Source organism: Nicotiana tabacum, chromosome 16 (assembly GCF_000715075.1).
Source record: "Nicotiana tabacum cultivar K326 chromosome 16, ASM71507v2, whole genome shotgun sequence".
Taxonomy (NCBI): domain Eukaryota; kingdom Viridiplantae; phylum Streptophyta; class Magnoliopsida; order Solanales; family Solanaceae; genus Nicotiana; species Nicotiana tabacum.
Genome location: NC_134095.1, coordinates 19,299,524 through 19,371,612, shown reverse-complemented (window position 1 = coordinate 19,371,612; position 72,089 = coordinate 19,299,524). Strand labels below are relative to the sequence as shown.

The following is a 72,089-nucleotide window of genomic DNA, read 5'->3' as shown; positions in this document are numbered from 1 at the left end:
AAGAATAACCTTCAAAGGTCATTCGGGAAGAAGCTTCCCTAAAGAAAGAACTGTGAGCAGAGTTAAGCTTAAGGAACTAAGGGGTCGCTTGGTTGGAATACGATTTATACCGGCATAAGCCGGTATAAGTTATATTGGGATAAGTTATGCTGGAATTAGTTATGCTGGAATTGTTGTTTATTCATTGTTTGGTATGTTGTATTAAGAATGACAATTGTATAATTTCTAAAAAGAAGGTATAAGTTATACCGATGCTAATTACCCCACCTTCTATAAGGTATAAGTTATCCCAGTGTTAAAATTAACACGGGGATAACTTATACCTAGTTTGCTAACCAAACAGAGTATTAAGATGGTATTAAATTTTTATACCACCCTTATACCTTCTTATACCTCATACCAAACGACCCCTAAGTGTGCTAGTTACACTAGGTGTCGCCCTCGCATGTAAGAAATTTAGTTATCCCTGGTATAGAAGGGCTACCGCGAGGCGAGTAAGAGTCACTGAAGACGTGAAAAGACGCCGAAGATGAAGATGTAAAATATTTGTAGGTGAATCTTCACAGCATTAAATGTTAATGCTCCTCTAAAGGTGGGAAGATGGGGTGATATGGTATTAAGTCGGAGTTAAGTGGTTCAGGTTACTACAGAATAGTAAAGGAAGATTGTGGTAAAAAGGCAAAAAGAGTAAGACTAAATTTATTCAGATCATACATATATAATATAACTCCAAGACATTATGCAAGCACGATGCCGGGGAGAGGTAGTAAGGGTTCCTGACCAGGATGTTATTGATAAATAAGTGGGAATGGGCAATTGATACATATGGATCCAGTACGAGAGGTAAGTTAAGGCAAAGAACATAACTCACGTGAGATTACATGGAATATAGATATGAGAATGGACCAACGAATAATTAGTAGTTGATTCAGGAAGAGTCTAGTTATGGCTAGACAAGAGGATACAAATAAATCAACAGATCGTGCAAGATAAAACGTAGTAAACATAGGGAATTCAATCTCACAGATATGATGACATCGTGACCCATGATAAATAATTCAGATAGGAGTTGGGGTAGTTAAAGGTACCGCATAAGTGTTACAAAAAAAAAAGAGTGCCACTGGGGAGACTATCAAAATTTGGGTTCATAAGTAACCCGACAAGCACAAGGGCACGGAGGTAAGTGACTAAGGATAATTATAGGCGAGTAAGAACATCAAAAATTCTGTCAGGTATACTATGTAATAAGCCCGCAGCTTTACAAGAGTCAGAGAGTCTTCCCTAAGTACTGCAACGAAAGACTAGCAGAGAAAATAAGGAAGAAGGCTTCAAGCTAAGCATAGTGACCTAAATAAATACTAACAACAATCTTACTACAACATCGTATACACTCTATAAGAAAGTTGTACCTATTGTGACTAAGGAACGGGAAGTAAATCCAAAGTAATATTCGGGATCATATGAATTGCACAAAATTCCAATATATGTGGGCACTAAGATAAGCCAAGTACTCATGCCACAAGTTGCAGAACGACCATGAAAAGTAATTGCTTACTTTTAAAGAAAGCTGAGAAGGCACGAAAGGAATTATTTAATTAATGACCCAGAGTTAGTTACATTGTGAACGCACTTAAGATTTCAGAGTGATATCTATGTAGCATATATGTTGACAATGATACAGCTATAGGAAACTCCAATATAAGGTAAAAAAAGAATTAAGTCCACGTCACATATAAAAACTTTATTTGCTAGAAGGTTACATCATGGATATTCCATAACATCCACGAGAGGATAAAGTAATAACTAATATCCTGAGCCGCAGATCGGAAGATAGCTTAAGCCTACTCAAAGGCTGAGATAGAAAAGGAAACTAAAGAGTTACAGTAGCTAAGTGAATCATGAGTCCGATTATTAGACCCCAAAGAGTATAGAAATCGGGATTCAGAACATTGCGAAATCACTCTTAATATTAGAGGTGTAAGAGAGATAGTACAGTAGCCATATTCTATAATAGCTTTACGATAAAGCCAGGTAGAAGTGTACCAGCATCATAAGAAGTCAATATGAAAGCTCCTACTGGATCGTGTATGCACTAAAGGTGCAAGTACTATAATAGAGCTTCAAGTTGTGGATGTGAATTCCACCTATATGGAAGGGAGGTTATGAAATAGACAGAATATATGATGTGAGATTTAAAGGTAAGTAAGGTAAAGGTAACGAAGGTATGAGATACTCAATTGCAGAAGCTTGGTAATAGTCCAGACTTCAAATAGAGGGCTATAAGCATCGTGATTCAGTATCCATAAATGATAGTGGTGTCGTTACTAGCATATCTGTCACCCTATGGTTTTCAGGTACTGAGAGGTCTAGTTAAGAGAGTACATAAGAGATAGAGGTGGCGTGATGTTTCGCTGAGGTTCCAAAATCACATAAGGAAATGTATGGTGCTAGAAAGTTAAAGGAAGGCTGGGAGTACTATAAATAGATATGTGTAGGTCACAAGCTAAAGTATGGTAGAGCAACAAAGTTTTAGATGGACAGGAGTAAGGATAAGAAGAGGTGATTGAGAAGGTGAATAGAATTGGTAAAGCCTCAGGATTAAGCCCATCAAAACAAGAGAGCTGATGATTTCCGTAAGTATTAGAATCCTCTGTATAACATGAATGAACTTGGAGGAGTTTAAGACTATGAGAATTTAGAAGAGATGGAATGCTGCCCTAGTAGGAGAATAAGGGTGTAATTGTGATAAATGTTAAGAGGATGACATTTAGGCTTTCGATTGAGTAATTATTCAAAGAGAAGGGATTACATGAATTGTACAGGATTAAAATACCCCCATAAGGTGAATCACATTGGGATGCTATAAAATACGATTATTAAAGTATAGTATTGTCCCGAAGTGGATCGGGCAAATAACTCCAGATGTTCCCCGATGAGATGTGATCCCTAGTGAAAATATATTACATAAGAGGTTTCAAGTGATCAGTGGTACATTATAGATCAACATTAAGGTGAATCAAAAATAGATGGATGAATGTTCCAAAGTGTGAGATGGGATTAGGCTGTCATTCTTAAGATGAATAGTAATGAGGAAGCATTAGGGGACTTAAATTTATACATAGAGGATAAGCATCGAGAGAGTAACCTGGAGTTGGGTAGCAGACCTTGGTCATAATAAATGAAAGTAAGTGTTGTGGTATAGTATAAGCTACTTAGATATAGTAAAGCCATAAGCATAGCTAACAAGGTTATGAAACAAGATATAGCAATAGCCATAAGTTCGTTAAAGTACCGAGCGAAACACTTCAGTACACCTATAGATTTTCGGAGGGACAGCTTGTCATATTTCTGTATATGTTCACAAAGTGAGGCCTAGAGATTGGCTAAAATATGAAGGAAAAAGGAGAGAAGAGTCACATAGGCGCACATATAAGGACGTAGTCGTACAAGCTATAGGACATAAGGTAGCAACAATTATGAGATTGAAAAAATTCCGACCACAAGTCGTGGTGTATGAAAGAGGCCTAAGGGGGGGAATGCCCTGGCCTTTGGATTTATTCACCTATTAGTTGACTAGATGTAAAGGATAGTAGTAAAGTATTTTTAAGAGCTATAGGTTATGAGACTGATCAGCGCATCGGTCTTTATTTGAGGACGAATGTTCCAAAGGGGGAATGATGCTACCCCCATGTTTTCGTATGTAAGAGTACGTCGTAAGTTAATTGATGTAAGCTCAGAAATAAAATCATCTTTGAAAAGTTTACAAAGTTAGTTAATCATGTTAACGTGGAGGTTACACATATTGAAGATTATGAACAACAAGTAAAAAGAGGGTTGGAAGGTTCAGAAGCTAAAGGAATTGAAGAAAATAATGTTTCGTCAAAAGTCGACAAGTTGGGAATGTTATAACATGTACTTTTGGGGTGAGACTAGGGCGATTAATATTATAAGGAGGTTATGTTATGAATTAGGTTATTTGTGTGATAGTCGTGTGTTATTTTTTGAAGTCAAGCGAGTTGTGGAACAAAAGTCGATGAAAGTCATCACAAGTTACGTTCATAAGTTTTACTGAAAATTTAGGTCAAATATAACTACAATTTAATCCCAATATACTTAGAGTTATGGGGTGTTCCACCAATTAAATTGAAGCTCTATGAGTCTACTTTCTAAAGCATTAAACTGTTTGTCAATAAGATATCGTAGTGGAGAGATATGGGTGTTTTTGCGAGACTGCACAGGCTGCTAGGTGACAAGTAGGTGTGTCATCTACTTGCTTAAATGAGAGCCCAAAATGGGCCATTTCGGGTCGTCCAAATAGGCCTTTTAAAGGCATATTTTCTTCATATATTAGACTAAAAATAGGTCATATAAACCAGACATAAGCTCTGCAAAAATCCTCCCAAAAAGTTTCTACAAACCCTAATTGATTTTCAATCCCTTTCAAGTTCTAATTGGAGGTAAAACCTAGAGTTTGAAGAACCAAGATAGGAGATGAGTTATCCAACAAATAAGGTGAGTTTACTTCTCTCTTTCATCCATTTTTTCTACTGTAAATTCATGGTAAATCGTTCTATACTTGTAAGAACACACGGCACGGTGGTCGGAAGCCATGAGTTCGAGTTATTCACTTGTAGCGGACCGTTTTGTGGGCTGTTTTGTATTGCTGTTGGGCTATGTGTTTTACTAATATTTTGTGGAGTTTTGGAGGATTAAGGGTGTGGAGAAACACCATATAACTATAGGATGGTGGGCTGGTTGTTCGTCATAACATTTCCGGGTCGTTTGACACTACTACGGTGGTCATTTTGTGTATGAAGAGATTGGGGTGTGTTGGGATGTTTTGTAGTATTTGATGGTGTATATAAGGTTGTAATATATATATATATATATATATATATATATATATATATATATATATATATATATATGTTGTTATTGTTGTGTTCTTATGTTGTTGGTGTTATCTTGAATTTGTGGGAAGTAAGGACTATAGGGGAGATGCTGTCCATTTTAATACAAAATAAGCTTGTCGTTTGTTGTGCGATAGTTGTACCTTTTGTAACATAATGATAGTATTATTATCATTGTTGTAGATTAAGGTGCGAAGAGGCGAATTCAACTTGATTATTGGAAAGATTGTGACAAGTTATGTTAAGACTAATCTTTTCTTTCATTTGGCATGATCTAGTAACTACATGTGTTTGACAACAAGACATAAAAAGAAGTTCATACTCCAGAATTTATATACACTATCCTAGTCTCATAAGTTACAGTATTCTACCTTATTGGGACTTCATATTCAGCTTAGTTTTATCTGGTGTCAGTCAAGAGAGCAGAGAGTATATATGTATATATATATATACAGTATTACAATATTTTCACCACCATCGAGCTATAATCTATGGGCAAGCCCTTATTGTGCAACCTCTAATCAGATGGTGAGTTATATACCGAGCCTACTGTGGCCAAGCACCTATGAGCAAGCCTGGTATGGCCGAGTTATAGAGCCTAGTATGGCTAAGCGCCTATGAACGAACCTACTACGGCAGAGCAGTTTCACATACCGAGACTTATAAGGATGGACAACTATTTTACTTACTATATTGAGAGAGTTGAGTCAGTATCAGCAAGTAAGAATATCTTCAGATTATCTTTGACTCCCAGTTACTTTCAGTTATTATATTATCAATTCAGTTTCAGCTTTCAGTTATCCCTTTGCCTTACATACTCGGTACATTATTTTGTACTAACGTCCCTTTTGCCGGGGACGCTACATTTCATGTATGCAGGTCCTCATTAATAGTTGGACAGACCCTCCCAGTAGACAGAGTCAAACATCAGCTTAGTTGGTAAGCTCCACTTCTGCGGAGTTATCAGGTCTAGACCTTGGAGTCCATTGTATATATATAGGTTTGATGGGTAGGTCGAGGCCATGTCCCGACTATGGTACAGTTCAGTTATCTCTAGAGGCTTGTAGACAATCTTGAATAGTTTGTATATCAGTAGAAGTTCATGGTGGGCCTTGTCAGCCTCCATAGTTATATATATATATATATATGAGCTTTTGGGTATGTTTACCCCACATATGAGAGAGACGTTATTTTCAGATGATTCAGAATATGGACTCATCGGCCTAAGTTGAGGGTTACCCCTCTCCAGAGTTTACAATTACAGAGTGCTACGCTCGAGCCGAGTATGGCACCGGGTGCCGGTCACATTGTTGTTGATTTTGTCCTTGAGTATTGTTTCTTTGACCTTGATAATTGTTGACATATTGTACTTCTTCTTCTTGCTCATTATATGAATCACCTTGGTCATACTCACTATCATCTTGCATGAATTGTTCAGGTTGGTTTTGCATTTGTTGACCTCTCTTCCATCTCTTGTTCACCATCATACTCACACCTTCCATTGCATTCACTTGTTTTGGTGCTTGAACTTGCTGAAGTTGAGTTTTGGCCAATTGGTTCATTATAGTTGTCAACTCGGCTATAGCTTGCCCATGATCATGTAGTTCCTAGTGTAGGTGAATGACATTTGGGTCACCTTGAGGAACATTGGCTCTACTTTGCCATGCCGATGAAGTATCCGCCATCTCATCCAAAATTTCACAAGCTTCGGCATAACGCGTGATCATGAAGTTCCCACCAGCGAGTTGATTAACCACACATTCATTTGTTGTGTTTACCCCCCCTATAGAAGGTTTGTTGGATCATGGCCTCGGTCATATCATTATTCAGGCATTCTTTAACCATGGTACGATATCTTTCCCAAATCTCGTGCAACGGATCATTTGGCTCTTGCTTGAATGCAAAAATCTCATCCCGTAGTGTCGCCATATGCCCCGGAGAGAAGAATTTGGAAATGAATTTCTCTGCCAACTCATCCCATGTATGGATGGAATGATTGGGCAGTCTCTCTAACTAGTCCAATGCCTTTCCCCGTAGAGAAAAGGGAAATAGCCTCAACCTCAGTGCGTCCTCGGAGACATTGGTTTGCTTGCTCCCCCAACAAGTATCGACGATCCCTTTGAGATGCTTGAAAACATTTTGCTCGAAGCCCCGGTGAAGTATCCCCGTTGCTCAAGTAGTGTAAGCATCACATTGTGATTTGGAAGTTGCTCGCCTTAATGCGGGGCGGGACTATAGCACTTGCATAATCCTCGTTCGGCAACACTCAGGCGCTGCCGCTCTTGGTGGAGGTGGGGAAGAGGGGGGGAACATTTTTCAAGAGGCTGTCGGCCTCGCCTATTTGCTTGAAGTTCGGTAAGAACCTCATCTCCTTGGTCATCGTCCACTTCCTCCCCCAATGGCACATTCCTAATGGGCTCATTGTTGAGAGCCATTCTCGCACCTATAATTAATTTAAAAACCAAGTTAGTGACTCGGAAGGAAAAGAAGATAAGTCACACAAAAAACTAGATATATGGCTAAATCCGTTTAACTCCCCGACAACGGTGCCAAAAATTGATATCACCCAAACTCACACCACAAATATAGGTAGTGAGGCAGTCGAAGCAATAATAAAAACCCAACGCAAGTCGGGATCGAATCCACAAGGAGTTAAAATTGGGATTAGGTATATATTTAGTGTAATTGTATGATATGCCTTAAATTACGCTTTCACATTCTTGATTGCAATTATAAAACTAGATGACAATATTTTTGGTTTTGGTTATTTTTCAAATGATAAAAGATCTAGGGTCATGACTTTCACCTAGGTGGTTACCTAATGGGTTGTAAACTCTAGGACAAGTTTGATTGGTCGGGGTGGTAATATAGCAAGGCAATTACCCACTCTATATCTCTCGGTAGTTTGAGTGATTTTGCCCAATTTGGATTTCTCAAGTCCAAATGGGTATTGCACAAAACAAGTGATATATGCTCAAGTCGGGTCTTACTATCTCTAGATTTGACCCTTTAATTGGGGCTATCAATTTCTTGAGTTCACCCAAATTTCTTGCTAGCCAAGTTTTCCTAGACTTAGTCCCTCTTTTTCAAGTAGAGACTAAGTCAATTAAGCATGAATCAATGTTTGCAACTATTAATTCTAGAACTCAAGCAAGAACTAGGCTAAATATCACTATCCCAATCACAAACAAGCCCTAAATCAAATACCCATTAAGTACCCATACCAGGGTTAGGCCACAACCCTAGCTAGAAATTAGCTACTCATGAAGAATGAAGAAATTAAGATAGAATACATAATGATTGATTAGGGAAAGAAAATCTAATGTTTAGAAGCTAATCTAGTACAATATTACTCAAAACAATAAAGAAAAAAGGCTCAGGTGCTCTACACTGATACAACTTAACCTAAATATGACAAAAAGTTCTATTTATACTAAGCTAAAAATATCTGACAAAAATGCTCCTGCGGAGGTTGTGCGGCCGCACAACTATGTATGTGATCCACACAATGAGACTTGGCTTGACAGGTGTAGTTCTACGGCCACACAATTTTGGATTGCGGCGGCACTCCTTCAACTTCTATGGACCGTATATTTATGAGTGCGGCCACACTCTTACTTCTGCGACCGCACAATTATAGTGCGCTCCACACTCCTTGGTCTTGGCTTTGGCTGTGTGAGACTTCTGCGAACCACATAAAAATGAGTGTGGCCGCGCTCTTGATAATGCAGCTGCACAAAAATGGTGAGGTCCGCATTTCTTCTTGAACTTGAAATTCCACCTCTCTGATCTTTGTCTTCTGCGGTCGCACCAGAATTTTGCGGTTAACACTTTGCATACCATTTCTTATCAGAGGTCTTTTTCATGATATGCAGTCGCACTCAATATTCTACGGTCTACACAGTGCCCTTTTTGCCTTGTTTCTGTCTTTATCCAAAATTACTCCTTTTTAAGTTGATTTTCACTTCTTTGGCACATGTTCTAACACTCCTGCAAGCAAGCACATTTCATTAGTTTTTGGAAATACCTTTAAACAATTTTGAGCTAAAACAAAAGTAAAAGAGTGCAAATAAGTAGTCAAAATCCCTACTTATCAGTGAGCAAAGGGGTCATGGCCAAGTGTGTCAACCTTCAAGCGCAAGTGGCAACCCTGCGAATTGAGCTTGAGCAAAGCTCGATTAGAGTTGCCGGCCTGAGTTATGAGTTGATCGAAAAAGTGGCAGAGTTGGAGGGGACCGATGAGGCCAGGGTAGCAGCTTTGGCAAAGGTGGCGGCATTAGAGGACTCCATCCGTGTCCTCAGGTCTGAACGTGCAAATGATGTGGATACGACAGCGCTAAGGGAGGCACGACATGACAAGCTAATTGGTTGGCTTGAGATAGATGTCTCGAGCCTTAGCGATCAAGTTGCTGCTCTTGAGGCCGAGAAGGCGCGACTATTGGCTCGACCGTCCTCCTCTCATACTTTTGCTTTCCCCGATGTTCCTCGACATTTATATGAGATGTGGATCCAGGCTGAGGCTCAGCTGGACATATATAGGAATTTGATGACAACAGGGAAAGTTCCTGAGGCCGATTTTGAAGATGCCCGTGTTAAGGAGCGTGACGCTAGGATTGCCTATGATTATGACCCCACTACGACGGGGACTGATAATGGTGAAGAGGACTTAGACGGGCTTGCATCTGATGCTTGGTATGATGATGAGTATCCCGATGGCGGGGGCGATGATGGAGATAGCGCTGCTGGACCAGGCGGTGAAGGTGGCGGTGGCAAAGGCGGGGATGATGTAGTGTGATGCTTTTGTACTTAGTTTTTGTTTTCTTCTCTTTTTTTGTGGGGGCGTCTTTCTGGCCCTTTGTAAGATATTTTATTTTTTGGAATGGAATGATCATAACTTTTTGTTGTATGTTATTGGGTCCTTTTAATTTTCTTCGAATGTTTTTCTTCGGAAGAGTTGTGTTGGTACATGCTCTTTCGAACATAGTCGAGTATATCTTTGGTTGAATTTGGGTGAAGTCTCATGTTGTACTTAATTCAAACGAAGTTGTAAATCGAACTTAAGTTAGGTTGAGCATGAATTGAATTCGAGTGTGATCGAATATGAACTCGAACGAGGTCGAATGTTTAATTAATGCGAGCAAGGTCGAATGTGAGTTAACTCGAACGAGGTCGAATGTGAGTCGATTCGAGCAAGGTCGAATGTGAGTCAAGTCGAGCGATGTTGAATGTTGACTTTTAGTTGATTCGAACTAGGTCGAATGTGAGTCGATTCGAGGGAGGTCGAATGTTGACTCTTAGTTGATTCGAACTAGATCGAATGTGCGTAAAGTAGAAACTTGATTCTAACATCATGTGTTTGTATGCTTTGCTATATATATATATATATATATATCAAAGTTTACATGCTTTTCGGGCTGGTATTCCAGTCTCAATCTATCTAGTCCCTTTATTGTCCGGCCTAGAGAAGTATTCGAGGGGTCGGACAATGAACTTGTCAACTTGCAATCTATTTTGCTTGAGCCTTAAACTTTGAGATGTCCCCCTTGTCTCCTCGTTAAAAACCTCCCTGAGAAAACCCAGTTAGTAGAAAACTCAGGCGAGGGAAAAAGAGTACGGCCCGGAGAACATCTTTTCTTAGAAGTTAAAGTACTTGAGGTGGGCGACGTTCCAATTGTTCGGCAATAAATTCCCATCCATTGTTTCTAGTTAGAATGACCCTTTGCTTGCTGCTGCCATAATTTTATATGGGCCATCCCAATTAGTCCCTAGTTTTCCTTCTCGTGGGTCCTTGCTCGCCTGTGTTTTGGATTGAGTACGTAGTCCCCTACTTTGAGTGGTATGACCGTGGCTTTTTTGTTGTATTATCGCTCTGCTTGTTGTTTTTGAGCGACCATCCTTATGTAAGTCATATCTCTTCACTCTCCGACCTCATCGAGGTCTTGCCTCCTACTTTCGTTGTTAACCGGTCCGCTCTCGTGTGCATATCTCAGGCTTGGTTCTCCGACCTCGACTGGTATTACTGCATCAGTCCCATAGACTATCGAATATGGTGCTTCTCCTGTGTTTGCTTTCAGTGTTGTGTAGTATGCCCCTAGCACTTCCGGTAGCAATTCCAGCCACAGTCCCTTGGCATTCTCAAGCTTTTTTTTCATGATGTTCAATATTGATTTGTTGGAGGACTCCGCCTGACTGTTGTTCACGGGGTGATATGGCGTGGAGAGTATTCTTTTGATGTGCCATTTTTCAAAGATCTCAGTGATCTTTTTCCCAGTGAACTGGGGCCCGTTGTCACAACTGATTTCTTTGGGGATGCCGAAGCGGCATATTATATTCCTCCATATGAATGTGATCACTTCTTGCTCGCGTATTTAGGCGAATGCACCTGCTTCTACCCACTTGGAAAAATAGTCAGTTAAAACTAAAAGAAATCGTATATCACCTCGTCCCGCTAGGAGGGGTCTGCCGATGTCTATTCCCCATTTGATGAAAGGCCAGGGCGAGGTGACTGAGTGGAGGTGCTCGCCCGCTTGGTGAATCATGGGAGCATATTTTTGGCATTGCTCGCATTTTCTTATGAAGTCGGAGGCCTCCTTTTTCATCGTGGGCTAATAGTAGCCCGCACGTATGAGGCATCTGACGAGAGATCGATTGCCGGTATAAGCTTCGCAGTGACCTTCGTGTACTTCTTCGAGGACACGCCGCATTTGATTTGGTCCTAAGAATTTTGCTAGGGGCCCGCCATACGTTCTTTTGTACAAGTCGTTATTGATGACGTTGTAATTGGCCACCTACATTCGAAGCTTCTAGGCTTCTCTTTTATCGGGTGGGAGCACCCCATCCTGTAAATCTGAGATAATACAATTGCACCAGTCCCAAGTCAAGTTTATAGTTCGTACCTCGATTTGATTGATCGATGAATGGAGGAGGGTGACCATGTTCCCTTCTCCGATTATGCTTTTGGTGGCCGCTGCCAATTTGGCAAAGCCGTCCGCTTCGATGTTCTCCGCTCGGGATATTTGATCAAGTTGGCATTTGTCGAACTCGGGTAATAGTTTACAAATTTCGGCCTGGTATTTCTGTAGTCATTGCTCCTTGATTTGGAAAGTCCCTGTGACTTGGTTGATGACGAGTTGCAAGTCGCATCGTAGGACTACTCACTGTGCTCCGTACTTGAGTGCCAATTTTAACCTTGCAGTCACGGCCTTATACTCAGCCTCATTGTTGTCATATCAGGACACCGTATGGACTGACAAACTATTTCTCCTGTTAGGACCTCGAGCACGAGTCCCGATCCAAATCATGACACGTTAGAAGTGCAATCGGTGTACAGAACCCATTGGTCGTGCATTTTGGTGGAAGTACTGGCGATTTCCCTTTCGACTTCGGGCATTATCTTCGCACTAAAGTTGGCGACGAAGTCGGCAAGTACTTGTGACTTTATCGTCATTCGCGGCTGATAGGTTATATCATGCTCGCTTAGCTCTATGGTCCACTTGGCCAATTTTCCCAACAACTCAGGTTTGTGCAGGATACTCCTTAGAGGAAAAGTCATGACCACCGAGATGGGTTGGCACTGGAAATAAGGTTTAAGCTTTCGTGAAGTTACGACCAAGGGCAGAGCTAGCTTCTCGAGGTGGGGGTACCTCGTTTCAGCGTCGACCAAAGTTTTGCTAATGTAGTAGATTGGAGACTGTGTACCTTTATTTTCCTGTACCAGGACTGCACTTACAGCAACATCGCACATGGCCAGGAAGAGAAGGAGACGCTCTCCGGGTTCTGCCTTAGCGAGTGGCAGGGGCGAATACAGGTAGGTCTTTAGTTCTTTTAAGGCATTGACACACTCAGAATTCCATTGGAGTCCATTATCTTTTTTTAGTATGGCGAAAAGTTTGTGGCACCTATCAGAGGACCGTGAGATAAATCTCGATAGAGCGGCTATATAGCCGGTCAGCTTCTGCACCTGTTTCTTGCTAGTTAAGTTTTCTGGGATTCCTTCTATGGACTTGATTTGGTCGGGGTTGACCTCGATGCCTCATTGCGATACCAAGAAGTCCAGGAACTTTTCAGAGGTTACGTCAAAGGCACATTTTTCGGGGTTCAATTTCATGCCATACCTTTTGAGTATGTCGAAGGCTTCCCTCAAGTGGTCAATATGGTCTCCCTTCCTTTTTGACTTGACCAACATGTCGTCTATATATACTTCCATGATCTTGCCGAGTTGATCTTTGAACATTTTGGTCACTAGCCTCTGATATGTTGCCCCTGCATTTTTCAACCCGAACGGCATAACCTTATAGTAGTATGTCCCCTGATGGGTGATGAAAGTGATTTTTTCCTGGTCTTCCTCCTCCATGAGGATTTGATTATAGCTCGAGTAGTTATCCAAAAAGCTTAGCAGTTCGTGTCCGGCTGTAGTGTCGATGAGTTGGTCAATATGGGGCAGTGGGAATAAGTCTTTTGGGTAGGCTTTGTTCAGATCTGTGAAGTCTACACACATCCGCCACTTCTCGTTCTTCTTTTTCACCATGACCATGTTGGCGACCCACTGAGGGTACTTTGATTCTCTGATAGAACCATTTTCTAACAATTTTTCAACCTCTTCGCGGACCGCGTCATTTATTACGGAGTTGAATTTTCGTCTAATTTGCCTTACTGAGGGGTAAAACGGGTCAACGTTCAACTTGTGAGTTGCTATCTCCTTCGAGATACCTGGCATGTTTGCATGGGAAAAAGCAAACAGGTCTACGTAACTTTTTATGAATTGGCAAAAATTACTTGGATCTTGGAGCTTATGGCCGAGAAAGCTTTCTTGCTGTGGTCGTTATCGTCTAGTTGGACGGGGTCGAGGTCATCTACGGTTGACCCTGTGGCTTCTATGATTTTGGGGTCTCTGACGACGTCTTCCCCCTTATTGGCACCTGACCCTGACTTCGTTAATTGCTATGCCTACTCAGGTTTTCCTTTTAGTTGTTAGGTGTATATGCAGTCTTGGGCGATGCGTTAGCATTCTCGAGCCATGCGTTGCTCTCCTCGGGTGCTGAATACTCCCCATGGGGTGGGAAATTTAAAGACATGATATAAGCTGGAGGGGACGACTTTCATGGCGTGTATCCAAGGTCGGCCTAGATGGCATTGTACGTCATATCCTGGTCTATGATGTGGAACGTGGTCTCCAAAGTAACGCCGCCGGCCAGGACGGGCAGCGTGATTTCTCCAGATGTCTGCTCAAATGCATTGTTAAAACTTGTTAGCGTGATGCAATGCAGCACGATCTTATCCTCGAGCTTCATTTGGGTAAGAACTCGAGGGTGGATGGTACACACACCTCTCCAGTCATCGACCATAATACATTTTACATCAGTAGCAAAGACGCGTAAAGTAATGATAAGAGCGTCATAGTGAGGAAGTACCAAACCATGGGTATCTGACTTATCGAAGATGATACTTTCTTCGAGTTCATCATACCGTTCGTGGGTGATAGACCGTTTGAGTTTGTGGGTGGTAGTGAACTTCACGTTGTTGATAGACACGGCGTCGCCTCCTCCGATGATCATTTGAATGGTCCTAGCTGGGAGCGGTGGTTGTTCCTGCCCTTGGACGAAGTTGGCTATTCCACAATCGCTCATCAGTTCTTTCAAGTGCCCTTGGTGAAGCATGTTCACAGCCTCCTATCTTAGGGCGATATAATCCTTCATTTTATGGCCCCGCTCCTGGTGGAATTCGTAGAGAACATTTGACTTTCTGGTGCTAGGGTCAGATCTCATCTTTTGTGGCTACTTCACTTTAGGGCCAAGCTTATCCAGTGCGTAGACTATTTCTTAAGGGGAAATATAAAAATTGTGAGCAGATAATAAATGGGGCTTACCTTTGTCATTTCAGTGGATTCTCGTTCGCGGCTTAGATGGACCTTCATCGTGGTGTGGAGGTGGCATGAGGGTGCCTCTGACGTAAGGCTGATGTCTCTCTCAATTAGGTTGGGATCCCGCTAGATCTCTCATGTTGTCGTTTCTCTGGTCTTTCCTAGGCTCCATTTGGACCGAGGTCAAACGTTGGGTAGGTCCGTTGAGATCGTCTTCGTCGGCTCTTAACTCGGCACAATAGGCGTGTATCTCGTCTCAAGTAGTTGGAGGGTATTTCATGAGTCGGCTTAGCAACTTTTTGGTCGCCCTCGACCCGCTTCTGCTTAGCCCATTCTGGAAAGCGGCTACCACCATCCCCTAAAATACATTTGGAAGGGTCATTCTTAAATGGTTGAACCTAGCAAGGAAGTCCCTGAGTCCTTAGCCAGGCGATTGCTTAATGGCGAATATGTTGTTTACCCTCGCCTCTGCTTTCTTGGCTCCGGCATGGGCGGTGACGAACTTGTTTGCCATTTCCTCGAATGTTTCTATGGAACGCGCAGATAACTGTGAGTACCAAGTCAGGGCTCCCCCAGTTAGGATTTCTCCAAACTTCTTTAGCAATATGAATGATACTTGTTCTTTGGCGAGGTCATTGCCTTTTACTGCAATGACATAGTGGGTCACATGATCCTCCAGGTCCGTCTTGCCGTCATATATTTTAAGTACGACGACATTTTGAAGGTCTTTGGTATGGCGTGTGGTGCAGCCTCGTCGCTATATGGTTGCTCAACAAATCGATCGGCGTCCCTTTTCGGCAGAAATTTTGGGGCACCCTGTATTTTGTCTACCCTTTTTTGGTGCTCTTTCATTTGGCTACAGAGCATTTTGTTCTCGTTCTCCATCTTCTCCATTTTCCTGTAAATGACTGTGAGGGTGTCATTACCTGCATCACTAGTGTTGTGAGTAATACCTGTTGCAGGAATGGGGGAGGGGGGGGGGCGCTGCTGCTCATCAGCTAGTGATGCGACACCGGCCCTTGTCTCTTCTCTACTCGACCTCCGAGCGGGCTTGTTGAGAAAGTCGGTTAGCGTGTTTGTCAACCAGGCCTCAAGTAGCTTTTTCATTGCTGGTGGTGCCTCTTCTGTTGTGGATGTAGAGGCACCCTTACAGTGCGAGGTCATGATGCTACCGAGAGGTGGAGGCGAGCTGTTTCGCCTGGGAGAGGTGTTTGGTGTTATGTCTTCGCCCTCCGTTTCGTCCACTTCGTTAATGGTATGGAGGAGGTTGGTGGTAAGGTCGGCTATCGCCTTCCTCTTTTCCTCTCCGTTGCCAGCCATGTTAGATTTGTGCCAATAAGGAAATACAGGGTTTTTGCAAAGTTTTGTGTTTTTTTAAGATCTAGAAGAAACTAAAATTTTAACTAGAAAAGCCCCACAGACGACGCCAAATTGTTTGACCAAAAAGTGTTAAGATTTTTTGTTAAACTAATTAAATAAAAAAATAATGGGTAAATCCTAGTTAAACATAATAAGTTCTAGATCTGAAATCGGTTGTGTGAACAGCGTATAATTGCACTTAAACCAATTTAATGCAAAAGGGTGTTTAATGGTATTGTTATGAATGTACGGGGGAGTAATGACAAGATATAAATATATTAAATGACAATAAATGTAAATAGAAAGAATGATTCACCCAAATATTCAATGAGGTGGATGATTCTCCTTCTGACAATGATGTAAGACAAACAAACATGGGAATATAGAAAGTTTTTTCGGATGTGATGCGAGGAAGTGTGGGATCAACAACAAATAGAATCTTTTTGTAAAGACAATGTTTGTAATTTACTTGAGAGTCAACTTTTCACGAGAGAACTTATCATTTAGAATATTACCTCCTTCTACTTCTCTCTCTATTCCCTCTTATATGGGACATATCCCTCACCTAACTGAAAGTACAAGTGCAGAAAATATTTTGTGGAATATTTCCCTAAAATATCTTACTACTAAAACTATTTATTTGGGCTGATCTGAGTACTCGACCTCGACCCTAGCTACTCTATTCGCCAATGGGTTCCTTCCATCTTGAGCATGGCCTTGACCTAATCGGCTCTTAGTAATCCTCTTTTAGGCAAGATTCTCTCGGTCAGATTTTGACCCGTACAATAATCCCTTCGAGCTCTCACATAATAATTTCTCATCTCTCTGTTACTGAAAGGTGAATATAGGACATTTCTTATCCTAATAGAAGAATTAAAATGAAAAAAAACAAAAGGAATCATTTCGGTTCATTGATTGGTTATCAAAACGAAAAACTATATCAAGTGGAATTATGAGGGACAGCTTTTACTTGGCAAATAAGAACATTTTCATTGTCCTTTTTTTTAATAGAAAATTGCTGTTAATGATGAGTTAAATGATGGTGAAACACATCTTGTATTCAGCAGAATGCATATTACAATATATTTATTGTTGGAAAACAATTGAAAGAAAAAAGAAAGAGAAAACGTTAGTATTTCAATAAAACAAGTCAATTTTTTTATTGTTTTAAGGAAAACATATTCAGGGGGCTTGGGGTATTATATACCATAAACTTTATCAGAATAATACGATATAGGTCGTGGCGAATAAGAGATGCTTCTCAAACTAGTTTTTGATTGAAGAAATTTTGATAGAAAATTTTATAAATATTGACCGTAAAGAAACTGTCAATTTATTTCTTTTTAGAACAATAAGTAAGGGTAATTTTGGCGTTTCAAAAAAAATGTGGATATATTAGATACTAATTAGAAGGAAATAATCACACGAAGGCAAAAAAAAAATATTTTATAGCTAGAACTTCACCTAACTAATACTTGGTAAATAAATATTCAACGAAATCATCAAAATATGCACAATTATCCATAGATACTGTAATTGACAATAAAAATACATTTTTCACAAAAAAAAAAAACTTAATTAGTTTCGTAACAAATACACACTCTCAAGAAACACGATACCTAGAAAAAGAAAAAGAAAAGGGAAGTAAAACACACGCCACTCAGTTCCGTAGGAAGGGAAACTCTGCACGTGCATTTTCCACGTGTATCCCTATTTCAACGCTCTCTTTCACAATATCCATGGACCCCACTGGACACTCAAACTCTCCGCTAACCAAATCAACGGCTGTAAGAACTCCACGTCATCATCCTACTACCCCCCTTCTTTTTTCCTTTCACACCATCCCCGAATATTCGCAGCCACCCACCCTGAATATCTCGTTCTGTGAAAAAAACTATAAAAAACTTTCCAATTATTATTTGTGCTTAGATCTATAAATAGCAGAGGTTTTTTCTCCTAATACTTCTTTTTTTCTTTTCCTTGTAATCTTGTGTGAAATCTCTAGATCTTCTCCGTTTCTCAAAATTTCTTCCCAAAAAATTACTTTATGGATACATTGTTCTTCGATTCAATTAAGAAGTTTGATTTCTCTGTTTGTTCAACGCCTGCTTTGGTTTTTGATTTTCATCGTCAGAATTTTAGTCAACCTTGTATTTGCTTCTAACCTTTGTTACCTGGAGCTGTCACCATGGGTAGAAGTAAGTTTCTGCTTCGTTTATTTTACTTTTTTTGTGTGAAAAATAGAGACTATAGAATTCGATTGCTGTAATTTAACTTGCTTATTGTGAAATTGAATTGGGTTTCTGTTCTTTAACCTGTTTATTGTGAAAAAAATAGAGATTGTATTGAATTGGGTATCTGCTATTTTACTTGTTTATCGTGAAAAAATCGAGACTTTATTGAATTGGATTGCTGTTAATTACTAACTTGTTTATCCTGAAATTGGATTGGGGTTTCTGTTCTTCAACTTGTTTATTGTGAAAGTACTTTATTGAATCGGCTTGCTGTTATTTAACTTGTTTATCATGAAATTGAATTAGGTTTTTGTTCTGTAACTATTTTATTGTGAAAAAGTAGAGGCTTTATTGAATTGGGTTTCTGTCTTCGAAACGAATATAAAACTTTGGGTTCTTTAACTTCTCGCTACTTAAATATTCGTAGTTGTTTTTGCTTACAATAGGATCCAAATGGGTTAGGCATAAAAGGAAAACCTATCTTTTGTGGGGTTGGGTTAAAGTATGTTGCTTTGTGGGGAATTTTGGGAATTTCGAAATAAAATTGGGAATTAAAGTGTTTACTGGTGGATTTGTTTTTTCTATTAGGAAGTTCGCAACGTAGGAATGCTGCGATGCTAGATAGCGATGACACGGATAGCGTTAGTTCATCATCAACTACTCGATCGGATATGATGTTGTCTGGTTTAGAGGAGGTTCAATTTGATAAGGAGACTGTCCTTGATCAATGCTTGGACGCCTTATATGAGAAAAGGTTTGACTATACTTGAATGAGTTACTAGACATGATTACTTATATTTGAAGTTTCCATCTTTGATCACGAGTGAGGTTATACTTTACTTGTTACCTAATTTTCTACTCGTTTTTGGCTATAGGGGCTCAACAAGAGAGAAGGCTTTGGCATCTATTATAGAAGCATTCAATAGCAACATTCAGCATGAATTTGTTGAAAAGAAGTAAGAGAATTTTTCTACTTTTATTAAGTTATTATTCTGATTCGTTGAATACATCAGAAATTTAATGTAGATTAAATGCATGCTTCTACGTCTTATTAATTGTGCTTTTTTATATTGTATTGTTCTGGACTTTTGTTTCATGGGGGGGGGGGGGGCATGCTAGCACTGGTAAATATCTTTTTTGATGAAGTAATAACATCTTTAGAAGATTTGCTGCCACTGTGATGGTATTCTATGGATTAGAGCCTTCCCCTTGGTTAGTCAGATTTTATAGCTCATTCAATAGTAGCTTAGAATGTTCCTTAAAACCTTCAGTTAGTTGCATAGGCAATATTAATATCATTGTAATGGTGATATAGTCATCATTTTGGTATTTATTTTAGTAAGGAATTTAATTTTATGCTCCGTAACTAGCAATGCATTATATTATATGCACATGTAATATGCTGCCATGTTTCATCCAAAAAAATAAATAAATAATATGCCGCCATGACTTTTATCTAATTGTGAATGAAATGTGAAACCTCTTGTCAAAAACTTCCACCAGACTTTCATTACATTCTTACTCCAGTCCAAGGAATTATTTTATTGCACTCTGTTATAGTAGGCATGTAGTCTATCATGTTTTGACTTTTAAGATGCTCTAGGTGCATGTTTCTCATCGTAATAAATTACTTTACTTTATCCGAGAAAAAAGAAGAAGCTCTAGGTGCATGTCTTGTTGTGTGCTTCTCACAATTATGTTCTATCCTCAGGTTTGCCACATTACTGCAACAATGTTTGAATTCCATTAAACGTGGTTCCTCCAAGGAGATAGCTTTGGCATCTCATGTTATTGGTTAGTCACCTGTGCATGTTCATTAACTATAGTCCTTTTAACTTGATCATTAGGCCAAATGTTTGAGTTTGAAAATTTTCAATTTTCTTTGTCGGGGTGATAGGGCTTCTTGCTTTAACTGCTGGCCCTGGGGACAAAGCACACGAGGTTCTGGAAGAATCAGTGTCTCCTATCTCAGAGGCTCTTAAATCTCGGTCTGATAATTCTAAAATATCCTCGGTACGTTCATAGATGGTGAAAAGCTCTTTTAAGATTGGTGTTATCTTGCTTGGAGCTAACTGCTGTTTGGTTTTTCTGGTTTTAGCTACTGGAATGTTTGGCCATTATCACCTTTATTGGTGGCGAAGAACCTGAGGAAACAGAAAAGTCAATGCAATTGATGTGGCAAGTCATTCACCCAAAACTGGGTCCTAATGTATGTTATTCGTGATCATCTTTTCGTTTTCTGAAATAGGTCATATAGTATCTTATTGCTTTATATGGATGTTTTCTGACAAATAAATTTTTGAATGCTTGATTCCTGTCAATCAAATCAGTTATTTCCTTAGACAATTATTAACTTGTCCGCAATTGCATCTGGTTGATGTATCAGGTTTCATCTGCTAAACCTTCACCAGCAATGATAACAGCAGTTGTATCTTCTTGGTCTTTCCTCCTTACTACCATGGATGGATGGACACTTAACCCAAAAAGTTGGCAAGGGTGAGTAACTCTCCTAAAATCCCCACTTGAACCTCTCCCTCCTCCACACAGTGCGCGCGCACACAAAAAAAAGAAGGAAAAAGGGATCATGGAAGAAGAATGAAAAGAACTTGTAATGCACACACAAAAAAAAGCTTGTGTTTGGTGACAGTGCTAGATGGTGAATCATTTGCTCATGATGCAGGTCAATCTCCTACTTCTCAACTCTTCTAGACAAGGAAGACCGATCTGTGCGCATTGCAGCAGGCGAAGCACTTGCTTTAGTTTTTGAAGTTGGGAGTCTGGAGAAGTTTTCTGGTGAAGCTAAAGGATCTAGTGACAGCTCCACAGTTGAAGCTAACAAATCTAGGGAATTATTACATATACAGGGATTAAGGGCAAAAGTCCTGAACCAGGTAAGAACCCTTTCAGCAGAGGCTGGAGGTAAAGGATCAGCCAAGAAGGATCTTAACAACCAAAGAAACACATTTCGAGATATATTGGAATTTCTCGAGGTAATTCACTAACTTCAAGTTGCTCCTTTAACGTTCTTTCTTTTCCTTTTGCCGCATTTTCTAATTTCTTACAATTAACATCAGGATGGGTATAGCCCTGAGGCCTCGACCAAGATTGGTGGAGAACCGCTTAGCACAAGTACTTGGGCTCAACTTATACAGGTCACTTTTGTTTCTTTTTGGTTTTATAATATGGCTGGTTGCATATTTGCTGAAATCATTATTTTTTAACAGTTAAACTTCCTTAAGCACTTCCTTGGAGGAGGATTCGTGAAGCATATGCAGGTCTGTTTTCTAATTTAAAAGATCAAGTTTTGGGCTAGTGAAATCGTTTAATTGGTGGTCATTGGGTGTTTCCTCTCCAAATTATGCAGGAAAATGAGTTTCTTCATGATGTATTTGGTTTCACGCCGAAGAAGAAACTGCCCGGTGTTGAGCACCGTGTATCCGGCGCTGAAAAGGTAGCGTGATTAACTTCTATGAAACTTTATTTTTTACTACGTCCTTTCCATATTATTTGTCTTTTAAAGTTTTTGCACATCATCTGCCGTTTAATATTTTTAATCACAAGAGTAATTGTTTAAATTACCATTTATCTCTCTCGTAATCCTATGCGTCTCAATTAATTAACACACCACTAATTGGAGCATTAAGGGTGGATTTGAAGAAAAAAATAGTAATAAATTCTTTTCTCCTTTTTAAAATTTCAAATATTTTGCAACAAAATTTGGTTTGCCAAAACAACAAATAATATGGAGTGGAGATAGTAATTGTTATTACCGGAAGAAGTGCTCATCTCATAAATCTGATTCATATGAATTTGCTATAAAAATATATTTCTTCCCAATCGGGATTTAGCTTGCCAAAAAAAAAATGCTTTTTCCTTGTTTATTGAAAGATAACTACTGGTTGTTCCATCTGAAAAAGAAAGAAATACTGGTTGAATATGAGAAAAGCATTTATTTTGGGATGAGCTGTTTTGCAGAGATTGTTTAAGTCACCAAATTCAGAAAAAAACAAGGCCCGCACTCAATTTCTAAACAAGCAAAGGATGTTGTCCCAGGCAAGTTATTTTCTTTTGTGATCATGCTTCCACCCCTTTTTCTCTCTGTTTCTCCCACTTTCCTGATCTTGAAGAAGAATCTATTAGGCATCTGACACCGTGTATTTCATGTTTTTTTTTTCCAGGACAAGAATGTTGGCTACTATACGGTTGGTGATGTGTGAAATTTTCAGCCAAAGCCAACCTGGAACAATTGTCCGTGTCAAAAATATTCATTCATAGTTGCAGATTTGATGAACAAAATGATAAACAAAAGGATAGTTACTTGATCATTTTGTTGCCTACTTGGTAGTAGTCCTTTATTTTTCTTTTACAGTAAGTATGAATTAGATTGGACTTGGTGCCTCCACTTCATGTAGTGCATGAAAAAGGCCAGCCACTGTGCATTCTCTTATGTTTCTATTGAAACAGATTCTCTTAATAGATGATTCAGTGAGTGCTAGTTTTATTCTCGTTGTTGAATTTCTGAAGTAAGTCTTGCTTATGATTGTTTTTCTTCATTTTTGCATCTTAAAAGGAGCAACTTGTTTATCAGGAATATGTTATTTTTATATCTACCATCTTGGCGTCATATAACACTTGATCTGGAATTTAAGCGCCTGGTTGATTGATTGATTGATCTTCATTCACTACCCAACAATTATTTGCACTAAGCTAGTGAGGTTCAGTTATAGCCTTGTGATACAAGGAGCATTGATGTCTCATCTGTCGATTTCTGCAATCATAATAAGAGACCAAAATGCTGACATTTGCAAAGGGTTTTCCTCCAGAATAATCCGGATAAGAATGCAGCGTGTGATGGTTAATTTAGCATCCGGAACAGGCTTCAGCCTTATGGCAGATATAAAAAAAAAAAAAAAAAAAAAAAAAGACTTGATAGACTTGAGAGTTTCGGCTGGTGTCTAGTGGGCATGATATTTAATTGAAGAAGGGTTAAGAGAAGTACTCGTTCTCTACCGAGTTTCAAATCATGCGACACTGTACCATTTATAAAATAAAAAAAAATAAAAAAAATCCACTTAAAGTGGAGCAAAACGGTTGCTTCTGCCCGATGTGGATTTGCAACGTCGTGACTTTGAAACACGCTCTCATTTTCTCGCACTCGTGTTAATATATCTTGGTGGGAATTCTCTTAAGTTGGAACCGTGCCTTTCCAGTTCTGTTTGAAGTAAAGGGCAACAGAACCCTCAGGATCTGCTCTGATTTGGGGTCTGCTTGCCTGGATTTACATTGGCCTTAGACCATTGTTTACATAATCATTTATAATAAATCCTTCTCCCTTAAATATCTGCGGTTGTTAACATTTGATAAGCATTTTTATTACATCGGATATTCAACAAAACTCTGAGTCGTCATATATATGTACTGAAGTATGTTCAATGAACCAAAATCCAACTGAAGTTTCGAATCACCTATACAGTCGATTGGAAACTCTAAAGGTAGCTAAAAGATAATTTTATTTTGCTGTCGGCTTATCAACATTTTGTAAAGATAAAGAAAATTTCCATATCAATGGCCTGTCAAACCAGAAAAATGTTTTTTCATGGCTTGGTCCTTTCTGTAATGGTTTGATCTACCTCCCCCTCTCCTCCCTCCTCTCCCTCTGAAGAACCCACGACCTCCCTCACTTCCACCCATCTCATTTGTTTCCAGCTCATCATCTTTCTCCTCATTTGGCTCGGTTAGCCTTTTAACTGCACCCAAAGGAAGATTACCTCCTCGTCCCAATCCATGTATCATTTCCTTCTGAGCTTGATTTACCAAAGAAGCTTCATTATAATTAGCCGCTGCAACAGAGCCCTCAACTTTGTAACTGTAGTTCTTACCATCTTTGACGTAAAACTGTGGCTTTTTTCGTGATCCCCACTTAGAAGCGTTGGAAGCTGAGCTAGCGTTATCAGCTTCAGAAGTTCTCCCACGGCCGAAATTTGATTTTTCTTGGAGGTTCTCAGTTTCCTCAAATGCTGAATCACCAATACTTAATCCTAGGTCATCAAATGAATCATCGTACTCATCTTCATACTCAAGCTGTGATGAAATTGCAATAGTTTTTGCCAAATCCTTTGCCTCTCTAGAGTCAAGGGTCAAGGAAGCAGGTTCTTCAGTGGTGGTTTTCCTGATAAACCTTCCAACTGAAGTCGTAGATGAATTGGATGAGCCTTCAGCTTGGTATGGGGTTGCTGCAGGCATAGTGTTTCTTGGGGGCATTGGCGCAGGTTCCACTAGTTTCCCTTTACCCTTATCATTTCTGGTCATGGATGGAACACCAGACTTGGGTTGTGGTATTTTCTCCAAGGAAATGTCCAAAGACAGCAAGTCCTCATGAAGTGTACCCTCAAGAATCCTCTGAATGACCTCTTCAGGATTCAGGTTATATACTTCGAGACAAGCAGCTAAGAAACCTTTTCCATAATCAGGGAAGAGGTCCTTTATTTGACTTATTTTTGATTCCATAATAGCATTGTCTTCATCAACAGGTGGTTGGTTATCCTTTTGGGAGACTGCCGGATGGGCTGCCTTTCCAAAACTATCTTCTACAGGGTGTACCATGATCCCCGAAAGAAACTTGAATTGATCGTCATCCATTGATATCCACCCTGCATGAGACAAAATCAGATTGGATTCCACCTTAAAACCGCAAACATGCATGAGTTCAAGGAAGAATAAGCAGAGACATGAGACGTCAGATAAGAGCTATATTTACCTGTTCATTGTGTATGATTTACGCTTTTTCCTAAGAGTAAGAAGCCGAGGAAGAAAGAAGAGGGGTTCAAGTTTCTCAAAAAGATTTAGAGAAGAAAGAAGAGAGACTTAAGCTTCATAACAAAAATATGTACAAGCTATAACAAAAGAGAAAACAAATGTAGACATGTAACAGATTTCTGGTAAAGCTTCAATCACAGAAAATGTTATTCACACTCCAAACCAAGTTTCATATGTTCCATTTTCTTTCTACCATGCATGCTTTAATTTGGAATACACGAAATAGCAAGATCTGTGAGCCACCTTAAATTCTGAGCAACAAGTCTAAGTCTAAGTCTAAGCTAATTACCTGTATTCCGTAGTAACTCAATTCTGCTCGTTATGTTGTGATTCTTGTCAATGATTTGGAGAAATGTGCCTTTGCTACGTCCCTCTAGAGCCTGCGAGTAATCTCCATTAATATCCCTCACTGACTGCACTAATATATCTGCTCTTATAGCAGGATCCTCCACATTGGTAGGGAACATCTTCATGGTTGCAGGAAGAGGAGAACTTTCAACAAAAGCCTCATCACTTAAATAGCACAAATTCAGCAGCTTCCAACCAAAATTAACTATCCTTGCGGATAACATTTTGAGACTGACAAAAACATTTGAGCGCATCTCATTAGATGATTCCATCAAACCTTTCTCTCTGGAGGTTAAAATAATGTGGAAACCCCGCCGCAAAGAGGGCAGCAATGAATCATGTAATCTTGCAAGGGTAGTAAGCACCTCCTCATTCCCATGACTGCATAGACAAAAGAAGCTAATGAATATGAACTTTGTTGTGCCTTCGTAAAATAGCACAAAAGCTCTTTATCCATAGGCAGGTAATGAGAATACAAATTACCAAACTGGCGATAATGAAAGTGCAACTCACAATGTTTAAGCATGCAAGGCATGAAAACTAACAAATAAATTGCAAATTATCAGAGACAGATACAAGGAGAGAAGTTGATGATGCTCTGCAACATAAGGAGGTCTGTGTTCTGGAGCAAGACATTGAGATTCTAGGTGCATCAACCTAGCCATCCTTTGGTAGTATATACACATTACACAAAACTGGTACAACAGAAGTCAACGAAAACGTCAGTACCTCATTTCAACAGGACAGCAGAAGTAGATGGATGCTTGCTTATACGCACTGACAAATGCATCCATAGATACCACAGCATCATTTAAGAAGTCCATCACCTGCAGGTGTAAGTATGAAGCTTCGTGCAATAAAAATAACAAATCCCATGCACGCTACTGGCAAGAAAGTTAAAGGAGAACACATTCAATAGAGACCTCAATTATTAACAGGCAGCCACACAGTGAAGCTTATCATTCTAAGAAACAAAAGTTTTTGGTGGATAATTTTACCCTAAAAAATCTTGGTGCGATCCTCTCAAAATTCGGTGGTCTCGGACATGAAGGAATGTTCTCATTTGTACTAATTTAGCATCCTTGTTCAAACAAAAGAAACCACACACATAGATATATACTCAAATTCGTGAACAATCTTACTGCTCAACAGAAATAAAATCAACTCACCTCTAGAAAGTCTGTTTGAAGACGACTGTGCCCATGATCTTGCAAGTGACCAGAGGAAAATAAAACCTGCAGCCAGCCATATAATAGTTAGTCCTGCATAACTTTGGATAACCCTTTGCAAGATCTTTTTTGCGGCTGCCAGCATCCTCATGGAAAACCCACATTTAACAGTATGTATATCAACTTACATCTAGATGGCTCAAGATATTCATACAACTAGAACCGTGGTAGTGAATGAAACACGTGTACTAAGCACAGACAACTGCATTTATCGTCCCTTATAGAAGTAGATCACTCAATACACATCCAAATACAACACATAAGCACTCTATTGAAATGTGACCATCTCATCTAAAATCTTATACTTCTAGAGAGAGCATACTTTTATTTACTTAATTATGTCTTAATAAAAAAAAAACTCAAACCAATAGCTTGTAGTAGACCACAGAGATATTGTCTATTCAAGAATATACTTTTTCCTACAAAGTAAAATGAAAATATTCCTTATCTTAAAAGTAAAACAAATGACATCTATTAGTCACAAAATTGGTGAACACATTATTTTGGCATTTGTATGACAAGTTGCTGAGATCTAAAACTGCCAAGCATATGAGTTCTGCAATCTTTCAACCTGTCACTGATATGTTAGCTAGAAGCGACCACAAGGAAAGCTTCTTTTGGACAAACAGTGAGATGCAAGTTTCTAGTTAACAAAAAAAGCTGGTACTCTAGGTTATATCTCCTCCTATGTTACCCTCTATACAAAAGCATCTTAGATATATGCAATTAGCAACCACTCTGGCAATGAGAGTACAGGAACATGCAAAGTAGGAAGTAAGGAAAAGCAGGGGAAAGTCAAATATTTCAAATCGCAACAAGAGAAATAAAGCACAAACCACTCTTGGATAATTCATCGATTCCTTAAATGAACAGAGAGTAACATCAAGACTTAAAGTTTAGTGGTATCAGAGGATTCTCTCACACAATAGGTGTGGGTTCGATTCCAACTATTCCATTTTCCCTTTCCCCTTCCCTGACCCCCTAAGTAATGGTTTCTTTTCTTTCTTTTTTTAAATTAAGAGTACAGGCCATTAAAGGAAGAATACCTCTAACGATGATGTACACCTCTGATACATAGTTTGCACGATGCTAAGAAAGTGCGAAATAACAGATGAAAGATCATCATGGATCCATGGCTGTGACTTTATGGCATTGACAACCTGAACAACATAGATACAGACATGAGTCAGCAACAGGGAATCTGAATATCCATTAGCATCCTTGATAAAAAAGAAGAAAACACCCAAATTAGGATGAAGGAGGAAAAGCAAACACAAAGCAGAAATGACAATAGGAAGCACTGTCTTATCAAAATGTATGTCGAAGGAAAGAAAACTGTTTCTTAATTTGGTTTCAACGAAATGCTTAAGAAAAGAAATCCAAACAGTTGTTTCTTTTTTTTATTTCCTCGAGAGAAATGGTAGGTGTATTATTAACATAGCACCATGCAAGTGCTGTAAAAAGTATTTTACAAATCATAAGCAAAAATAAGTCCCTTCTAATCTTAGAGGATCCTATCAAATCTTCACTATTCAAATCCTTTTTACACCCAAAAAGAAAAGAAGTAAACAGTTCATCAAGATCTCCTGAATGCAGTTCAATTTTGACACAGTTGTTTCTTGTAGTAAAAATTGGTGACAAGAGACCAATGAGGCCCCATTTCCTGCCATGTGCAGCACGACTACAGCGCACTTGTCAGATTTGAGGCCTAAAAGAATAGGCACCATGATGCAGTGGGTCGTGCACTTGATATTTAACGCAAGACAGAAATCTGAATTCTCTAGTAGGCTGTGCTTAAAACTCTCTACTACAACCTCTTCTTGGGTCAGGAGGCCAAGTCATGATCCCAATGTGTACAAAAATTAATATGAAAATAATCTGGACACCGTATCCACCAGGGAATATTTCAGAGATATGCAGAAGATCTACAAAGTACTGTCGATCTAATTATCAAAATTTAAACACCATCTAGGTATTTTTAATCCATACTTCAATATATCGTCATGCAAAGCATGTGCACAACTGAGATATGATTTCAAACCTAAACATCACAACACCGTTTTGATGTGGCTTATGGAGGAGTATTATGAAGAGGTGAGAAAGTTTCAGTGGACATATTTTTTTTAAGGTTGGGGATGGAAGTAAGCTTAGTTTTTGGGCACATAAGTGGTGTAGGGAGAATGAGCTGAGGGAAGCCTTCCCTGACACATATAGTATATCTTGTCAAATAGAGATGGCAATCCAACAAATTTGTAGGTCTCACGACGGTATAGTTCATTGGGACTTGAGATTCACGAGAGACCTACAGGATTGGGAATTGGGAGAGTATCACAACTTGTTTGAGATATTGTATGGGTTGGATACACCGAACAATATTATCAGATGTATGGAGATGGCATGAGAGTAGAGACGGATTATTCTCCGTCAAATCTCATTAAAAGAGGTTATTAGTGAGAGAGGAATGTATTTTCCCTCATTGTTCTATTTGGATTCCTAGAGCACCGAGAAAGGTGTGTTTCTTTGCACGGTTGGCGACGAAGGGAGTAATTTTGACAGCAGAAAATTTGAGAAAGAGGAGGGTTACCAATGTTAGTTGGTGTTTCATGTGCAAAAGCTCGGGCGAAGATGTGCATCATCTCCTATTGCATTGCCAATTGGCTAATCGTTTGTGGAGGGTGGTCCTTAATTTGTTTGGGATGCATTGGGTAATGCCAGGAACAGTCAAGGAAGTGTTGCATAGTTGGGCTCATAGGAGGGAGAAGAGAAGTCAGAGGCCACGGAGTGTTACCCTCTTAGCACTCATGTGGGTTGTTTGGAAAGAGAGAAATAGAAGGGCTTTTGAAAGGTGGAACTAGAGTTTGTAAAGTTGCAAAGTAGCCTTTTTTCTCTAGTTTCTCTTTGGTGTACTTATAAGATCCCTATTTTGTGTAGACAACTGGGTCTCTTAGGTTGAGAACCATATTTTGGTGTAGGTTCTCTTTTTTGGCATATGGCTTGTATACGAGTGTTCCCCAATTGTTAATAAAAGTATCTACCTTATCAAAAAAAATTCATACATAAAACTTGTAAAAGCATCTAAACAACAACAACAACAACAATGCCTCAACTCCAAACAAGTTTGGTCAGCTATATGAATCCTTATTGACCATACTACTCCAATTAAACTCATCTCAGGCCAATATTATATAAAATAAAATAAAACTAAAAATAATAATAATAATCGTAAGTACTAGAAATTCTTTATATTTTCTACCGACATAAATCTCTGAGAGTAAACACCTAGATAGAAGTTTTACATGTAAAAGCATCTAAGCAAAAGTTTTACATTTTTACGTGGGCAGTTTCTAGATTTGCTCTTCATATATTAGCAGTTTTTGATTTCTTGGTGAAGCTATTCTTAGCTAGACAAGAGATAAAGCTGCCACATGACATGGATGTGCAGTAATTTTGATACTCTGTGTGTTCCCCACCCCATAGAACTTAGAAGGACAAGCAAACAACTACAGTAGTTATTTCCTCAGATGTTTATATCTTACAAAGCGTGCCTGAAATGTTCAAATTGAAACTCAAGGCCAATTCGCTGATGAACTTCGGAAGTTGAAAGTTGCTCCATTTGATCAATTTGCATGTGATACTCTCAATATTTCTTACTCGTTTTAGTTCTAGTGAAGGGAGGAAGAAGGATCCAAAGAAAGGGTAAATGCACAGAAGTGAAATACTATTTCTCATATTTCTTGTCCTCTAACAGGACAATTTTCCTGCCACAAGAAGCAGAATAATAGGTCAGAAATATTAGCTCATCATCAGGATTTGTATTATGAAACAAGATAAAACTGGAACCAAAGAACAATAAGCCACATCAGCAATCGTTTAGCGACAAGCCAGTTCAGTTAACAATACCAATATTCTTGTCAGATCTTCATTTTCATGACCATATATGGCACATATGTCTAACAACTTTGGTAAATCAAGCAACTTCTTTTCCTGCAAAAGGGCTACAAATGCAATTAGTGAACATTGTGCACTCGAATATAATTTCCAAAGAAAATTAGAGAAATATACACATCTTCAGGACTTTTAAAATGCAAATGAGTTCAATGGCCTTGCATAGATAACAACCATTACTTGTGAAAATGGCAAGTTTAATGTTCCAATTAAACCACAACAAGAATGGGTCTAGTATGTTGTTTTAGAGGGAGCTAGAATCAGATACATTACACGCTCAATTTTTCACAAGCATAATATTGCAATTGAACCTTGCCGATTCAAACTTGTTAGCCACTATCACACAGAGGTAATGGAAACTAAACTATGCTTCTATCTGACACTTCAAGGGTAGTATTTCCATTTTCTGAAATTCATGATCTTCCTGCTCATGATTGTGATAATAGTCGGCATAATATAAGGAAACGCGGTGAATAAAGCATTTTACTTGCATGAAGTTCATTACAAAAAACAAACGTGATACACCTGCACTGCCACTTGTATATAACTTTTAAAAATTGACCTCCCAAACAAGATTCCAATCAATCATAAAATTTGAAGTCAACAAAGGTCATAAATAATAACTGCAATGAGTCAGGGACACACACCTGCATGATCTTTCTGACTAAGACTATCGGCAGTCTTAGCTCCAGGGTCCCGATTTGACGATCTAGCATTTAATTTACATAAAAGAGCGTTTAGATCAAAAGGCACCACATATGAAATACTACTTGATGCATCAAATGCTTTGGAAATGGTGTAACTCACATGCGATATAAGACCATAAAGATACGCCGGCAAAGCTCAAACTCACCAACAATGACCCCAGCAACTATACCCCTGGCTCCTCGATATGGAAAATCATACCACCTACTCCTGAACTTCAGAAAGCTTTCAAGAAAAGAATGAAGGGAACTGTCGCTGGCCACTGGTAGACACAGAAATTGGGAGAGGTGGGTAAAAATTGTACAGTAACACGATATACAAACCAACAACAATTCAAATCAACAAACCAACAACAATTCAAATCTATCCCCCCCCCCCCCCACCCCCCTTCCAAAAAAAATGCTTTAACATGAATGAATTTGATCGAGATTCCTTAATCTTACAAGGAGCATAGCAAATGTAATGGCAACGATTACACAATTAAAGTATACCCAAAAAGAGCATTAGGCAAATATAGTATTACAGAAGAGGAATATCCTAATTTATGCTTTACAGTGTATCAGGTAATGCTAGGGTCTATCGGAAACAAGCTCTCTACCTTCTCAAGGTAGGGGTAAGGCTGCGTACACTCTACCCTCCCCAGACACCGCTTTGTTGGGATTATACCGGGTTTGTTGTTGTAGTGTATCAGGTAATGTTCATATGGCACTGACTTGGCCAGCAACGTAGTACGCCTGACTATAACCCTGGCTCTAGTATGGAAAATTGTACCATCTCCCCTAAAAAGGCTTTTAAGAAAAGAGTGAAGAGAAATGCCGCTGACCACTAATAAAGACCGAAAGCAGGAGAGGAGAAAAGTGTAGAGCAACTCAACAATGTTATTAAACTAAGGGCGCTTAATCCACGATACTAGGTGCAGCATAAAATCATCTATACCTTAATTTACTAAAGCACGTGCTTTAATTTTCTTAAAGCTCATATAAACCTTGGACGTGTTCCTATGCATTGTGTCATTGACCAAGTCGTTACTCAATAAATAAGCAACAAACAATCCAAATTTACTACTATCTTCTTTGGGTGTTGGTTTTAAGCAGATCAAACGTATCAAACATTTCTCTAACGGAATTTTGCTGCTGATACAAGGATTATGCATAATGGTTGAAGAATTTTTTTCTTTTATTGTTTCTATAAGCACCGATTAAGATTCTGTTTCAGCCTGCCATGGCATTTTGGTGCCTAAGCATTAAATGTGGGATAGAGCTTTGAAGTCTTCTACAGGGAATGTGGATTAACGAAAAAAGGTGTTTTTACAGGAGCCCAACCATTTTCCTACACAGCATAAGCAGTCTGTTCAAATTATAAAGCTTTAAACATCATTAATCATTTCTTTTTTTTTTCTTCAATACAGAAAAAGAACAAGGCTGACATTAGCAATCTTCGTTCCTATAAACCTGATGCAAATTTATTCAAACCTGACCACTACAAATTAATCAAATGATACAAATAATACCTACGAATTCAAATATTAATCAAATCCTACAAATCATAACCAGATTTCACGAAGCAAGAGAACAATATCACCTTCTCGCCAGAAATCTCTTGCATTAATCTTGAGTAACCGACATAACTCCCTGTTCAAAACATCAACCACACGCTGCGACTCCACGGGATCCAATGCACCCTCATCGGCTCCAAGGCCAGCTGCTACTGCCTCATCCTGAGGCAAATAATCCACAAAATTTCCACTAGGAATAACGGTGGAAACCCAGGCGCCACTGTTTCCCATCTTAACCCTACTCCTGAGCTCGCCGGCAGCGGAGCCGGCGTTAGTGGAGTTAACGGCGGTAGCACCTCCATCGGATTGCTTAGAGATCGATTGCCTGAAGGAATTTGCTAGGGTTTGAGAATTGTGAGGTTCCTTCTTTGGAACAAACTTCTTCTGAGTTTTTTCGCTCCTGTTTTGGCTACTATAAGAGCGATTCGACATGTCTTCAGCTTTAATTTTAGATACTCAAAACTATATTATGTTAATGTATTGACTTTGTACACAGGCGAATAAAGGTTTTCTCTTTCAATGCCGCCGAACCGGATTGGAGCAACGTTTTGTGGCACTTGCTTGGATCCCCTACTTCAAGAAATTAACCTTCTTGTCCAAGTAATATTAAAGAAATATAATAGGCGTAATGGTTTCGTGGCCCCTCAACGTTGCAGGGCTTCTAAAAGCCAATACACGAACTTTAAATTTTTCCATTTGAATACTCAAATTTTACAAAATGTGTACTAATAAATACTTTTGACCGTTGATCATGTCTTGTGCAAGCACTACGGCTGACATGGCTAAATTGTGTGCAAATCACGCTGCTAAGGCGGGCGAATAGTATTGTTTTTACTTAAAAAGTAGAATTAGAATAAAATATAAAGAAAAAAGAAAAATGAAAAAAAAAAAAGACTTTTCCCTTTCCCCTTCTCTTTTTCCCTCCCCTTCCAATTCTTTCATCTTCCCAGCAAAACTCCCACTCAATTTTTTCATTCTCATCCTAATTTCTCTTCCCCCTCCCCTTTCTCTGTTTTTTTTTTCCTTCATCTTCCCCTTAAATAATTTTTTTTAATCTCCACCCACTATTTCCGTCCCAACATTCCTCAACAACCAGTGGTCGGAAGAAAGCTTGAGCTTTGTTGTTGTTCTATCATCGAATTCATTTTTGTCAAAATAGCAGAAAAAAGGCAAATTTGCAATGATATTGGGCAACCTCCACTTTAAAAATCATGAATTTCTGTCAATTCTTTTTTTGAAATTCCAAATTCTTTTTTTATTATGATCTAATCATGGCCATGACAATGTTGTGAATTTGATTTAGAAATAAGAGAGAAAGAATTATGAAGAAAAAGAGAAAGGAGAAAAAAGAAGAGTAAAGAAAGGAAGGGAGAAGGGTGAACGAAGAAGAAGGGGGCGGTTGAGTACAGATTAATATTGGGTATGTTTCAGACGTTTTTTTTCTTTTCCTTTTTTGTATTTGTAACTATTTAAAAATGGGACCCACAAATAACACGTGGCAAGTAATAAATAGCTTAGCATGGTGTGTTGTACATGTCAGCGCAATTGATATACACGCTCTGCTGGATGTGTTTATTAGTACCCATTTTGTCAAGTTGGAGTGTTCAAATGGGAAAATCTAAAGTTCGCGTATCGGCTTTCAAAAGCCCTACAAGTTTAAGTGGTCAGAAAGCCATTACGCCTAATATAATATCCATGATATTTAATTGTGTTAAGTACTATACTAGAAAATTAATATTCATGTCTAAGTGATGAATTGATCTTTACTTATGCTAATACTATGATATTATACTTTGTCCCAAGTCTATAATTGCTTTTTTATTAGTATAAAATAAAAACAATTCAGAGAAATATAAATAAAAAGAGACGTAAAGAAGGAAGAACTTTTTTCTTCTTTCACTTTGGTATGTTCTACATTACAATTTACCTAGCCTTTTATAGGCATAAAATGAGAAGACTTACTATTGTAAATAGTGAATGGGATGGACATAAAGTAAGAGATTTTATCCATAAGCGATTCACATACATGGGCATCCATATCTACAAACTATTTACAACACTCCCCCTTGGATGTCCATGTAAGATAATGTGCCTCGTTAGGAACTTACAAAAAAAATATTGGGATGTGCATTATAATATGATATGCATTGCTTGCTACCTCATTAAAAACCTTACCAGGAAAACCCAGTGGGACAAAATCTTGGTTAAGGAACAGAGTGCAGTGCATAGTTACTCCCCCTGATGAAAATATCACTTAATGTCTCGAAGACGACGCATTCCAATCTTGTATATTAGTTTTTCAAATGTTGAGGTTGGTAATGCCTTAGTGAACAGATCAGCTAAATTATCACTTGAACGAACTTGTTGAATATCTATTTCACCATTCTTTTGAAGATCATCACTAAAAGAGAATTTTGGTGAAATGTACTTTGTTCTATCTCCTTTGATGTATCCTTCTTTCAGTTCAGCTATGCATGCAACATTGTCTTCATACAATATTGTTGGAATATTTCCTTTCGAAGAGAGACCACATGTTTCCTGAATGTGTTGAGTTATTGATCTCAACTAAACGCATTCTCGACTTGCTTCGTGAATGGCTATTATTTCTGCATGATTTGAAGAAGTAGAAACCATAGTTTGTTTCGTTGAACGCTGTAACGATCCGACCGATTGTTTTGAGCTTTTGTACTTCGCTCGCCAGTTCTCAGACATGACTAGCCCCGTGTGATGTATTATGACTTATGTAAATCGTCGGTTTTGGTTTTCAGGGTAATCGGAATGAATTTGGAAGAACAGTTCTCAGTTTAAAGCTTAAAATTTGAAAGTTTTGACTTGTTAGTATATGATCTCGGATTGGAATTTTTATGATTTGGTTAGCTCTGTTAGGTGATTTGGGACTTATGAACGTGATCGGAATATGTTTTGGAGGTCCGGAGTAGATTTAGGTTTGAATTGGCGAAGTTGAAATTTTGGCGTTTCCCAGTTGATAGGTGAGATTTTGATATAGGGGTAGGAATGGAATTCCGGGAGTTGAAGTAGGTCCGTTGTGTCATTTGAGATGTGTGTGCAAAATTTTAGGTCATTCGGACGTGGTTTGATAGACTTTTTGATCGAAAGCGGAATTTGAAAGTTTTTGAAATTCTTAGGCTTGAATCCGATGCAAATTTGGTGTTTTGATGTTGTTTTGAGCGTTCCGAAGGTTGGAACAAGTTTGAATGATGTTATGGGATATATTGGAAAGTTTGGTTGAGGGCCTCGGGTGAGTTTCGGGTGGTTAAACGGATCATTTCAAGTTGAAAAAAAGATTGCAGAAATCTGTTGTAAGTGTTGCAGGCTTTTGACCTTCGCGTTCGCGAAGGGCTAGGATGAGAGGCAAGAGGTTTATCCTTCGCATTCGCGATGGGGAGTCCGCGTTCGCGAAGGGTTGGGTCAGTGTGCTTTGCGGTCGCGGCAGTGTGGTCGCGTTCGCGATGTGTTGGAAGGTTGAGGCTTCGCGTTCGCGCACAGGGTGTCGCGTTCACGAAGAAGGAAAAAATGGTCAATGCCAAGTTGTGCTCGCGAATGCGAGGCTTTGACCGCATTCGCGAAGAAGGATTTCAAATCGCTGGGCAGAATGTTTAAAAGGCCATTTTCGCGATTTTTTGTCTAAGTTCACCATTTTTACTCGGTTTTTGGAGCTTTTGAGAGAGATTGAAGTGGGAATCAAAGAGAACTTCTTGGAGGTAAGAATTATGTACTTAATACTCGATTCTATTGTGATTTCTACTTAATTAAACATGAAATTTGGGGGATTTGAGGCCTAAATTGTGGAGTTAGGGCTTGGGAACTTGAGACCTTAATCTAGGGATTTTAGGGGCCAATTGTGGTCGAATTTTGGTGTTCTTGGTATGTATTAACTCGTGGGAGGATAAGGATTTCGTTGATATGATTTTTATCGAATTTTGATACGTGGGCCCGGGGGCCGGGTTGGATCAATTTCAGGAATTGTGTTGTAATTTGATTATTTTCACATGGGCTTCGTTCCCTTAGCATATTCTAATGTTATGATTCTAATTTTGGGTAGATTCGGTGCGCGTTGAGGCCGAGGAGAGAGGCAAAGGCTGCAGAATAGTAATTCATCCGGTTTGAGGTAAGTAACCATTGTAAATCTGGAACTGAGGGTATAAAACCCCGGTATTTCATATTGTTTTGATAATGAGGTGACACACATGCTAGGTGACGAGAGTGTGGGCGTGCACCGGTAAGGATTGTGACTTGTTCCGTCCCATAGCGACTATTAAGCCGCATATGTGATTTGAAATCTTATGATATCCTGTATTTTAGAGATTGGTACTATATTTTGGGTTGTATGCCATGTTTGAGGCCTTGTGCCGACCTGTTTAGACCCTTAGGGGCATTTCTACTATTTTCCTCACTTTATTTGATTGAAAGCATATTCTCAGTCATGTTTTACCTGTTTATTTATTAAATCTGGTTTTATCACTCTACCTCTTAATATGTGAAAAATGTTTGGGCTGAGTTTCCCTGATTTTCACTATTATGCCCGAGTGGCTGTGAGGTTAATGACTGGGAGAGGTTGAGGACCTAATGGTGAGGATTATATATATATATATATATATATATATATATATATATTATGGATCGGGTTGTACGCCGCAACGATACTTATATGGATCGGGCAGCACGCCGCAGCGATATATATATTGGATCGGGTTGCACACCATAGCGATATATATATTGGACCAGGTTGCACGCCGCAGCGATATGACGTTTGGGATGTAGGAGCCCCTTCGGAGTCTGTACATCCCTAGTGAGCGTAGTCGTCTATAAACTAAGGATCGGGCTGCACGCCGCAACGATTATTATAATTATGACTATTATGAGATATTATTGAGCCAGAGGGTCGAGCGAGAGTACTGTGTGATGAGAGCTGAGTCACGAGTGACTGAGAAGCTTGCCCGAGAGGTTATATATATGGGTGATACCTTGCCCGAGAGGCCCATTTATGATATTTTTGCTGATTTCGCTCTTCTTTTTATAATAAGCCTCTGTTGAAAACTGCTAAGTAAATGATTTCAAAGTATTTCAACTGAAATTGAAGTTTTACGAAGAATTTGGCTTTTGAACTGTTGAGTTGATTTGATACTCTGTTGTATACTCTTACATATGATTTTTAACTGCTCGTCACTGCACTCAGTCCTTATTTACTTTAGTTACTTACTGAGTTGGCGTACTCACGTTACTCCCTGCACCTTGTGTGCAGATCCAGGTGCCCGAGCGGCAGAGTGAGGGTCCTCAGCATTATCAGAGTTTACCGGAGACTGCAAGGTATCTACATGGCGTTCGCAGCCCTGCTTTCCTTCTTCCTATCCTTGTTTTCTACATTTTTAGACTTGTTATGTATTAGACAGTCGGACGAGTTGTATTTAGAGGCTCTAGACTTGTGACACTAGATTGTTGGGCTGTGTTGGTTTGATGTTTTACTATTTTTCTCACATTTATGTGATTTAGATATTTCTTATGAAAAATTGAGACTTAATTAATGTTAGAAAAATATTTTTATTAAAAGAAATTTACTGTGGATACTTGATTGGGTTGGCTGGCTTAGTATTATGATAGGCACCATCACGACCGGGTATTTGGGGTCGTGACAAACGTCATGATATGGATGTACCTCCACTTGTAAATAAATAGCCTATCTGAGATCGACTTTTATATGGATAAGACAAATATCATGCATCTGCATAATCAATTAATGATGACTTGGATCCATTTGAATAAAATAAACTCATATCAATGGTCCCTTGGAGGTATCTGAATATATGTTTAATACCATTCCAGTGCCTTTGTGTTGGCGAAGAACTAAATCTTACCAATAAGCTTACTGAGAAAGCTATATCTGGTCGGAAATTATTGGCAGGATACATTAATACCCTAATTGCACAAAGATATGGTACTTCGACACCAAGAAGCTCTTTATCATTTTCATGAGGTCGGAATGGATCTTTCTTTATATCAAGTGATCTCACAACCATCGAGGTACTCAATGGATGTTATTTATCCATATTTTCGCTTTAAAATCTTTTCGGTGTATGTTGATTGATGGATAAATATTCCATCTTTCATATACTCAATTTGTAGACCAAGACAAAATCTTGTGTTTCCAAGATCTTTCATTTCAAATTCTTTCTTCAAATAGTCTACTACTTTTGGAAGTTCTCCAGGAGTTCCAATGATATTTAAATCATCAACATACACGGCGATTATAACAAATTCAGATCCAGACCTTTTTATAAAGACACAAGGACAAATTGAATCATTCTTGTACCCTCCTTTCAATAGGTATTCACTCAGGCGATTGTACCATATATGACCTGATTGTTTCAATCCGTATAAAGATTTCTGAAGCTTTATTGAACAAGTTTCACGAAAACTTTTATATGCTTCTGGCACTTTAAATCCCTCAGGTATTTTCATAAGAATTTCGTTATCTAATGATCCATACAAATAGGCCGTGACAACATCCATTAGACGCATATCAAGTTTTTCATGCACTGTCATATTTATGAGATACCTGAAGGTGATAGCATCCACTTCAAAAGAATATGTGTCCATATAATCAATGCTAGGCCTTTGCAAAAACCCTTGTGCCACAAGTCGCGCTTTATATCTAACGACTTCATTTTTTATCATTTTATTTTTGCACAAAAATCCATTTATACCTTACTGGCTTTATACCTTTAGGTGTTCGAACTATGGGTCCGAAAACTTCACGTTTTCCAAGTGAGGTTAGCTCTGATTGGATAGCGTCTTTCAATTTTGGCCAATCATTTATTTGTCTACGTTCATTGACAGATTTTGGTTCAAGATCCTCATCTTATTGCATTATTTCAATAACAACATTATAAGCAAAAATGTTATCCATAACAACATTATTTCGGATCCATTTTTTTCCCGTTGAGACGTTACTTATTGATATCTCTCCATTCTCATTATTTTTAGGTACTTGGACCTCCCCTAAGGTCTTATCATTTGTTACGTCTTGTGGCTCTTCTTGAGACACTACCTCCGTGTTATGATCACTTTGATCATTTGCTCATTTTCTTCTTCGAGGATTTTTATCATTAGAACCGATTGGTCTACCATATTTCAAGCGTGGCTTAGACTCATTTTCTTTAATTGATTGTCCTACCGGGATATCAATTTGAATTGGAGCATTAGCAGTTAGAATATGTGACTTAGTCACCCTTGGTAGGTCAGTGAATGCATTTGGCAATTGATTTGCAATATTTTGCAAATGAATAATCTTTTGAACCTCTTGTTCACATTGATTTGTTCAAGGATCTAAATGAGACAGTGATAATGCATTCCAAACTATCTCCTTTTTCAGCTGCTTATTTTCTCCCCCTAATATTGGAAATACTGATTCATCAAAATGGTAATCAGAAAATCTTGCCATAAATAAATCTCCAGTCATCGGCTCTAGATATTTTTATAATAGAAGGAGATTCATATCCAACAGATATCCCCAACCTTCTTTGAGGATCCATTGTGCGTTGTGGTGGAGCAATTGGAACATATATCGCACAACCAAAGATTCTAAGATGGAAAATATTTGGATCCTGACCAAAAATCAATTGCAATGGGGAGACTTTATGATAACTTGTGGGCCTTATCCGCACAAGCACTGCTGCATGCAAAATAGCATGATCCCATATTGAAATAGGAACTTTTGTTCTCATAAGCATTAGTCTAACAATTAATTTGAGGCGGTTGATCAATGATTCCGCTAGACCATTTTGTGTATGAACGTGAGCAACTGGATGCTCAGTTATTATCCCATTTGATATAAACTAATCGTTAAAGGCTTGGGATGTAAACTCACCAGCATTATCAAGACAAATTATCTTAATTGCATAATCTGAAAATTGTGCTCTTAGCTTTATTATTTGAGCCAACAATCTCGCAAATGCCATATTGCGAGTTGATAGTAAGCACACATGTGACCATCTTATAGATGCATCTACCAAAACTATATAATATCTGAATGGTCCACATGGAGGGTGAGTGAGCCCACATATATTACCCTGTATACATTTTAGAAATGCAAGGGATTCCATCTGAACTTTAGTAGTTGATGGTCTAATAATTAATTTGCCTTGAGAACATGCAGAACAAGAGAATTCCTTAAATTGAAGAATCTTGTGGTTCTTCATTGAATGTCCATGTGAATTCTCAATTATTTTACGCATCATATTAGAACCAGGATGGCCCAACCGGTCATGCCAAATAATAAAATTATCTTGATTAGTAAACTTCTCGTTTACTACGGCATGTGTTTCAATCCTGCTAATACTTGTGTAGTATAAGCCGGAGGAAAGAGCAGGTAACATTTCAAGCACATATTTCTTACCAGACATTATTGTAGTAATATAAAGATATTCAATCTTTTCATCATTTGTAGTCTCAATATGGTAGCCATTTTGGCGAATATCTTTGAAACTTAATAAGTTTCCTTGAGATTTACTACAATATAGTGCTTTATTAATAACCAAATTTGTTCCCCCTGGTAGTAATAAATTGGCTCTTCTAAAACCTTCAATTAATCTAGTACTACTAGATATTGTATTAACATTGGCTTCTTTCATTACCAAATAAGAGAAATATCTCTTATCTCTTAAAATAATGTGTTGTAACACTATCCAGAAGACATATATCACCTTTATTAATCTTGAGTCCAACTGAAGACTGGGAAATTTTTATTTTCTTCATAAAAAAAATCAAAAAGTACATCATAAGATATATGAAAGACAAATAGAATAAGAACATTAAGAAATACATTAGAAATGTAGAAACTAGCAATACATGATACATTAGAAAAATACACTCATGAAAAAATAAACTAGTTGTAGACATAAAAAATGATAATGTTTATTATAGCTTCATTCCCTAGTAAGATGATTAGTTTTTCAGTCAATATTCTCAAAGAAGTCTCCAGCTTCTAAATGAGTAATATTTGCTAGGCCTAAAAAATTATCATCTTTGTCTGCAAGATGTGCCTCAGAATCATATTTGTTTGAGGGACCTACTTCATCATCATTATTTTGAAAGGTCAAGTGTACCTCCACATTATTTTCTTTCTTTCTGAGGGAGGCTTGATAAAGTTTGACAAAATGACCCGACGTACGACAAATGCTTGCCCAATGACCTTTTATACCACATTGGTGATACATACTAATTTTACCTTTTGAAGGATTAATTTGAGAACCCTTATTGTTCTCCAGTTTATTTTCACCATAATGACGATAATTGTTTTGTCACCTGCCACGTCCACGTCTACGACCATGTCCACGATCACAGTAATTATTTTATTTTCTTTCAAACTTATCATTTGCTGCTACAACATTCACTTCTGGGAATGGAGCTGACCCAATGGGACGAGGTTCATGATTTTTCATTAATAGAGTATTATTCTGTTTTGCCACAAGTAGGCATATGATTAACTCATAATATTTCTTAAAACCTTTTTTACAGTATTGTTGTTGTAGCACCACATTTGAAGCGTGAAAAGTAGAAAATATTTTTTCTAATAAGTCCTTATCTGCGATAGTGTCTCCACGTAATTTTAATAGAGAACATACTTTAAAAATAACAGAATTATATTCACATACGCTTTTAAAGTCTTGTAACCTTAAATGTATCCACTTATATCGAACTTTCGGTAATACCATAAGTTTTAGGTGGTCATATCGATCCTTCAAATTAATCCATAATTCAAGGGGATCTTTTACGGTTAAATATTCAGTTTTTAACCCTTCATGTAGATGATGACGAAGGAAAATCATGGCCTTAGGTTTATCCTGATTCGATGCTTCATTTTTTTGTATATAGTATTTCTAAGACCTTTAGCGTCAAGGTGAATTTCAGCATCAAGGACCCATGATAAATAGTTCTTTCCAGTGATGTCAAGCACCACAAATTCAAGTTTTAATAAATTTGACATAGTGAAAACTATCATAAAAGATAAATAAGTTAGAGAAATAATTATATTAATAAACAATTAATGAAACAAAACGATTAAGGGAAAAATGAATGGAAATAGAGCTATATCATGTAAACAACCTACTATTTCATTTTATTCTTGCCATAAAGTGAAAAATACATACTGTTTTATTTCACTTTATATTATTGATATATGTGTTAATAGAATTGAACGTGACTAACATTATTTATATGTTCCAATCCAATAAATATAAAGTAATTAAACTAATATAAAATTATTACTTGTCAATTCATTTCTCACAGTTCTTCAAAATGCTTTAAAGATACGTTTTGATCCAGGAAGTCCATGAATATTATAAGCATGTCATTAGTGGGTAGCTGGTTTGATGACTTTGAGGTCATCTAAGAGTTGAGCACCGAAAAAAATAGTTATTTTATCACTCAATGTACTTAAACTATTTAAGATGCACAAGAGCACAAGTAATCTGCAAACAGTGAGCATATGATATATACTGCCATAAACAAAATGAATATAATAATATATACCTTAATAAAATATGACTCAACTTAGCGGGGGTTAAGGATAAAAATTAGAGCTTTGTACTGATAACATATTATAAAATAAAAGCAATTCAGTAAAATATTAATAAGAAGAGACAGAAAGAAGGAAGAACTCTTTTCTTCTTTCACTTTGGTGTGTTCTCCATTACAATTTACACAACCTTTTATAGGCATAAAATGAGAAGACTTACTATTGTAAATAGTGAATGGGATGGACATAAAGTAGGAGATTTCATCCGTAAGCTATTCACATACATGGACATCCATATCTACAAACTATTTACAACATTTCTTCTTCTTCTTCTTCTTCTTCTTCTTCTTCTTCTTCTTCTTCTTCTTCTTCTTTTTTCCCGTATCCTTGTATTTGTTTGGCTTCGTTACATTGATACTCTACCTTATGTGTTTTATGATATAAACTACATAGTATTACTTAGTACTTTTGTATAACAATATTGAAATAAAATATGTATATACTAAATAGATCTACTGCTAGAAATAATAATAAAGTATGCTTATTCATTGATAAGTTCTAGTTGTTTCATACAATTTATTATATTTATCTTCAGAGTCGAAATTGAAATAATGCTTATAGGGTCCTTTCCACTGACTACTATCTTAGTACACGAAGCAAGATTTTAGGTCATAATATATCTCAAGGAGATTTAGCATTAAGTGGTACCACAGAAAGTGATGTGGCCGAAGTTGACTAGTAAACACTGGGGGTCATAACTGGGCAACTAATAACGACCGGGGTCAAGTATCAAGGGCAGTATTAATGGCTAGTTTTTGTAATAGGATCTTTAGGAGAATATTTCATTGAATAATCACTGTACTTGTACTTTTAGGGTTGATTGTGGGTATATCTCATATAAATAGAATAAGAGATAAGGGGAAAGACATGTAAAATTCATTTTGATAAGAACACTTTTTGAGAAGAAGACTATGTCTCTGGAAAAGATACAAACATTGCCTTTTCATTAAGATTTTATTATCCATTATACAATACTTTTCCATCAGATCTGAGAGTATATCCAACATTCTAGGATTTGTCTGTCATTCAGCACTGTCAGAAAGAAGAATCATTCTCCTTATTCAATATTGGGTGAATCATTCTCCTTATTTACGTTAATGCTATTTATTATCATTTGTTACTTGACATTTATCTCTCATTACTCAAACCATTTGGAATATTAAATGAACACTGCATTTAATCCCCCACCAACACTGTTCTACATTATTTGTGTTAACCGATTATCAGTCTGGGGATATTATCATTAACTAGGTTTAATCCCTCATTATATAAAAATAATTAGTTTAGCCCAAGATTTACGCTTTTTGGTCAAACAATTTGGTGCCGTCTGTGGGGATTTCCTAGTTAAAATTTTAGTTTCTTCTAGATCTATAACTAGCACAGTTCACAAAAGAAAAGGGAAAAACTCATATTTCCTTATACACACAGATCTGATATGGCAGGTAATGGAGAAGAAAGAATGAAGGTAGTGGTAGATCTCACTACCAACCTCTTGAACACCATCAATGAGGTTTCTGAAGTAGAAGGCGAAGATATAAAGCTTAACGCCTCTCCCAGGCGAGGTGGGTCACCTATCCTTCATGGTAGCATCACAATGTCCCGCAGTAAAGGAGCTTCCACGTCCATGGCTGAAGAGGCGCCACCATCAGTGAAGAAACTACTTGAGGCTTGGCTAACAAACACACTGACCAGCATCCTCAACAAGCCCGCCCAAAAGGCAGCTAGAGAAAACGCAAGGACTTGCATTGCACCAACAACGGCCGAGCAGCACGACCCTCTCCCTTAAGTAACAGGTATCACTCACAATGTTAATAATGCAGGTGATGACACCCTCACAACCATTCTGAGGAAGATGAAAGAAATTGAAAATAAAAACAAAATGCTTCGGGACCAAATGAGAGAGCACCAAGAAAGAGTCGACAAAATACCGGGTGCCCCAAAACTCTTGCCAAAAAGAGATGTTGGTCGGTTCATTGAGCAACCCTATAGTGATGAAACTGCCCCCGCATTCCATACCCAAGACCTTCAAGATGTCGCCTTATCTGAAAATATATGACGGTACGACCGACCCTGAAGATCATGTGACTCACTATGTCACTGCGGTAAAGGGCAATGATCTCGCCAAAGAACAAGTATCCTCCATCTTGTTAAAAAAATTCGGCGAGACCCTCACCGAAGGAGCATTAACTTCGTATTCACAACTACCCGCGCGCTCTATCGAAACATTTGAAGAGGTGCCGACAAGTTTGTAATGGCCCATGTTGGGGCCAAAAAGGCGGAGGCAAGAGTGAACGAGATATTTGCCATCAAACACTCACCTGGAGAGAGATTGAGGGACTTTCTCGCTCGTTTCAACCGAGTAAGGATGACCTTACCAAATATATCAGAAGGCATGGTTGTAACGACTTTTCAAAATGGGATAAACAGGAACGGCTCGAGGGCGACCAAAAAATTATTAAGTTGGCATATGAAATATCCTCCAACCACTTGGGATGAAATACACAATGCCTACTGTGTTGAGGTCTGTGTTGACGAAGATGACCTTAATGGACCAAACCATAGGTTGACCTCGGTACACGCCGAATCCAGGAAAAATCGAAGAAACGATGCTAGGAGGGATCTTGCAGCTCCACAACCCAACCGAGAAAGGCATCAGCTGTATATAAGAAGCGCCATCATACCCGCTCTTGCCACAAAGAGGGCTCATCTAAACCAAAGATAGGGACTCGCCGGAACGAGATAGGTATGCCCCATTTATTATCCACTCACAATGTTTTTGTTGCCTTCCGAAATAATCTACGCATTGGAGAAGCTCGGACTAGAAGTGAAGTGGCCTCAAAAGATAAGGTCAGACCCAAGCACTAGAAAGTCAAACGCCCTCTGCGAGTTCCACCAAGAGCGAGGTCACAAAACTGAGGATTCCATCGCTCTAAGGCAGGAGGTTGTAAACATGTTTCACCAAGGACACCTCAAAGAATTGATGAGCGACCAAGGGACGACCAACTTGGCCAGAGGACGTGAACAACACCAGGGATCGTCGAAACTACCCTCACCGACTTGCACCATTCAAATGATCATCAGGGGCGGTGACGATGCGTCGATCAACATCGTAAAATTCACCATAACCCACAAGCTCAAACGATCGATCACTCATGAACGGTATGACGAACTCGAAGAAAGTATCATCTTTGATAAGTTAGATACCCACAATTTGGTTTTCCCTCACTATGATGCCCTGTTATCACTTTACAGATATTAGATACAGGTGTAAAATGCATTATGGTGGACGATGGGAGCGACACGTGCATTATCCACCCTCGAGTACTTGCACAAATGAAACTCGAGGATAAGATAGTGTCGCGCTGCATCACGCTAACATGTTTTAATAATGCAGTTGAACGAATGTCTAAAGAAATCGCACTCTCCGTTCTGGCCGGTGACATCACTCTAAAAACCACATTCCACATCATGGACCAGGATATGGCGTACAGCGCCGTAATAGGTCAACCCCGAATACACGCCATGAGGGACAACCCCTCTAGCTTGTACCAAGTTATCAAATTTCCAACCCCGTGGGAATATTCAGCATACAAGGAGAACAACGCACATCTCGAGAATGCTACCGCATCGCCCTGGATTGTACAACTACCCAACAAATAAAGGGCAAAGCAAAAGATGCATAGAAATTAATAGGGTCGAGGTCGAGCTGTGATGAAAGAGGGGACGTTATCAGAGATCCCAAAACAGTAAAGGCCAGGGGATCAACCGTAGAAACCTTGACCCCATCTAACTTGATGATAACGACCAAAGAAAGAAAGCTTACATCGGTTGCAAGCTTCAAGAACCAGGTAAGTTCCGTCAATTCTTAACTATTAACACAAACTTGTTTACTTTTTCCCATGCGGACATGCCAGGTATCTCGAAGGAGATCGCTACAGACAAGTTGAACATCAACCCATTCCACCCCCCGATAAGGCAGGTTAGGCGGAAGTTCAATTCCGCAATAAATGATGCAGTCCGCGAGGAGGTCAAAAAATTACTAGAAAATGGCTCCATTAGGGAATCAAAATACCCCCAACGGGTCGCCAATGTGGTCATGGTGAAAAAGAAGAACGAAAAGTGGTGGATGTGAGTGGATTTTATAGATTTAAACAAATCATGCCCCAAAGATTCATTCCCGCTACCTCATATCGACCAGCTCATTGACACAACGGCCGGGCATGAACTGCTGAGCTTCTTATATGCGAGCTACAATCAGATCCTCATGGAAGAGGAGGACCAGGAGAAAACTACCTTCATCACCCACCAAGGAACGTACTGCTACAGAGTTATGCCTTTCGGACTGAAAAATGCAGGGGCAACATACCAAAGGTTGGTGACCAAAATGTTCAAAGATCAACTCGGCAAGACCATGGAAGTCTATATAGACGATATGTTGGTCAAATACAAAAGGAAAGAAGATCACATTGACCACCTGAAAGAAGCCTTCGACATACTCAGGCGGTACAAAATGAAGCTAAATCCTGAAAAATGTGCATTCGGTGTGACCTTAGGAAAATTCTTGGGCTTCCTATTATCACAACGAGGTATCGAGGTCAATCTCGACCAAATCAAAGCCATAAAAGGATTACCAGAGCACTTAACTAGAAAAAAACAGGTTCAGAGGCTGACTTCACTGCCTTGTAAAGATTCATCTCGCGATCATTTGAAAGATGCCACAAGTTCTTCGGTGTACTTATGAAGGAAAACAGCCTCTAGTGGACTTCCGAGTGCGTCCAAGCCCTGAAGGAGTTAAAGACTTACCTGTCATCACCGTCGTTCCTTTCCAAAGCAGAACCTCACCTCCCCATCTACCTCACCGTATTTGAAGTGGCGGTGAGTGTTGTCCTGGTCCGAGAAGGTAAAGGTATGCAATATCCCATATATTAAATTAGCAAAACCTTAATCGATGCCGAGACGAGGTACCCCCACCTCGAAAAATTTGCCCTGTTCTTGGTCATAACTTCACAAAAGCTTAGACCCCACTTTCAGTGCCACCCCATCTCGGTAGTCACAACTTTCCTCTTGAGAAGAATTTTACATAAGCCCGAGCTATCGGGTAGGTTAGCCAAGTGGGCCATAGAATTAAGTGAGCATGATATCATATATCAACCACGAATGGTGATAAAATCACAAGTTCTTGCCGACTTCATCATCGACTTTAGCACAACATAATGCCCGAAGTCAAAAAAGAAGCCTCACATGCTTCTCCACAAACACAAGATCTATGGATTTTGTACACCAATGGCACTTCTAATGCATTAGGGTCTGGACTGGGACTTATGCTCGAAGTCCCGATAGGAAAAGTGATCTGCCAGTCCATAAGGTGACCGGACATGACTAACAACAAGGTAGAGTATGAGGCCATGATTTCAAGATTAAGGCTAGTACTCAAGTACGGGGCGAGACGGCTCATCCTACGTTGCGACTCTCAACTCGTCATCAACCAAGTCACAAGGACTTTCCAGATAAAAGAGCAGAGGTTACAAAAATACCAGGTTGAGATTTGCAAACTACTGCCTGAGTTTGATGAATGCCAGTTTGACCAGATCCATTGAGCACAAAACATCGAAGCATACGGCCTCGCCAAATTAGCGGCAGCCACTAAAAACATAACCGGAGAAGGAAATGTGGTCACCCTCCTCCACTCATCGATAGATCCAATCGAGGTAAGGAGTATAAATCTACCTTAGGACTGGCGCAACCGTATTGTTACATACTTGCAGTATGGCGTACTCCTAGATGATAAAAAGGAAGCCAAGAAGCTTTGAATGCAAGCGGCCAGGTAAAGCATCATTCACAACAACCTATACAAGAGGACGTATGGCGGCCCCTAGCAAAAAATACTAAGGCCCGAATCAAATGCGGTACGTCCTAGAAAAAATCCACGAAGGCCACTGCGGGGCTTATTCAGGCAATCGAGCTCTGGTCAGATGTCTCATACATGCAGGTTACTATTGGCCTACTATGAAAAAAAAGACCGCATACATTGTGAAAAAATGCTAGCAATGCAAAAATATGCCCCAATGATCCATCAAGCGAGCGAATGATCTCGCCCAAACTCACACCACAAGTATAGGTAGTGAGGCGGTCGAAGCAATAATAAATCCCAACACGAGTTGGGGTCGAATCCTCAGGGAGTTAGAAATGAGATTAGGTATACACTTAGTGTAATTGTATAATGTGCCTCAATTTGCACTTCCACATTCTTGTTGGTGGTTTCTATTTCTACTTTAGCTATTGATTGCAAGTAATAAACTAGAAGACAATATTTTTGGTTTTGGTTGTTTTTCAAATGATAAAGGATCTAGGGTCGTGACTTCCATCTAGGTTGTTACCAAATGGGTTGTAAACTTTAGGGAAAGTTTGATTAGTCGGGGTCATAATATAGCATTCACACGCAATTACCCACTCTATACCTCTCGGTAGTTTGAGTGATTTTGCCCAATTTAGCTTTCTCAAGTCCAAATGGGTATTGCACAAATCAAGTGATATATGCTCAAGTCGGGTCTTACTATCTCTAGATTTGACCCTTTAATTGGGGCTATCGATTTCTTGAGTTTATCCCAATTCCTTGTTAGCCAAGTTTTTCTAGACTTAGTCTCTCTTTCTCAAGTAAAGACTAGGTCAAATAGGCATGAATCAATGTTTGCAACCATTAATTCTAGAATTCAAGCATAAACAAGGCTAAATATCACCAACCCAATCATAAATAAGCCCTAAATCAAATACACATTAAGTAACCACACTAGGGTTGGGCCAGAACTCTAGCTAAAGATTTAGCTACTCATAAAAAATAAGGAAATACAAGAAAAAATTAAGATAGAATGCATAATAATTGGTTAGACAAAGAAAATCTAATGCTTTGAAGTCAATCTAGTACAAAATTACTCAAACAAGTAAAGAAAATGGCTCAGGTACACCTCTGCAACTAAACTTAACCTAAAAATGACAAAAAGTACTACTTATACTAAGCTGAAAATATCTAACAAAAATGCCCCTGCGAAGGTTGTGCGACCGCATAATTCTGGTGCGGTCCGCACAATGGGCTTCTGCGACTGCACAATTATCGTGCGATCTGCATTCTTGGGAATTTGGGCTTGGAACTTCAGGGCTTCTGCAGTCCGCATAATAATAAGTGTGGCCACACTTCTGATTGTGCGACCGCACAAATGTGATGTGGTCCACACTCCCTGCTTTTGGACTTGAAACAACTCTCTGATTCTTTAATCCTGCGGACCGCATAATAATGACTGTGGCCGCACTTGAACTCTTGTAGCTACACAATTTTGGTGTGGTCTGCATGCCTTTAGCTGGCCCAAATGCTACTCTATAAATTTCCCCTCTGCAGCCGCACTAGAATTGTGCGTTCCGCACTGCTACCATTTTTGACCTGTTTTTGATCTTGTTCACTTTTGACTCCTTTATGAGTTGATTTTGATTTCTTTGGTTCGTTTCCCAATATTCCTACAAGAAAGCATATTTTATTAGTTTTCGAGAATGCATTTAAGCATTTTTGAGCTAAAACGCAAGTAAAGAGAGCAAATAAGCAGTCAAAATCCCTACTTATCAACTCCCCCAAACTTAAGTTTTTGCTTGTCCTCAGGCAAATAAGGCAATTCTCACCTTCACTAGAAAAATGGATATTTTAGCTAGCCTAAGGTGAATCAATTACACATCAATTGGGAACAACAATTACCCATAACACAAGTAAATTATCAACAATGCAATGATTTGACTTTTTATTACAATAGTTATAGTGTGACATTAGAGCATCAAGAGTTGACTCTATTCATCAAGGAAGCTCGCTCTTTCATGTAGATCATTGTGGATCCCAAAATCCTCCTCCTCTACTCTCCATTAGCAAATCTCACTTTAGAATGCAACACTCGAAGCAAGGATTGTGAAAACTTCGCTCATCTCTCTCAAAAGAACATCACAAGTCCGACTTTAAGTACCATAAGCTTGCCCCTTATGTAAATCACCACTAATGTAAGCTCACTCAACTTGAAATCATGCAGGGCTTTTGCGGGATGTAATGAAGGATTTTGGATCAAGGTAGGACTTGTTGGAATAGAATGGTTTCATGTATCCTTAAGAACTCCATTTTCTCTTTTTGGCTCATACTTTCTCGACTCTTTGAGTCATTTTCTTCTTCTTCGGGGGAACTAGAGAGACGTAACGTCACTCTTTCTTGATCATGATATTCATTTTTCTCCTTTTCTATTACTCCAGCCTTTCCTCCTTATTTTCTTTTGAATTACCTTCAACTCTTCACTTTATTCACTTTCTTTTTGGCATTTTTCTTTTGGTTCTTTCTTTATTTTCTTTGCCCTTCCTTTTCTTCATTTTTTTTCTCTTCTTTGTACCTTTTATCACTTTCAAACTCCTAGTCTCTCCCCCAAACTTAGGTTTTTGCCAATTGTTTCTCAAGATTGCTAAGGAAAGATCGGGTGCCAAGAGAGGGTCATTACAAAACGAGTAAAGGCTTGTAACGTGGTTATTGAAAGAAAAAAGGATTAGGCTCAAATGGGTTGACTAGGGATATCACATTGGTAGGCTATGGAAGATTTCAAATTTCAATTCGGATCAAGGAGAGCCTACAATCATTTCTCAAGCCAAGCTACACTTAGAAGTTTACCTAGACAAACATTCGGGGCAAGTTCTAGACCATTAGCACGGGTACTTGGACTTGTAACTAAACATCTCACCTCTCACGCTTCTGGATTGCTAAAGAGAACAGAGTCGAGGGCCCACAACAACCCTAGCAAAGACTGAGAATCACAAATGGCTCGAATTGAACCACTCGATGACTGTTTAAGTCAACATAAGAGTCAAAAAGGGCACAACTAAAGCTATTTTGTGCCAACAACTTGTTTTTAACCATACGATCATAGGTAAATGTGTTGGTACCAAGCGAAGCATGCTTGAGACCCCTTTTATTCATTACTATTATATTTACCAAAACATAAAAGAAAATTGACTCAATCCGTTAAGAAGGTTTTCACGCCATCCATCGTTAGGAAGAGCCACCCAGTTCACATATAATCCACCTTTGGAAAAAACCATGGCATTAAGAAAATCAAAGGATTATTGTTCACTCAAAACGTAAAAATAAGCTACTGAAGTAAATAAGACGTTATACTACTAAGGAAAAGCAAAGTAAAGAAACTATGAAATAAACTACGGAAAGTGAGATAAATGAATATACAAACTGAAGTCAAATGAACATATACATAAGGGAAATGAATATCTACATCAAATGGGGAGAATATATACACACCAAAAGCAAAATAAAGATGAAAGGAAAATAGTATCAGAGTTATTACAGCCCAAATGTCAAATGTCAAAGTCAAATAACCAAAATAGACCACCCATTAAATGAAAATAAGCATTGTCCTCAATGCTTAACAGAAATAAGAACAGGGAAAGGGTAGAGAGTTAAGAGAACTCCCTATGTGGTCTTTGTATGCATGGGATCCTCAGCACCCTCTGTCTCTAACTGTATCTCACCATCTCCAGGATGAGGGACAACTGGGTTGCTGAGCATCTGGATCATCTCCTCAACAGTGTGGGAAGTGGCAACCAACTCCTCACACTGGCCGGCTATTGCCTCTAGTGCTGCCTGTGTTGCTGGGACTGAAGGCTCCATAAGCAGGTCCAATGGCAGATCTCCGGCAGATGCAATCTTGGCGACATCCTTTCTCAACTTGTCCACTGACCTCTTTGATGCTTGAGACTTCTTCATCTTTTTGACTTGCTTTCTCAAGTCCTCAATGACCTTCCCATGCGCCACTAGAGTATCTGTAATGGTCTTCTGGTTTTCTAGTATCTTTTTCAATGTTTTCTCCACTAACAGAGGTACCTGTGGCTCTGCTGGGCGAGGACTGTGCTGCAACAATACTGGATATAGCAGTTAGCTTTATAGTAGATGCCTGCATACAGTTGTTGAGATTCGCCAATATCTAGGAGACTCGCCACGCAGTATGAGGATATGTAGATGAAGCTGGAACTGGTAGTGGCATTGATAATCTAGCAGAAGCAGGTGGTTTGGAGGATGAAGGTGGCATGGTTGTTGTTCCAATGGAAGTATCGACTACTGTGGAAGGCTCAACAGCTGAATCAGTAACTACTACCACTGGCTCCTCAGACTAGAAAGTAGAGGTAGTAGCTTTACCCTTGAACTTTGGGTTGTCAGCACCATGGAGGTGGTACCATGAGAAAGGCTTCTTGGCCTTTACCTTGGTGTCATAATGCTTCGGCTCCACCCCTTAATCCTTGAAGTATTCTGTGAGGAAGTTCGGGTACGGATATGATCTCTCACTCTTTTGGACAGCTAAAGTGATGTTGGTGGACATGATGGCACCAATATTTATCGGATACCCATCCATAATCGAAGCCACCAAGACTGGACGTAGAAGTGGAAGCATGTTTTTATTGAGGAATGGGTAAATGCGGCTACACACGAATGTTTGCCACCCTTTTGCTTCAAAGTTTAGGGTGGCCCGGACAATTGGAACCCCTGCTGTGAGCCACTGAGGTGTTGACCCTGGGATTGCCAGAATCTCAGCTAGCCACATGCGAGCTGCATCACCCATAGCTAGCTTCTCCAAATACTGCACTGCCTCCACTTCTTCAAACCTCACATATGAATTCAGTGCACATGAATCAAAATGGATTTTCAGATTGCGGACTTTGGTCACCTTAGTTCCCTATTTGATGTGAGCAAAATTTGTGTAGAATTCCTTGACCAGGTACTCATTTACATCTAGGACATTATTGGTGAACAACTTCTATCCTTTCAGCTCCTGGAATTGCCTAAGGACATTAGGGTTGTGCTTGTTCAAATTTTTCATAAAAAATTGTCGCTCAAGAGTGAGCAACCTCTATGACCACCATTCCCTAAACTTTGCAAAGCAGTGGCACTGACAAATTTGTCCTCCCATATCTCTGGTCTCCTTGATCTTTCTAACCCTCCCACTGTAATATCGCCCCCTCTCCCGTCATCTGGGATATCATCATCATCATCATCTAAATTTATTGGAGCAGGGGGAGAATGTGAGGAAGAGGGCTCAGAGTCTTGGCTGCCCTCTTCCGAACCTTCCGAAGAATTGGCAGCTGATGGGGACTCATCCACCAAGTGAAATCTTCATAGGATTTATTGTGATTGGGCTTCCGGCGGTGCTTGCACAAAATTACCCTCAGAAGCTTCCCCAGATGGGACGTACTCACTGGTCTTCGAGGAATCAGGGGATTTATTGGCTGTTGCTTTCTTGCTTATAACCCTTTGAAGTGCTAGAGGTAGGCTGCTTTTACCTCGACCCCAGCCTCAGGAGGCTTCTGCCCTCCCTTTTGACATATCTCCTTTGCCACGTGATCGAACCATGGTATGCAACACATAAGAACTAGAAATTAGTTACAATTGAATCTCATAATGTATACATAAGCATGATTGGAGGTTGCAACAAAATATTCTCAGAAGGGGCGGTGCGGACCGCACAAAAGTGAGTATGGCCGTAGACTGCCCAATGCGGACCACACAAAAGTGAGTGTTGCCGCACAACCAAGAGTGAGGACCGCACAAAAGTGAGTGTGGCCGCACAACCAAGAGTGCGAACCGCACAATTTTGACTGCAGCCGCACAACCCTAGATTCAGACTACTGGGTTCTCTAATGTTTCATCAGTGTGAATCGCACAAAAATGAGTGCGGCCGCACAAGCCCACTGCGGGCTGCACAATTTTGATTGTGGCCACACAATTCATGCACATAATTTCCATAACTCAAAGGCCTGTGGACCACACAAAAGTGTGTGCGGCCGCATAGCCTCTAGTGCGGACCGCACAAAAGTGTGTGCGGACACATAATTCAAATTTCACGGGCATTGTTTTAGGATTTATGCAATTTTGTTCTCAAACCGACATGGTTTTAGCAATCAAACATCATTAGTTACTTTTCCAGACCCCAATTAACGTTCAAGATGCTATCCATGTGATTCTAAGCAAAAACAACTAAACATTGACATTTTGGGCATGGAAATAACCCTAAATCAAAGAACAAAACAAAACAAAAGATAAGAATCTATAGATGAAATTAACATACCAGTATTGAAGATGCATGTGACAATCTAGAAGATGAAATGCTTGAAATTTAGAGCTACTGGGGTGCACTGTAGTTGTTTAGGGCATTGGGAGTTTAGGGTTCGTAAAGTGTAAAAAGAAGATAAAGGCTTCTACTTATATTATTACCCGTCAGGCCCACGGTTTTACCTGAGTGCGGCCGTATAATTTTGATGCGGTCCGCACTCCTACCTACCCGTGTGAAGTCCTACTGCGGACCGCACAAAAATGAGTGCGGTCACAGCATTGGTGCGGACCGCAGAAAAATGAGTGCGGTCGCAATTTGTTAAGCATTTTTGATAGACCAACTTCAGAGACCATGTATTTTGACACTTAGCCAAATTTTTCATGCACAGTCCCTGCAATGCACACCCATTCTTGCATACACTTCAAAACTGATTAGCACAAAACAAAGCCTATCTAATCTAAAGAAGAAAAATAAGAGAAAGAAAAAGACACATGGTTTGCCTCCCAAGAAGCTCCTGATTTAACGTCATGGCACGACGCAGATTACCAATCACTTGAAATGAAGAACCGCCACAATGTGGCCATCATCAACCTTGCCAAGATAATGCTTAACCCTATGACCATTGACTCTAAACTCCTCATTGTTCTTATTTTTCAAATCTAGAGCACCAAAGGGGATTACATTCACTACTTCAAAGGGGCCACTCCATTTAGATTTCAACTTGCCCGGAAACATCCTTAACCGGGAATTGAACAATAGGACAAGATCTCCCCCTTTAAACTCCTTGTTGTGGATGTACTTGTCATGGAGGTACTTCATCTTCTCCTTGTAAAGGGACGAACTTGTGTAGGTATGATACCAGAATTCATCAAGCTCATTCAAATGTGCCACTCTTAGGTTTGCAGCGACATCCCACTCAAGGTTCAACTTCTTCAAAACTCACATGGCCTTATGTTCAAGTTCTACCGGAAGATGACACAGCTTCCCAAACACCAATCAATATGAAGATATCCTAATTTCTTGTAGGCCTTCCTATAATCCCAAAGAGCATCATCAGGTTTTCTTGACCAATCCATTCAGTTGGCATTCACAGTCTTTGACAAAATACTCTTGATCTCCCGGTTGGAGACTTCAACCTGTCCGCTTGCTTGAGGATGGTGGGGGTGGAGACTTTATGAGTGAAACCATACTTGGAGGGTAAGGTATCAAAAGCCCAATTGTAAAAATGTGAATCCCTTCACTAATAATGGCCCTCGGAGTACCAAACCTTGTGAAGATGTTCTTTTTCAAGAATGCCACCACACTTCGAGCTTCATTGTTGGGTAAAGCCACAACTTCAACCCATTTTGACACATAATCCACAGCTACCATAATGTAAGTGTTCCCACAAGAGCTCACGAACGGTCCCATGAAATCAACATCCCAAACATCAAAGATATCAATCTCTAAAATAGTGGTAAGGGGCATCTCATTCTTCTTAGAAATCCCACCGGCCCTTTGGCACTCATCACAACGCTTGACAATCTCACTAGCGTCCTTGTAGAGGGTAGGCCAATAGAATCCACAAGTCAAAACCTTTGTAGCCATCCTAGCTCCACTATGATGACCACTATATAGTGAAGAGTGTCAAGCCTCAAGAATTCCTATTTATTTTTCTTCCGGCACACATTACCGGATCAAACCATCGGTACATATCCGAAAAAGATGCGGCTCATCCTAATAATAGTCCAAGTAATCCTATTTGAGCTTCTTCCTTTGGTTTGAAGAGAACTCATTCGATACTATGCCGCTCACAAGATAATTGGCTAGATCGGCAAACCATGGCATACTGGTCATTGAAATGGCTAACAATTGCTCGTCGGGGAAGGAATCATTGATCTCAAGGCCATCATTTGGCCTCCCCTCCTCCTCCAAATAGGATAAGTGGTCCGCCACTTGATTTTCACTACTCTTTCGGTCTTGAATCTCTAGATCAAACTCTTGCAAAAAAGCACCCACCGTATCAACCTTGCCTTAGAATCTTTCTTGCTCATCACATATCGAAGCGCCGCATGGTCGGTATGGACAATCACCTTAGTACCCATCAAATACGACCGAAACTTCTCCATGGAAAAAATATTAGCAAGTAGCTCCTTTTGGGTCACTATGTAGTTGACTTGGGCATCATTCATGGTCTTGCTAGCATAGTAGACCGGATGGAAGATTTTGTTGATTCTTTGCCCTAACACTGCTCCAACCACAACATCACTAGCATCACACATGAGCTCAAAAGGCAAGCTCCAATCCAGTGCGGTGATAATAGGAGTAGTAGTCAACTTGAACTTAAGCAACTCGAATGCCTTCATACAATCTTCATTAAAATGGAATTTGACATCCTTCTCCAAAAGTTTGCATAATTGGTTCACCACCTTGGAAAAGTCCTTGATGAATGAGTGATAGAAACTCGCATGACCCAAGAAGCTCATCACTCCCTTCACGGATATAGGAGGAGGGAGTTTGGAGATCACCTCAATTTTAGCTTGGTCGACCTCAATACCATGTTTTGAAATTTTGTGGCCAAGGATAATGCCTTTCTCAACCAAGAAGTGACACTTCTCCCAATTCAACATCAAATTTGTCTCCTCACATCTGTCCAATACCCTATCCAAATTATTCAAATAATCTTCAAACGAATTCCCAACCACAGAAAAATCATCCATAAAGACCTCAAGAATATCCTCCACCATGTCGGTGAAAATAGCTATCATACACCGTTGAAAAGTCGCCGGTGCATTACACAAACCAAAAGGCATCCTCGAAAACGAGAAAGTACCATAAGGACATGTGAAAATGGTCTTATCTTGGTCCTCAGGAGCAATAAGAATTTGATTATAGCCGGAGTATCCATTAAGGAAGCAATAGAAAGCACGCCCGACCAACCTATCAAGCATTTGGTCAAGAAATGGAAGCGGGAAATGATTTTTCCGAGTGACTTTTGAGTTTCCTATAGTCTATGCACACTTCCACTCGGTAATGGTTCTTGTTCAGATCAATTCATTCTTTTCATTTGTTAACACAGTCATGCCCCCTTTCTTTGGGACACATTGCACCGGAGAGGTTCACGAGCTATCGAAAATGGGGTAAACAACCCCGACATCCAACCACTTGATTATCTCCTTCTTCACCACCTCTCGCATTGCTTCATTTAGTCTCCTTTGATGTTCAACGGAGGGTTTGGCACCCTCTTCCAAAATAATCTTGTGCATGCAAAAGGCGGGGCTTATGCCCCAGATATCTGCCAAAGTCCATCCGATTTCTCTTTTCCTCCTTTGTAGCACCTCCAATGTGGACTCTACCTGGATGTCAGTTAATCAAGAAGAAAGGATAACCGGTAAAGTAGAAGAAGGTCCAAGGAACTCATACCTGAGATGCGGGGGCAATGGCTTTAACTCCAAGGTAGGAGGATCCTCAATTGAGGGCTTTGTTGGAGGAGTCTTCCGGTTTTCAAGATCCAAAGATAGATTTTGGGTCTCATAAGTGCACAACCTCATGCCTTGAAATGAATTTACACACTCCACATAGCCATCACTCTCCTCCTCATCATCAAGGTTGAGCAAAACGACTTTCAATTTGTCTTCAACGTTCATTGTGGCACTAGCATCATCAACAATCATGTCCGTCACCAAATCCACGAATGAACAAACTTCATTACTATTCGGTTGCCTTATTGATTTGCACACATGGAAGGCTACCTTTTCTTCACCTACCCAGAAAGTGAGCTCACTGGCTTCCACATCAACAAGAGCCTTCCCCGTAGCAAGTAAAGGCCTGCCCAAAATGATAGGCACCTCATAGTCCACTTCATAATCAAGTATCACAAAGTCCACTGGGAGGATAAACTTGTTAACTCGAACCAATACATCATCAATAATACCCAAAGGCCTCTTCATTGTTCAATCTGCCATTTGCAACCTCATCAATGTGGGTATTGGTTGCCCAATTCCCAAAGTTTTGATCACCGAATAAGGCATCAAGTTGTTATTTGCCCCGAGATCACATAATGCTTTGGAAAAATTGGCGCTCCCAATAGTGCAAGGGATTGTGAAAGCGCCCGGATCTTCCAACTTTGGAGCCATTAAGTGCACAATATCACTCACTTGATGATTCATCTTGATGGTCTCACAATTCATTGATCTTTTCTTGGTTACCAAATCCTTAATGAATTTTGCATATCCCGGCATTTGTTCTAATGCCTCAACCAACAACACATTAATTGAAAAATTCTTCATCATATCAATACACTTCTTCAATTGGTTTTCACTGTTTTGCTTTGCAAGACTTTGATGGTATGGAGGAGGAGGCCTTGGCATTGGTGCCTTAGCCTTTTGCACCACCGGTTTCGGCATGTCAATCACGTGTTCCCTAGACGGGTTCACCTCTTCTTGCGTCTCCTCCACACTTTCATCTATATAAATTCTCACTTCTTCATTAGCTTGAACCACATTGCTTGGGATTTCATCCTCTTGAACCACAATATCTTCATCCACAATCCTTCTTTGATTTGAGATGGTTGCATCTCCACCTTTTCTGCTTCTAGTAGTCATGGCCATAGCATGTCCCATATTATTCCCACCCTTCAGGTTTACCACCTTATCACTAGGTAGTGCCCCCTTAGGACGAGTGTTCAAAGCTTGTGAGATTTAGCCTAATTGAACCTCTGAATTCCGAATAGAAGTGTTGTGCGAGGCTAATTGAGCGTCGGAGTCGGCATTCTTATCCATCATCTGTTTAAACATGTTTTCAATTCTACCCATCTCATTGGAAGAAGAGATCGGGCCTTGAGAAAGATAGGGAGGTGGATTGCTTGGTTTTTGGAACATCGGGGGCCTTTGAAAACCTGACCCCCAGTTGTTGTTGTTGTTCCACCCTCCTTGGTTATTTCCTCCCCAATTGCTTTGATTTTTGCCATCCCAATTGCCTTGATTTCCTTGATTGTTCCAATTGTCTGGATTAGGATTATCACCACTCCAATTGCCTTGGTAGTTTTGGTTGTTCCAATTACCTTGTTCCCTTGTGACCTCCATTGTTGTTGATTTTGTCCTTGCACATTGTTTCTTTGACCTTGATAATTGTTGACATATTGAACTTCTTCGTCTTGCTCATTGAATAAATTGTTCCGGACGGCTTTGCATTTGTTGACCTTGTTACCGTCTTTTGTTTACCATCATATTCACACCTTCCATTGCATGCACTTGTTTCGGCCCTTGAACTTGTTGAAGCTGAGCTTTGGCCAATTGGTTCATGGTAGTTGTCAACTCGGTAATAGCTTTCCATGGTCATGTAGCTCCTTATGTAAGTGAATAACATTAGGGTCACCTTGCGGAACATTGGCTCTACTTTTCCATGTCGAAGAGGTATCTGCCATCTCGTCAAGAATTTAGCAAGCTTCGACATATGTCGTGTTCATGAAGTTCCCCCCAGCAAGTTAGTTAACCACACATTGATTAGTTGTGTTGATCCCCCTATAGAAGGTCTGTTGGATCATGGCCTCAATCATATCATTGTTCGGGCACTCTTTAACCATGGTACGATATCTTTCCCAAATCTCGTGCAATGGCTCATTGGGTTCTTGATTGAAAGCAAGAATCTCATCCCGAAGTGTCGCCATATGTCCCGGAGAAAAGAATTTGGAAATGAACTTCTCTGCCAACTCATCCCAAGTGTGGATGGAATGATTGGGCAACCTCTCTAACTAGTCTATTTCCCCATATAGAAAAGGGAAATAGCCTCAACCTCAGCGCATCCTCAGAGACATTTGTTTGCTTGCTCCCCCAACAAGTATCGACGAACCCCTTGAGATGCTTGTAGGCATTTTGATTCGGAGCCCCGGTGAAAACTTCTCGTTGCTCAAGTATTGTAAGCATCACGTTGGTGATTTGGAAGTTGCCCACCCTAATGCGGAGAGGGACTATAGAACTTACATAGCCCTTGTTTAGTAATTGTCGGTGGGCTGCCGCTCTTGGTGGAGGTGGAGGAGGTTCAAGAAGAACCTCATCCATGGCATCATCGTCCACTTCTTCCCCCAATGGCATATTGCTGATGGGCTCATTGTTAAAAGCCATTTTCGTACCTAAAACCAATTCAAAAACAAAATTAGTGACTCGGAAGGAAAGAAAGACAAAACACACAAAAACCTAGATATATAGCTAAATCCGTTAACTCTCGGGCAACGACGCCAAAAATTGATCTCGCCCAAACTCACACCACAAATATAGGTAGTGAGGCGGTCGAAGCAATAATAAATCCCAACACGAGTTGGGGTCGAATCCTCAAGGAGTTATAAATGGGATTAGGTATACACCTAGTGTAATTGTATAATGTGCCTCAATTTGCACTTTCACATTTTTGTTGGTGGTTTTTATTTCTACTTTAGCTATTGATTACAAGTAATAAACTAGAAGACAATATTTTTGGTTTTAGTTATTTTTCAAATGATAAAGGATCTAGGGTCGTGACTTCCACCTAGGTGGTTACCTAATGGGTTGTAAACTCTAGGGCATGCTTGATTAGTCGGGGTCGTAATATAGCATTCACACGTAGTTACCCACTCTATACCTCTCGGTAGTTTGAGTGATTTTGCCCAATTTGGCTTTCTCAAGTCCAAATGGGTATTGCACAAATCAAATGATATATGCTCAAGTCAGGTCTTACTATCTCTAGATTTGACCCTTTGATTGGGGCTATCAATTTCTTGAGTTCACCCCAATTCCTTGTAAGCCAAGTTTTCCTAGACTTAGTCTCTCTCTCTTAAGTAAAGACTAGGTCAAAGCCATAAATCAATGTTTGCAACTATTAATTCTAGAATTCAAGCATAAACAAGGCTAAATATCACTAACCCAATCATAAACAAGCCCTAAATCAAATACCCATTAAGTACCCACACTAGGTATGGGTCACAACCCTAGCTAAAGATTTAGCTACTCATGAAAAATAAAGAAATACAAGAAGAAATTAAGATAGAATGGATAATAATTGATTAGACAAAGAAAATCTAATGCTTTGAAGTCAATCTAGTACAAAATTACTCAAAGAAGTAAAGAAAACGGCTCAGGTGCACCGCTACAAACTAAACTTAACCTAAAAATGACAAAAAGTACTATTTATACTAAGCTACAAATATCTAACAAAAATGCCCCTGCGAAGGTTGTGCGACCGCATAATTCCAGTGCGGTCCGCACAATGGGCTTCTGCGTCCACACAATTATCGTGCGGTCCTCATTCTTGGGAATTTGGTCTTGGAACTTCAGGGCTTCTACGGTCCGCATGAAAATGAAAGCGGCCGCACTTCTGATTGTGCGGGCGCACAAAAATGTTGCGGTTTACACTCCCTGCTTTTGGACTTGAAACACCTCGTTGATTCTTTAATCCTGCGGACCGCATAATAATGATTGTGGCCGCACTTGACCTCCTACGGCCTCATAATTTTGGTGCGGTTCGCATGCCTTTAGCTGGCCCAAATGCTACTCTCTGAATCTCCTCTCTACGACCGCACTAGAAATGTGTGGTCCGTACTACTGCCCTTTTTGACCTATTTTGGATCTTGTTCACTTTTGACTCCTTATTAGTTGATTTAGATTTCTTTGGCTCATTTCCCAATATTCATGCAAGCAAGAACATTTTGTTAGTTCCTGGAATGCATTTAAGCATATTTGAGCTAAAACACAAGTAAAAGAGAGAAAATAAGTGGTCAAAATCCCTACTTATCAGCGAGCACCTCCACTCGGTCACTTCCCCTTGGCCTTTCATTAAGTTGGGAATGGACATCGTTGGCCCCCTCCCTGTGCGACGAGGTAACGTACGATTTCTTTTGGTTTTAACTGACTATTTTTCTAAATGGATAGAAGCATGAGCATTCACCCAGGTATGCGAACAGGAAGTGATCGCCTTTATATGGAAAAACATTGTGTGCCGCTTCGGCCTCCCCAAAAAGATCAGTTGCGACAACGAACCCCAATTTACTGGAAAAAAGGCCGCCGAATTTTTTGAGAAGTAGCATATCAAAAGAATACTCTCCACACCATACTTTCAAACCCGGTCCATAGGGACCACGATGATATGAGTGGACCCTTCCAGCCTTACTTCCACCCGAGTGAATCCCTCGCTCCGCATTCGTACCTCATCGACATCAGTATCGAAGCCAATTTCGTAGTCGTCCTCGGCAATGCCCTTATCTCTCCCATCGGCAAACAAAGGAACGTTAGTAGGTCTTAAGGACGATGGCTCATCTTTTAGTACGGTACCCATAACTTCCACAGGCGGCCCGCCAACTCCAACCTTAGCGTCAGGCAAAGGTACACCTTCCACGATGCCCGCTAATAGCGGGACTTCAGACGGCGGGTCTGCATCACTTTAAAACATGGCAATCATCGGCTCACGATAGCCCCTTGTAGAATCGACTGCTCGGGTTGTTCCATCACCGATATCCATCGACATCCATAGACCTCCTTTTATGAGGGATCAAATCCTCCTTACTCGGTGATGACTCGCCTATTAAATGCAGCACGGGAAATGCCGGAGTTTTTGGTACTGAGGTCGTTGATGGTCGAGCAAATATAGCTGAAACCGGAGGCTGAACAAAAGTGGATGGTCGGGCACGCCTTGCCACAGTCATAGTAGGGGCAGACCTAGTTGTAGTGTTTCTCTGGCGGAATGCAAGAGTAGGAGCCCTCGGCCATCTCGAGGATCCCCGGGATGAGAAAAAAAAAGAGGAAAGAAAGATTAAGAGATCGATCCTCACAAAACAATAAAAACTCAAAGCAGACAAACTCACTGGCCATAGGATGTGCATGCCCGAACCTCTTGAGGAGGGTCGTCCATTCGTGAATCCTCGCTGTATAAGGGAGAACCTGGCTGACCCAACCGTAGATGTCCTCGACCAAAGGAGGGTGTGCGGCCTCGTCTACACAGAAAAGAGATGAGATATCAACATAATGGAAATTAGAGGTAACGCATAATACAAAAAAAAAAGAGAAAGAGAGAGGCAGATACTTACGAGCGTAGTTCCAAACCTCGGGGAACCCGTCTGCATTGGCCACTACGTCCTCAGACTTGATGTAGAAGTAATTGAGCCAAAACTTGCGGTTTTCCTTGTCATACATCTTCACCACTAGGCATTTGCCTCCCCGATGGAGAAGATGCAGCATCGTCCCACGATGAAATCTAGGGGCGAAGAGGTGCATCAGGTGGAGAACGATGACTCAAACCCGGCTAACTCTGCGTACTTCGAAATTGTGCGGATGAGTTTGTAGATATAGGGGGAAAGTTGAGCCAGCAGACGCGGTAATAGTGGAAGAACTCCTCGACCAAAAGGGAGGATAGGGAAAGAGTAACCGATATGGAAGGGGTACACATAGAAAGCGCAGTACCCAGGGCGGTGTATCTGCACCACGTCGTGCCCTGAAGGAACCAGGTCTATATGAGCGGGAATCTTGAATCTATCCCTAAATTCAGCAAGGCCCACCTCATTCATCAACAACTCCGAGATCTCTGGGTCATCCTCGGACATCTTTGAGAAATCAAACGTAGCCTTCTCAGCATGGGGAATTATTTCCTCCACCGTAAGAAAATTGTCATCCTCAGCAACAGTATCAACCCAATCGTCATGGGAAGGCATGCGCACTGCCAAGGGAACAAGGTCAGGTACTCCCCCAAAACTGGAAGACACATTAACCATCTTTTGTTTATGAGTAAAGAATGTGTAAACACAGAAGAATCAAGAGCAATAAAAGTCACCAGAGTCAGTGAAAGCAAAACATAAAAGCGAAATTGAAAGGGCAGGAATTCTAAGTGAAGAAGGAAGAAGAAGGTATGAAGATACAAATGTTTAGGTTGCAAAGAATAAGGCAAAGGATTTTGTATCCCTATTTATAAGAGTTCAGGCATAAATATCGAGAAAGCAAACCGTCGTTTCCCAGCTCAGGCATCGAAACGGTAGAGGCACAGGAAACGATGCAAGGTATCGAAAAAACGTAATGACGTGTGATGGCATGACGTCATTCTAAAACGACGTGACCCTAGGTTGTGGCTCATGAAAGGAGATGTTTCTACCCCGTCTGAAACACCACTACTCGACTGCTCGCCTAAATTTCTCAACCATAACAGAGTCCGCTCATCGAGGTCGTCCAGGGTCGACCTCAATAAGCGGAGGGACTAACTGTATAGGTCAAAATCTGCCTCAAGGAGATTTAGCATGAAGTGGTATTACGAAAAGTGATGTGGCCGAGGTCGACTAGTAAACAGTGGGGGTCTTAGTCGGGCAGCCAATAACGGCCGAGGTCAAGTATCAAGGGCAGTATTAACGGCTAGTTTTTATAACACGATCTTTAGGAAAATATTCCATTGAATATTCTCTGTACTTGTACTTTTATGGTTGACTGGGGTATGTCCCATATAAATAGAAAAAGAGATAAGGAGAAAGGTATGTAAAATTTATTTTGATAAGAACACTTTTTGAGAAGAAGACTCTCTCTTTAGAAAAGATACAAGCATTGCCTTTTCATTAAGATTATATCATCAGTTATTCAATACTTTTCCATCAGATCCGAGAATATATCCAATATTCTAGGATTCGTCTATCATTCATCACTGTCAAAAAGAAGAATCATCCACCTCATTCAATATTGGGTGAATAATTCTCTTTATTTACGTTAATGCCATTTATTGTTATTTGCTACTTGACTTTTATCTCTCATTACTCAAATTGATTGGAATATTAAATGCACACTGCATTTAATCCCCCACCAACACTGTTCTATGTTATTTGTGTTAACCGATTATAAATCTAGGGATATTATTATTAACTAGGTTTAACCTCTCATTATATAAAAATAATTAGTTTAGCTCAAGATTTACGCTTTTAGGTCAAACAAGTTTTCCTTTCCAGTGATGATGGCTGCAAGCAACTTTCAGTGCCTACTATTGTTTGAGAGTGAAGGAGCCAATGATATACCCTTTCGTCTTGTAGAATGCATTAAAAAATATAATGCATGCATTAACTTTTGGTATTACTAATTCCTTGTTTGGTATACTCTTTCAACCTATGTATTACTAAGTCAAGTATTAATTATACAACCTATTTGGTATTATCATATGTGTAATTAATACATAGCAAACCATAGTATTAGCAATGCCAAGGCTATTAATACATGCATTAGCATGGTTAAAGACAAAATTGTAAGTCCTTTAAAACTAAAGCATATGGAGGGCATTTTTGTAAACAACTAATTTCAATTATGCAATGCATTTTAAGTTTTAGTACACCACACCAAACAGTAGATAAGAAATAATTTCTACATACCTTATGCTTGTATTACTAATCCCTGCATTATTAATACACCTTTTCCAGCACTATGCTTATATACCCTACCAAACGACCCCTTAGCGTGCTCAAGATTGATAATAACCTCAGCCGCCATTGAGGCTGCTAAACTGGACCGGAGACATGAGCAGCAACCGGACATTGTACAAGAGTCGACGTCAGCAAAGAGCTAACTCGACTACTACTCTACATCAGATTCAAACACAAAGTCGGACAACTATTTGATAATGTATAATAGAGTTGAATGATTTTATTTTCCTTTTAATCTCAATTTTGGTTTCCTTTGATAAGATTATAATCATACACTTCGATTTATCTTGGTCTGAACTCAAATTAAGCGGTAGCAAGGGAACATGGGTCTAACGGAAATAGAAAGAATTTTGCAACCCCATACATAGTACTTTACTCACATTGCGTACTACCAAAAATTAGAACGTCTTGCGGAGAGCGAGCTACATACCAGCAGTCCTGCCATCCTTAGCGAAGCCAGCACCAACTAGTTGACATTCGTGCAGCTAATTTTTACTTAACACTTTACATACAATCATATTCTACTATGCTTACATGGACATCAAAAAATGTCACTCCACTATGAACGGAGCTAAGAAAGAAAGAAGAAAAGGCTTAGCAGATTCTAAGTACAAAAGACTCCCCTACAAACAAGACAATTCTTTCCTGATGCTTTCCTCCAACTTCATGGCTACTACAGTATTACTTAACATCGAGTTGGCACCAACTTGGTGCAATATCAATGAAATGATCTTTGAGTTACCTACAATTTAAATTAAAATAACATTAACTTCTCAGTAACTATCTCACACTAGATGACAGCGGTTCAACAGAATGAGGAGTTGATCTATTGCCCAATAATGTATATCAGATTGATACTTGCCAGCAAATCACTATCAGCCCGTCCCACATTGCTGCAACTGCAAATCAGAACTGAATGCCCATCGGGAATATCTTTGTGATCCATGGGCGTTCCCCAAAGTTCTGGGAAATGCCATTATGAAAATCATGGAAAAAGCTGAAGAAAACCTGGCGAGCAGAGGCATTTGGCAATTAGCAGCACGTCCATCCTTTTCCCGATGCGGTATTGCCCACATATACTAACATCACACCCATTCAAAGTTTGTTTCTTTAGGCAACACCAGACCAATTAGACAAAGAGATGGATTAGGCACAACTGAGAGCATAGAGCAGGTATCAGATGACTGTGGAAGGATGAAGAGAAGCCTTGCCCACATTGATTTTATGGCTGGAATTTTAATTACACCAGCACATTCCCTCTGCTTCAGGTATGATATAAAATCTTGAAACTACAAAGCAAGTTACTACATTTTAGTCCTCTAAATTGCTTCCAGTTATAACAATTGAGCAATTGTTGCAAAAAAATGGAAGGAATTTGAAAAGTAAAAAGTAAATGCAGAAAAAATCTCCTTAAGGTCCATATCTGAACGCATATAGCAAGTCATGGTAAAACCGGTGGGAAAAGTTGGATAATGTTTTAGCAAACAGCTGAGGAAAAAGTCCAAGTTCCTATATCTAGATCCTCCTTCTAAAACGATTTTCTTTGGAAATTCTATTTAGTTCCCATTTTAGGCAAAAATACGCGCACAAATCAGGGTGATAACAACTAATTTGGAAGATACACAAAAACATTTCTCCATCTACCATCTAGCATACATCATGACTACATTCATCTGTAATGAAAACTGAAGGAGAGAATGATTAACTTACGCCCTTGTGATCCACTAGAGAAGAAGGTAGCAACCAGCATATCTCCTTCTGTGTCACATTAGTTTGAACAAGAAAGTAGAAATGTTAGAATAGGTAAAGATATGGCACAGATATACAAAGAGTGAAGCTGCCAAACATTATATGTTAGAGATGACAGTAGCAATTATCAAAAGGTGCTAACATGTGTTATATATCTGAATATATATATATATATATATGAGTGTGTGTGTGTGTGATATGCAGAGCGTTCCTTTTAATGTTCAAAGGACTCACTTTGTGGGGTGGTGTACTACAAAATGTTGATTTGACATGCCGAAAATCAGTGCGTTTGGTCATATCCAACTTAGCAGGCCATCTGCAAACATTTCCACTTTAAGAAACAGAATATTTACAGATCAATTATGAAAACATCAAAGGCACTGAAGTCCTTACTCTGTGGGCTCAGCATTGGCATTTGAATACCTGCAAACATCCGATTCTACTCTTTGTGCATAAATTGTACAGTAATGAACTCCACTTTTACTCAAGGAGCCCTGCCACTGATACTGCAAGTAGGGTTCAGAACTAACCAAATTTGAAGATTCCGATAATGGAGGTGGCGGGGGAGGCGGGGAACTAGGTGGAGGAGGAATATTAGGTGGGTCAGGATAAGGTGGTGGAGGCGGGGATGAAGGTAATGGAGGCTGCAAGACAGGTGGAGGTAATGGGGGTAATGAGTCAAGCTGAGGTGGTGGTGGTGGTAAAGACGTCACTGGTGGTCGAACAACAGGCACAGGAAACATATGATCAAATGGTGGCATGGAGGTGCCTTGCATCTGTGACAGTGGAGTCACAGAAGCAGGTACAAATGGTGGTGCAACTGAACAATGGTGAAGATTAGTAGGAAGTGCACCAGATGGAATTGGCTTTGGAGGCAAGTTATGGTTCAGACCACGTGAATCCCACCCAGTTGGGGGAAAGTACATTGGGTGCCCAAAGGGCGGCAGTTGTGATTGCTGTGGTGGTGCAATAGGAGGTCCTTGAATTGGCTGTGCTGCTGCAGGAGGAAGTGCTTGAACTGGCGGCGGCACGGTAGGAGGTCCTTGAATAGGCTGTAGTGGTCTAGTAGGCAATTGAGGAGGTGCAGGATTGCAGGCAACAATTGCCGGTCTAGAATGAAGCTCTGCTTCAGTTTTCCTGTGCATCCACATGTCATTAACAACACCAGAGAATATATTATTACCTGCAGAAATCATCAGGACAATGAGTATGACAATGAGCATCAAACTGCTACTGGAAAGATCACAACTAGAGTAATGGACAAGTACCTCTAGGTGATGGAATCGGAACCAACATATCAGCTTTTCCAGTACCAACTTCGGGCATCCCTCTGCTTGCTATAGGTGCCCAGTTTGACTGAGGTGCATATCCACCATGAGGCATGCTACCTTGCTCTGGTTTTAGTCTGGGTGATGTGAGTTCCATAATACTACCTTCATTTTTTACAGGAACAGGAATATGATGCTGCCCAGTGTGACTGTTTGAACAACAGGAGAAGTTCAATTGTTAAGCTCAGATCATAGTGCAAGACCGTCATAAGCTTTTAACACAATGTAAAGCACTCTAGGTAAACAGGAACCAAAACAACGACTCAGTAGAATCCCACTAGTGGGGTCTGGGTATACAGGAACCAAAAGAGAAAAAGATAAGAAGAGTGTTAGAAATTCAAATGTGACAAATCATTCAAATGACTCCAGATCTTTTCACAAATTTCTAGGTTTGTTAAGAAGGAAAACACTAATTTTTTTATAACCACGGTGTCCGGGCCAGCTTGCGCGCACCAATTCCACGAGGTACTTGCTACCTCCCACAAGCATAGGTACCGAGTAGCTCTGTCCCATAAGACTTGGGCAGATGCAAAGAAACCACCTAGTATTTTTGTCACACACCCGTGGGTGCTAATTCAAGTGCATCACTTTTCACCATAGGTCTATGAAGGTTACAGAAAAGTTTCGGTAAGGTTTCCAGAAACATGCCTATTTCTGAATTCAATGCACGCAAGTGTATCACTCGTGATCAGAGCTGCAAGGGACTGCTAAGGGCAAATTTCAACATGGGAAAGATTGAAGGACATATTATCTGTGTACACTCAGGTTTTCAATAAATCTTGGTTGTTATCGGGAAAGGTAACTTCCATGATATATGTCATTAAAATTCTCCAACACTTTTTTTTCTTTTTTTATATGGAACATTCCCCAACACTCTTGAGGGGTATAGCTATGTGGTAAATCATATCTTAAATATAAGGAATATTAACAAGTAAGTTTTTGACGACTACACACTAAACAGAGACAAACTCGTCCAAAAACAAGAGGACTTGTTCCCAATCAGAGTGGGAAAGACTAAAAAAGTACAGAAATCAAACTGTCGCTTTAAACCTATAATAAACTATCAAATAGCGCTAGAACAAGGACGTTGAAAGATATCAGCGTCGAGTGAATTAAAACCTGACAAGCAGCTCGAAGCAATTACATACCTGAACTCTTCCCCCTTTTCCGTTTTGGGGCTTTGTGGGGGGTTTTTTTTTGGGGGGGGGGGGGGGAGGGGAGGTAAAATGTACATACCTGAATTCTATCTGGAAGAATAACCCAGGACAATCACGAAGGGTCTTCAGGAGAGTATTTGCAGAATCCATGCTGCTGCATTCAACTAGCCAACAAGAACCCATAGGCATATTTTCCCTCATTAACCTGATGATAGAACCTTTGTTGTCAATGGAAAGATTACAAATAGCCAAAAGCTCATCTTCTGTGATAAACAAGGAGCTACCATTTGGAATGCTAATCCGTACTGTATTTGTCTGCATTGTATCTCCTCCCGAGAATCCAGTTTCACAGTTCCCTGGCATGTGATGACTCTTATAGCCAGGATTGTATGTAACATTATATTTGGTTCTTAAATGCGAAAGCAAAGAAGATAGACGTGACATTCTTGGAACATGACTGTCAGAATGGTTCTCAAGCATGTTCTGGAAGTGATTTGGCCCAACAGTACTATTGGTACAAATATTGCTTCCAATACCAACATAAACAGAGGCAGAGCTAGGTCTTACACCTTCCGCATGCGCGGTGGCATTAGCTGGACCTAAGTTTAGGGGCTGGTTGCAGTTACTCCTTCCCTTACGCCAGTGCCTTAGCTGATTCATGGCAATTGTGGCCTCCTCAGGTGTGTCGAACTCCATCAGCAATGCACCTTCGCTGCCTAGATCAGTAACCATCCGAGGACCTTTTTGAAGTGCTTTTCTCAGCTCATGCATAACATTATCCTTCATCCAA

General features: G+C 39.7%; 3 protein-coding genes across 4 annotated transcripts in view; 1 reads left to right on the top strand and 2 right to left on the bottom strand.

Annotated features, from left to right (window-relative positions):
• The first annotated feature begins 17,983 nt into the window (after positions 1-17,983).
• Positions 17,984-22,863, top strand: LOC107818488 (uncharacterized). The gene is made up of 13 exons (XM_075232627.1): positions 17,984-18,326; positions 18,951-19,116; positions 19,238-19,318; positions 20,074-20,156; positions 20,260-20,375; positions 20,461-20,571; positions 20,749-20,858; positions 21,043-21,352; positions 21,437-21,514; positions 21,587-21,637; positions 21,727-21,813; positions 22,338-22,415; positions 22,541-22,863. The coding sequence occupies exons 1-13, from the start codon at positions 18,317-18,319 to the stop codon at positions 22,577-22,579; spliced, it is 1,320 nt and encodes a 439-aa protein (XP_075088728.1). The 5' UTR covers positions 17,984-18,316; the 3' UTR covers positions 22,580-22,863.
• Positions 22,864-23,747: 884 nt separating this feature from the next.
• LOC107818486 (uncharacterized) lies at positions 23,748-33,549 on the bottom strand. Its single transcript, XM_016644515.2, has 9 exons — positions 32,987-33,549; positions 31,508-31,667; positions 31,348-31,409; positions 30,656-30,750; positions 27,802-27,915; positions 26,696-26,761; positions 26,256-26,353; positions 25,468-25,907; positions 23,748-25,012 (listed from the first exon to the last, which is right to left on the bottom strand). Exons 1-9 carry the CDS (start codon positions 33,390-33,392, stop codon positions 23,925-23,927), a joined length of 2,529 nt encoding a protein of 842 aa, XP_016500001.2. The 5' UTR covers positions 33,393-33,549; the 3' UTR covers positions 23,748-23,924.
• A 34,005-nt stretch (positions 33,550-67,554) lies between these two features.
• Positions 67,555-72,089, bottom strand: part of LOC107818485 (uncharacterized) — a 12,887-nt gene continuing 8,352 nt past the window's right edge. The window contains exons 3-9 of one of the 2 annotated variants that reach the window (XR_012699937.1): positions 71,379-72,089; positions 70,083-70,291; positions 69,208-69,997; positions 69,049-69,130; positions 68,776-68,823; positions 67,928-68,354; positions 67,555-67,807 (exon numbers count right to left, since the gene is read on the bottom strand). The exon at positions 71,379-72,089 is cut by the window's right edge and continues 950 nt beyond it. Coding sequence is in view for 1 of the 2 variants with exons in the window: in XM_075232626.1 (XP_075088727.1) it covers positions 68,151-68,354; positions 68,776-68,823; positions 69,049-69,130; positions 69,208-69,997; positions 70,083-70,291; positions 71,379-72,089 (2,044 nt within the window). In the remaining variant the exon portion in view is untranslated. Of the gene's footprint in view, positions 68,355-68,775; positions 68,824-69,048; positions 69,131-69,207; positions 69,998-70,082; positions 70,292-71,378 lie in introns of both variants that reach the window. The other variant, XM_075232626.1, reaches the window with a different exon arrangement.

What these genes read in the sequence shown, in the direction of transcription:
- LOC107818486 (XM_016644515.2), bottom strand. Translation starts at nt 33,392, where the DNA reads ATGTCGAATCGCTCTTATAGTAGCCAAAACAGGAGCGAAAAAACTCAG. An exon ending in TAGTCAGAAAGATCATGCAG is followed by an intron (nt 30,751 to 31,347) that starts GTGTGTGTCCCT and finishes TTGCATTTGTAG; the next exon opens with CCCTTTTGCAGGAAAAGAAG. An exon ending in TTCAAACAGACTTTCTAGAG is followed by an intron (nt 26,354 to 26,695) that starts GTGAGTTGATTT and finishes TTACACCTGCAG; the next exon opens with GTGATGGACTTCTTAAATGA.
- LOC107818488 (XM_075232627.1), top strand. An exon ending in CATGAATTTGTTGAAAAGAA is followed by an intron (nt 19,319 to 20,073) that starts GTAAGAGAATTT and finishes TTCTATCCTCAG; the next exon opens with GTTTGCCACATTACTGCAAC. An exon ending in GTGTATCCGGCGCTGAAAAG is followed by an intron (nt 21,814 to 22,337) that starts GTAGCGTGATTA and finishes GCTGTTTTGCAG; the next exon opens with AGATTGTTTAAGTCACCAAA.